General features: G+C 41.6%; 1 long non-coding RNA gene across 1 annotated transcript; it reads left to right on the top strand.

Moving 5' to 3' along the window:
• The first annotated feature begins 22,341 nt into the window (after nucleotides 1–22,341).
• LOC131918845 (uncharacterized) lies at nucleotides 22,342–44,135 on the top strand. The gene is made up of 4 exons (XR_009381108.1): nucleotides 22,342–22,498; nucleotides 37,015–37,173; nucleotides 39,892–39,980; nucleotides 44,047–44,135. It is a non-coding gene; the product is annotated as an uncharacterized LOC131918845 (long non-coding RNA).
• Nucleotides 44,136–72,089: the final 27,954 nt, after the last annotated feature.

Consider the following 72,089-nt stretch of genomic DNA (forward strand, 5'->3'; position numbering starts at 1 on the left):
TTTCCTGAGCTCTTTTTAATTTAATGGCTTGTCTTTTGACACAAGAGTTTTCAGCAACTTCCCAGGCTATGCTCAAACTCCTGGGCTCAAATGACTCTATTGCTCCAACCTCTAGAGCAGCTGGGACGACAGACATATATCACTACATCCAGTCTTCTGCCCCTTCTTTAGCTCATATTTTTGTAATCCTTATATTTATTAGGAAAATTATATTGGCTGTCTTAAGTGCCTTTTGGTTATTTACGTGCCAGTTAGCTCAAATATGCCTTTTGGGAGAGAAAGGGATTAAAGGGAGCATGGAAGGTGCTGTGCAGAGAGGTCAGGATAACCAGCCTAAAACCCTACCATGACGGAGGCGTACAGCCAACACGTTCAGGCCATAGGCTGCCAACTGTCTCTCAGACATCAGTTCTCTTTAAAAGCGAGGCACTCCAGAGCCACACTTCCCTAGGACTTGAATAGCCAAGAACTGGAGACCTACCTTCAAAGACTCTGCCTCCTCAGCAATCATTCCAACTCATGTGATTTCCAGGATGAACCACACTTGGCACCTCATGGTCTATCAGCTGAAGGTGCTGAAGGCTATGCATTGCCAAGCATAATGTAACCTATAGCAGTGACACCTGCTGACAAGCACAAAGGACATCTACAATTCTTCCTCATCACAGTTCTTCTTGTTGTCCAGATATCTCCCTAACACTGAAATGTATCTGCTCTTCTCTAACGGAGAGAGTCGTGGTTGCTCGACACAGTTAGTCTTGGGAAATAACGTGTTTTTAAAAATGCTCAACCCACCAGAGAGTGAAGGAGACTCTGTATGTATGTATCAGGGATCCATCCAACAAGAGAAGGGCATGTGGCAGGGACGGGGATAGGAGAGCAGGGTGAGCCAGAGGAGCAAGAAAAGAAGAGGAGGGTCAAAACTGTATGAGAAGAAACAGAAGAATTTCACCCTGATGACATTTACAGAAACACCTCAAAAGAGGCACAGGACAGCATGAAATGGTGAATATTAGGAGAAAACACGATTTATGTCAATTAAAACTCAATTGCATTTGTCTTTTCAGTCCTGGGGGATTGTTTTTCTATTTTGTTTTGCCTTCTAGGCTTCCTGGAAGAATTCTGGTTCCCTTTGCTTTGTTTTTCTCTTCCTCCCCTCCCCTCTTCTCTCCTCATAGATAAGACTGTGTCATTTACCATTTAAAGTTCCCCATTGGTTTCTCATTTTCATTACAATGGACAACAACACTAGTTAGCCAGGCACTAGATTCTTCCTTTTGTGTCTCACCAATAAGAGGCACTTTCCCTCTTATTGGCTCAGCTAGTCTGGCCTTCTAGTTGATCCCAACCATGCCCAGATCATCTCTGCAACAAGGTCTATCCATGCTGCACCATGCCACCACAGGTCCAACAGACAAGGACCGAAACCTCAGAAAGTGTGAGTAAACATATTCCTCCTCTTGAGGCAGTTTGTTACCACAATGGAAAGCTAACACATACTGTCTTTAGTAGCTGACTATGACAGGAATACAATGGTTTACTACAAGTCAAGAGTAGATGTTGGACGGCCTTCACAGTTCTGAGAAGACCAGCCCCACTTATTGGCCATTCCTGAACTATCCTGCTGCAGATGTTCATTGGTCTCTGCCTTATTCCACACACAGTCTGGCCCTTGTATTACCTCCCCAAGGTCATTCATTGTCATTCATTGTCTAGCCCATTACTCAACTGTACCTTTCGTCACAGCATTTATTACTTGCATATATATATGCAATATATATATATGTTTACCTCTGAGATCTGAGCTGTGAAAGGCAGAGGTGACTGGCCTGGGACCTAGCAGCAGAAACACATGAAATGTTGTACAGGGGAACAAAGAACTATTGTGACAAGGCTATTGTTTCTGATCTTCCCACAGATGGTAACAGAGGCCTCAGTCATAGTCTTGGTTTTCTTCTTTTATCCACAAAGGGTACAAGTTATATTCTCAATGCTTTGCCCTTTTCTGGATTTAGTTGTTACCCTTTTCTGTGAAGATGTTAACTCATCTGTTGCAGCTAGTGGAAAGGAAGATGAGAACAATTCAGAATTCACTGACTTAGGATAATTTGTTCCCATTCCATATGCTTTCAAACCCAAGTGATTCATCTTGGTGCTGCTTAGCTTTCCATCTTTCAAATGATTGGCAGTTGCTTTGGATCAAAAGTTCCTGTGTTATAGAAAGGAGACTTTCCTCTTTGTACCTACAATTGTATTGGAGGCCTAGATCAACCCTTCAGATGCACTTGCTGCATTTTCTTGGACATTTTCTGTTTCAGCTTTAAATAATCATGTGATTTAAAAAAATTATATGATAAGCTATATCTTTAGTTAAGAAAATCTTCCTTCAATCATACAATAAGATTCCTGATGCTGGAGTTCATCTGACACCCATTTTTTGCTTGCATAAGCCCATGGCAAATTGTTTTATTTCCATTAAAATCCTTTCTCCAAAGATAGCATGTATTAATTTACATTACTCTGACAACATACCTGAAAGAACTCACCTAAACAGAGATGTTTATTTTGATTTGATTTCAGAAGTTTCAGCCATGCTCCACTGATCTCAGCGCTTTTGGACCATGTACAGCGTGGCAGGACTGTGATTCACAGTTCTGTTCACCTCATGGTGATCAGGAACGGAAAGAAAGAGACAGAAAAGGGCCAGGATCCCAATATCCTCTTCAAGGGAATATTCTCAAAGATTTAACTTCCTTCTGGGAAACTTGGCCTTCTGAGGTCTCACCAAGCCTTTAGCCATAGCCTTTAGGACACACGTATCCAAACCAGAGTGGAACATTTTTATATAAAATAGCATGGAGTGAGATCAGAGAACTGTGTTTTTGTGCTAGTCTGCATGTGTATTGTGTATTAGATTCAAGGCAAGTTCCAATATTTTTTAAAAAACAAACATATATGCCCTTTTCCATGCTAAAAAGGTCATTTCAAAAAATATTTATTTATCTATGTGTGTGAGTGTGTATATGCACATCCACCCTCTCTTGTGTGCATATACATATGTGTGTGCATATACATATGTGAGCATAAGCATGTGAAGGCCAGGAGAGGGCATTGGTTGTCTTCCTCTACAACTGCCTATTCATTTGGGACAAGGACTCTCACTGAACTGGAGGCTCATGCTTTTGTGTTTTGTTGGCTAGACCAGAATGGAGCAAAGCCCAGTGATGCAGGAGCTGGGGTTACAGGCCTGTTCAGAACACCTAGCTTATTATGTGAGCGCTAAAATCTGATCTCTGGTCCTCAGGACTGCACAGCAGACACTCTTAACCATCGAGCTGTCTCTCCAGCCCCTCCAGTGATAATTCCAGAGCTTATCCTGGGAATCCATCCCTCTATAAGGGAGGAGATAGGAAGACATTTGAGAACTAGAGGTTATCTTGTCAATAGAGAGTGGCATGTTAACTTATTTGTAATATTCCTTAACCAGGGTTAATTTTTTCTAATATCAATAACTTGTCCTTTTACATCTGTTCACTTAAAAATTGTAGGTTGCTAATCACATTTGCTTTTCTCTTGCCACAGAAGAATGATAGTCTAAGTACATAACATTATTCTAGCAAAATATTTAAAAAAAATTAAACAACCATCACTTTGCCTTTTCATACATCTTGACCTCAATTATGCTTTCTTGTCACCAAAAGAAAGAAACACCTTCCCTGGGAGCCCTCAGGGCATGGCCAGGGAAGCAGGTACGCTAACTGCAGAAGTTCACCTCTCCTGCTTCTCCTCCAAATGCAATCCCCCAGTCTCACCCTCAGCTCTGTAGCAGACTACCTCCTGCAGCCCCTGTCCCTTCTCCCATCTACAATGGGTGGCACAGATCTTCCCCTTCAACCTTCCTCCCCCCATTCTTCTCTATATGCTAACCCCCTTACTCCAGCAAGCATTCCCTGGGAGCCCACAGGCCACTTCAGTCAGGGTAGCAGCAGTCTAACTGTGGATCTTTTTCTCTCCCCTCTGTTCCCTCAAGTCCAGTTCCTCGGTTTCTACCCCAGCTCTGTATTAGATTTTCTGCTGCAGCCTCCCCCTCCTCCCTGACCCCCTCTCCAGCAGATCATACAGATCTTCTCCTCCAACCTTCCTCCCTACTCACCCTGGTACTCCAGCCCCCAACTCCAGCAGGCATTCTCTGGGAACCCCTCAAGCCAACTGTACCAGAGAACAAGCAGGCCAGCAAAGCAGTTAGGGGAGCTTCAGATCTCCACTCTCCCTCCTCTTCTCCAACCCTATCCCCCAGTCTCACCCCAGCTCTGTAACAGATGACCTGTTGCAGCCTCTCCTCACTCTCTGCCCCCATTCCTGGGAACTAAAAAGTTCAGCGTGGAACATCCTATCTTCCACCCTCCTGTGAACAACTTTCACCCCCTACCAGTCTATCCCAGTTCCTAAGTGTCAGGCTCCAAATACCTAAAGATATATTGTACCTAAAATCCCCAGTGGCCACACCTACCAGAATCCTAGAAGAATCCACTACCAGGCAACACACAACTACCATGCCCTCCTAAAGAACCAGAGAGGACAACAGAAACCACGGAATAAAGCATCCACCTAACAAAGGCAAGACCAGATCTCAGCACCTAGAATTACAATCATCTCAAACTCAGAAGCCATGGCACCAGCATTCAAAACACAATCAATAACAACCACAATGCTATGTCTTCACTAGAGTCCAGCAACCTTACCATAGTGGGCCCTGAGAGCTGTAACATTGCTGGAGCACAAGACAAAGAGCTTAACACAACCTTTATGAATGTGATGGATGTCCCACATAAGGAAATGAGTAAATCCCATCAGAAATCTATGCAAGAACAAACAGTGGAAGGAAAGGCATAAAACAATTCAAGAGCTGAAAGTGGAAATGGAATCAATAAAGAAATCCAAACTGAAGGAATTCTGGAAGTGAAAAATTTAGGAACTAGAACAGGACCCTCAGAGATTTGCCAACAGACACTGAAGATGCTATAGAGGAAATGGATACCTTTGTTGAAGAAAATGTTGAATCTGAAAAAATGAAACAAAACAAAATTAAAAACAAACAAACAAACAAACAAAATACTCCTGACACAAAACATCCAGGAAATCTAGGATACTTTGAAAAGATCAAACCTAAGAATAACAGGAATAGAGGAAGGAGAGGCATCCAAGATCAAGGGCACAGAAACTGTTTTTACAAAGTTGTAGAAGAAAACTTCCCTAACCTAAAGAAGGAGATGCCTATCAAGGTACAAGAAGCAAACAGAACACCAAATGGAGTTCACCAGAAAAAATTTCACTCAACACAGAATAACCAAACCCCTAAATGGACAGAACAAAGAAAGAGTATTAAAAGCTGCAAGGGAAAAAGACCAAGTAACATATAAAGGCAGACCTATTAGAATTACACCCAACTTCTCAATGGAGACTCCAAAAGCCAGAGGGCCTAGCCTGATGTTCTCCAAGACTCTAAGAGACCACAGATGCTGATGCCATTCCAAACTCCTAAACTCAGCACAACTTTCAATCACAGTAGATGAAGAAAACAAGGCATTCCATGATAAAACCAAATTTTAGCAGTGTCTATCTACAAACCCAACCCTAAAGAAGGCCATAGAAGGAAAACTAATCTAATGAGGTTAACCACACCCAAGAAAACACAAGGAATAAATAACCCCAGACCAGCCAATCAAAAGAGGAGAAACACACACACCACCACCACCACACAACAGCAACAAAACAGGAATTCACAAACACTGCTTATTGATATTCCTCAACATCAGTGGTCCCAATTTCCTAATAAAAACACAAAGACTAACAGAATGGATGTGAAAACAGGATCTATGCTGCATCCAAGAAGCATACATTAACATCAAAGACAGACATCACTACAGGGTAAAAAGATAGAAAAACATATTCCAAGCAAATGGACCTAAGAAGCAAGCCAGTGTAGCCATTTTAACATCTGACAAAAGAGATTTTAAAACAAATGGATCAGAGGAGACAGGAAAGAACACTATCAAAGGAAAAACCTACCAGAAGAACATTGCAATTCTTAACATTTATGCACCAAGCATAAGGACACCCAAGTTTGTAAAGAAACACTACTACAGCTTTAATCACATATGGACCCTCACACACTATAATGGGAGATTTCAATAACCCACACCCATCAATAGACAGGTCATCTAGACAAAGACTAAGCAGAAATGCTTGCACTAACCATCATTATAAAGCAAATGGACCTAGCAGATGTTAACAGAACGTTTCACTCAAACATAAAATAATATATCTTATTCTCAACAAGTCATGGAACTTTCTCCAAAATTGAACACATACTCAGACACAAAGCAAGTCTCAACAGATATAAGATATTTGAAATAAAACCCTACACTCTATCTGACCACCACAGATTAAAGCTAGATATCAACAACAGAAACAACAGAAAGATTACAGACTCAGGGAAACTGAACAACTCTCTTCTGAATGAAAACTGAGTCAAGATAGAAATTAAAGACTTTCAAGAATTGAATGAAAATGAATACATAGCATACCCAAACTATGGAACACAATAAAAGCAGTTCTAAGAGGCAAGTTCATAGAACTAAGACTACATAAAATAATTTTGGGAGATCTCATATTAGTATTTAACAGCACACCTGAAAGTTTTATAACAAAAGAAATCACACAAAAAAGGAGTAAACATCAAGAAATTATCAAACTCAATCTGAAATCAATAAAATAGAAAAAAATCAATAAAAACAAAATGATATAAAGAATCAATGAAACAAAGAGTTGGTTCTTTGAGAAAAATCAATAAGATTGACAAATCCTTATCTAAATTAAATTAAAGGAGGAGAGAGAAGATTCAAATTAACAAAATTAGAGATGAAAGGGGGACATAACAACAACCACAGAAATCCAGAGAACCATAAGGATATAATTCAAAAATCACCCCACCAAATTGGAAATTTTAGAGAAATGGATAATTTTCTTGATACATACCACTTACCAAAATTAAATCAAGATTAGATATGAAATTTAAACAGAACTTGAACTCCCAGTGAAATAGAAGCAGTAATTAGAAGTCTACTAATCAAAAACAAAACAAAACAAAAACAACAAAAATACAAACCAAATGAATAACAAAAAAAAACCCCTCAGGGACAGATGGTTTTAGCATAAATTTTACCAGACTTTCAAAGGAGAGTTAATGCCAATATTCCTCAAATTACTCCACAAAATAGAAACAGAAGGAACATTGCCCAATTCATTTGAAGATATACCAGTTACCCTGATATCCAAACTACATAAAGACTGAACAAATAACGAGAATTACAGACCAATTTTTCATATGAACACAGATGCAAAAATTCTTACAAAATACTTGCAAAGCAAATACAGGAACAACACATCAAAAAGCTCATCCACCCTGATCAAGTAGACTTCATCCTAGAGATTCAGGAATGTTTCAACATACATACATCAATAAATGTAACTCATCATATAATCAAAATGAAAGATGAAAACTACATAATTATCTCACTAGGTACAGAAAAGGCCTTTGACAAAACCCAGCACTCCTTCAGATAAAAGTACTAGAGAGATTAGGGATATAAGGGACACACCTTAATGTATTAAGGGGTGTTTACAGAAAGCCCATAGCCGACATCAACTTAAATGGAGAGAAACTCAAAGCAAAACTAAAATCAGGAACAAGACAAGTTTGTCCACTCTCTCCATACCTATTCAATATAGTACTTGAAGTCTTAGCTAGAGCAATAAGGCAACTGAAGGAGATTAAGGGGATACAGATTTAAAAGGAAGAAGTCAAAGTATCTTTATTTGCAGATAATATGACTGTGTACATAAATGACCCTAAAAATTGCATAAGGGAACTCCTACAACTGATAAACACCTTCAGGGAAGTGGCTGGATACAAAATAAACTTAAAAAAATCAGTAGCTCTCCTATAAACAAAGGACAAAGGGACTGAGAAAGAAATTACAGAAACAACACCTTTTATAATAGCCTCAAATAATATAAAACATCTTTTGGTAACTCTAAATGGGCAAGTGAACGACTTGTATGATAAAAACTTTAAAACATTGAAGAAAGAAATTGAAGAAGATTTCAGAAGATGGAAAGATCTTTCATGCTCACTGATTGGCAGTATTAATATAAGAAAAATGGCCATCCTACTAAAAGCAATCTACAGATTCAATGCAATTCCCATCAAAATTCCAACACAATTGTTCACAGATCTTGAAAGGACAGTTTTAAGCTTTATAGGGAAAAAAAACCCAGGATAGCTAAAACACTCCTGAATAATAAAAGAACTGCTGGAGATATCATCATCCCCAATTTCAAGTTGTACTACACAGCTATAGTAATAACATCAGCATGGTATTAGAACAAAAACCAATACATTTATCAATAAAATTGAACTGAAGACCCAGACATAAATCCACACATATGGTGGTATTTTATTTGTACTGAAATGTGATTTTAATTGTATGTTAATAAATAAAGTTGCCTGGGGGTCAGAGCTATTAGAGCCATAGCAAGAGCATGGCGGTGGTGGTGTATGCCTTTAATCCCAGCACTTGGTAGACAGAGCTAGGTAGATCTCTGTGTGTAAAAGGATACAGCCAGCATTGGAGACACACGCCTTTAATCTCAATCCCAACCATAGAAGACTTGGAAGTCTCTACAGACAGGCAGTGACGAGGCAGCCATGTGGTTGGGTTTACAACCAATGAGAAGGCAGAACAGAAAGACTATATAAAGACAAACACACAGGAAGTAGGTCCCTTTCGGAGAGCTTTCTTGGCTGAAGAGGATAGCTGAAGCAGGAAGGGTAAGGCTCTTAGCTCTGATCTCTTGGCTCTCTTCTCTGAATCGGCTCTGTGTTTCTTATTTAATAAGACAGTTGGTTACATCTACACACACACCTATGGATGCCTGAACTTTTTTATTTTTTATTTATTTTTTTCTGAACTTTTTTATAAGCCAGAAATATATACTGGAAAAAAGACAGCATCATCAAAAGTGGGTTTGATTAACCTGGATGTCTACATGTAGAAGAATTCAAATAGATCCATACTTACGATTCTGTATAAAATGCAACTCCAAATGGATCAAAGACCACAAAATAAAAACAAATACACTGAACCTGATTGGCCAGAAAGTGAGTAATAATCTTTAACTCACTGGCACAGGAAAAGACTTTCTGGAGAGACTACTATTAGCACAAGTATTAAGATCAACAATTCATAAATGGGACCTCATGAAACTCAGAAGGTTCTGTATGGCAAAGGATACTATCATTTGAACAAAGTGGCAGCCTATAAAATAAGAAATGATTTTTTTTTACCAACAACACAGCTGATAGAGGGCTAATATATAAAATATATAAAGAACTCACAAAACTATATATCAAGGGAAAAACCCAATTTAAAAAATAGGGTACAGATCTAAAGAGAGAATTCTCATAGAGGAAAGTCTAATGACTGAGAAACCCTTAAAGAAATGTTCAACATCCTTAGCAATTAGGGAAATGCAAATTGAAACTACTTTGAGACTTCATCTTACACCTGTCAGAATGACTAAGATCAATAAAACAAATAACAGCTCATGCTGGTAAGAATGTAGAGTAAGGAGAACACTCATCCGTTGCTAGTGGAAGTGCAAACTTGTACAGCCACTATGGAAATCAGTGGGGCAGTTCCTAGGGAAGCTGGGAATCAATATACTTCAAGATCCAGCTAGACCAGTCTTGGGAATATACCCAAAGGACACTTCATCCTACCATAGAAACACTTGCTCAACCATGTCCATTGCTTCTTTATTCAAAATAGCCTCAAACTGGAAACAACCTATATATCCCTCAACAGATAAATGGATAAAGAAATATGGTACATTTACACAATGGAATATTGCTCAGCTATTGAAAAATGAAATTCACAGGTTAATGGATGGAACTAGAAAAAACATCTCCTTGAGTGAAGTAACTCAGATCCAAATGACAAATGTGAGATATATTCACTTAGATGTGGATATTAGCTGTTAAGCCAATGATAACCAAGCTACAATCCACAGAACCACAGAGGTTAGGAATAGTGTAAAGGACAGGGGTCAGGTAGATCTCCTTAAGAAAGGGAAATAGAATAGATAGCTATGGACAGATGGGAGGGACTGAAATGGGAGAATAGAGTGGGAAGGGGAAATGAGAGTGACATGTGGGAAAAATATGAGAAGAGACAGCTAAAATTAAGGGTCAGTAGAGTGGTAATAGGGAAACCTAAAATAGTAGAAACTTCCTGAAATATATACACATATGAAGGTTATCTAAATGAAATTACCAACTAATGGGGAGACCGAGTCCCAGTTAGACATTTCTTGTCACCAAATGAAGCTTCCAGTACCAGGACTGGATTACATCTAATTGAGTTGTGGGCCAAAGTGGTCACATGGGAACCTTCAAACAACCTAGACTGTTGCCAAGACTACCAGTTGCACTCCACAAACTGATGGCAAGATCCCATTGCTAAAGACAACATCTATACTACTGTCCTACTAAAGAACATAGAAATAAGATGGCTCCTAAAGACATCATGCTACACTCATGGATCAGTGCCTTGCTCAGCCATCATCAAAGAAGCTTCCTCCTGCATCATATCTGAATAAATGCAGAGACCCACAGCCAGACATTATGCAGAGTGAGTGGCATTGGAACACTCTGTCCTACATGGGATGTCTCCATTAAATCCCTCCTCTCAGGGAAGCCTGTGGGAGTGGAGGCAGAAAGATTATGAGAGCCAGAGGAGATGGAGGACACCAAGAAATCAAGGCCTTCTAAATCAACATGATCAGTACACATATGAACTCACACAAACAGAGGCAGCATATAACCATATGCATGGGTTCTTCCGTTGTCTATTTTGGCTTCCAGTTTAGTGTTTTTATGGGATTCACGAGAGTTTCATGGGTTTCTGTGTCTGTATCTATTTCTTGTGTCTTTTCTTGGACTCTTTTCCTTCTGTTTGGTTTGTCCTATTCCAATGTGTTATTTTTAATCATATCATGTTAGAAGCCTATTTGTTTTCTAATGAGAGGCAGAAAGGGGGTGGGAGCAGATGAGAGAGGAGGTAAGGAGAAACTGAGGAGTAGAGGGAGGGGAAACCATAGTTAAGATGTACTGTGTGAGAAAAAAAATCTATTTTCAACCAAGGGGGAAAAAACGAAGGAAACACAATGAAACTGTGGGTTGATTGCGTTTTCCAGAAAATTCTTTAAAACATTTTCACATGTATAGAAATTAGAGAAATTTCAGGAAGGCTTCAATTCAGCCTACAGAACTCAGCATGAATCCAATTTTGCCTTTTAGTTGATAAACCATCGAAAATTTGCACTTGTATATTCATGCCAGACTTGTAAAGTGTTCTGACAATGGGGAAGTTAGCTTATGGTTTTCTTTCTGTTTGTGTTTGAGGGTCTAATTCTGTAGGCCATTCTGGTCTGGACTTCTCTGTGAAGCCTGATGAGGAGGATTTGATTGAGTTAAAGTTTTTGCTGAATCTATAGCCAAGAATCATATGTGCTGTGCTGTAGTTCTGTAAGTCAACTCACTTCTTGTATCTGCTAAAATCTCCTTCTCTTTATTTTTATTTTATTTTGCAAAACCTTATCTGCTCCACTTCTGTAAACATGCTTGCTACAGAAATGTCCTTCTCGTGGTCCTCAGTTGTGCAAGCTAAAATTCAAACCCACCAAACAACAGAGAAAGTGAAAGGTTCAGCCCATAAATGCTATAAGAAACCATGGAGCTGAGCTCAGCTTCTCAGAGCATCCAAATGGCTAGGTCCATGGGCATAAGGAACCTGCATTCTCCAACTCTCTTGAGTGGTGCTTAATTTCTCAAAGGCCCGATTTCTGCAACAAGCCCAGACGGGCATTGAACTCATGGTAATCTTCCTGCCTCAGCTGCTCAAGAGCTGGAATGACAAGCATGAGCTACTATGTGTAGCTTGGAGGTAAACTTGTGAAACTCATCATGTATCTCTAAGATGCCTCCCATTTGCTGCACTATTGACAGGAGGAAAAAGACTCTCCTTGGGTGTTTCTTTTAAATGTTAATTATAAAAGTGGGAATACCACTATAAAACTGGTAAGAAAAACATGTAAAATAAAAGTCATGGACTGAGGTCATAACTCAGTCAGCAAAATGCTTTTAGACAAGCATGAAGGGCTGAGTGTGATCCTGAGAGTCCACATCAAAGTGTATGAGGGCACACATGTGATCCCGTGCTGGGAAACCAGAGATAGGCAGGTCCCTGGGGGCTCACTGGCCATCCAGCCAGCCTAGCCTAATGGGTGAGGCTAGGAATATGGGGAGAGATTGTGTCTCAAAACACACACATTGAAAGAATGACACCAGAAGCTGTCCTCTGCCCTGCACTGCACAAATACGCACACCCACACATATCACACACACAATCACACACATAGAAGGATCTCCTCACCCTCCAATTCCATTTCCTGATCACAGCCTCTTTTGATAGTTTTGTATGTCCTTTGACACATCTTACACACACACACACACACACACACACACACACACACACACACACACTTTTTTAAAAGATGGGATTACATCATATAAGATGCTCTATAACTTTTTTTTCCTACCTAAGTTTCCTCCTTTGATACCTGCCCATTGGAAGTTTACTATGGTGTTTTTGTGAATACAGCCAATACTGAAATCTATTGTTTTATATGTATGCATCTAAACTTTTTGCTCCTAAATAGATGAGTATTTATGAAGACACAAAGTGAAACTCTGGGTGAAAGTAGTCTAAAAAACACTTTCTCTCTTTTCTGCTCTCTATCCCATTTTCCTTCTCCTTCCTTGCCCCTCCCTCCCTTTATCCTTTCTTCTTCCTTCCTCTTTCTCTTTCAGTGCTAGATATCAAACCCAGGAGTTCCATCCTATTAGGCAGCTATATCCCAGCTCATTCTTCGGGTCTATTTAGCAGATGTGGAATGATCGAAAAGGCAATTCATTTCTCTGTTCACTGAATACCAGTGCTGGAGACTCTCAACAAAAATACAGCCCTCTGAAACGCAGTGTGTCATCCAATGACAAGCTGCAGCCACACCAGCAGCCCCATGGGATCATAACAGAGCCAAAAATGCCCACCCACCAAGTGATCCCGTAGATGAAGGACAGACCAAAGGAAAGGGGATGAAATGGAAGAGTCCCCAAGAAAACTCACAGTGAAAGGCTTAGCTGAAACTTGTATGGGATTCAACAAGTTCTTTAAAATGTCTGACAATGTCTGGGGTGACAGAATGGCTCATAAGGTAAAAGTGCTCACTGTGAAGGCTGATGATCCACTAGAATTCACAGTGGAAGGAGATAACCAGATCCTTCAGGTTGTCCTCTGACCTCTATACTCATGTTGTGGTGCACACACACACACACACACACACACACACACACACCACACACACAGAGACAGACAGAGACAGAGACACACACACATACATAGAGGCACGCTAATAACATTAAAAGGAGCAACTGTGAACCTCGATAATGGAAGAGTTTTATTAATAAATAATTAGTAAAATACCTGCTTACAGGAAAATCTGTAACGAAGAAAACCAAGCACACCATCTTGGACTTGTTTCTGAAAAGAGTACAGTTCTTCAAGAGCCTTGGGCAGCTCCTGCAAGGAGGGATTCCAGGTGTTAACTCCGTGTGCCTCTGCCCTGGAAGACCTTTCAGTGAGACAGGCTGTGGAGATGGAAGACAGCAAAAGGATCCTCCAGACACATGGAAACCTAGGTAACGTGTGTTTTGTGTCTTGGTTTTTAACCAAAAAGTTCGAAAATAAAAATAAAACCTTAAAAAAATAACATGAATAAAGACTTAAGGAAGACATTTTCACGTACCTCAGCAGCACACCTGTATTTCAAGCTGTTACAGAAGAGCCCAAAAGTTAGAAATGTCGGTTTTATGGAGAAGCTACCATAAGCCACCATTCACGGACTAGTAAGAGGAGAACTTATGTTAGTGAGTCAATGTAGTCTGAATGTGTGGTGATGCCAGCCCTATGCCTTCACATTTGCTCTGTTCACTGGCTGGCTGACTTACTCAGAGTCACTCTGCTCCTGCAAAATCCACTCATGTTAAGTGCCCTAGGGGAAAAAAAAGGAGTCATAAAAATACCTTTTGTACTGTACCTTTATTGTACCTTCCCCATGTTTAGGTAGATTTAGATGCACAAATGTTTATCACTGTTTTATCACCGCTTCGAGTCCCTGGGATGGTAGCATTTCTGTAGAACCAGGCAGCCTAGGAAAGACAGGTGTGTGGTGACATAGTGTGTCCCTCAATATATTGTGTACCCTAATAAAGCTTATCTGAGAGATCAGAGGAATAGGACAAGCCACAGCCAACCTCACCTTACCAACCTTCAGCCTCCAAAAAGACTTTCTTCCTGTGTACCCACACCTATATGCCTTTCTGCCCCAGCAATCTCACTTCCTCTCTCCACCTCAGCTACATCATTTCCTCTTCCTGCCCAGCTCTGTCCACTTCCTGTCTGTCTGTACAGACTTCCAGACCTTTATGTCTAACTAGTGTTGGAATTTAAGGCGTGTGCCACCATGCCTGACTCTGTTCCCCAGTGTGGCCTTGAACTCACAGAGATCTAGATGGATCTCTACCTCCCGAATGCTAGGATTAAAGGCGTGTGCTACCATTGCCTGACTTCTGTGTTTAACATAGTGGCTGGCTTTTTCCTCTGATCCTCAGATAAGCTTTATTAGGGTACACAATATTTTGAGGGACACAATATATCACTACATGAGTGAGCCCACATAGACGAGGTGTATGCTGTAAGCTAGACCATCTAGGTTTGTTCAAGGACACTTAGTAATGATTACCCAACAAAATTGCCTAAACAATGCCTTTTTAAAAAGCATGTGCCCCTTGTTAAACATCACATGACTCTATGTTTTCTAAATGTCCATGCTTTAGTATACAACACTATATTACCCCTTGTCATTGATTCATATTCCTGTAATTAAAACTTTTAAAATTAAAATGTTATTGCATCACTTCCCCCCTTCCCTATTATCCCTTCAACCCTTTCCATATCCCCTCCTTCCAACCCCTCCTGTGTTCCTCCACACTGTCTTCCAAATTTATGGCATCTTTTTAAAAAAATTATTCTTACATATATGTAAGTGCATAAATATATAAATACAATCTGCTGAGTCTATTTAAGGTGATTTTTGTATGTATGATTTCATGGTAGACCACTTTGCATTGGATAACTAATTGGGGGACTCATCTCTGGAAGAGACTAATTCCCTCTTTATCAGCAGTCATTGGTTGCTTGTAGTTCTTTGTCCAAGAGTGAAAACCCATAACATTTCCCCTTTCCACATTAGTATATCTAATTGGGATTGTCATCTTTCAGGTCTTATTTAGGCAGCCATTTTGTTGAGGTATCATGGGTGAAGTGTCTCTTTTGTTTCTAGGAGACACAATATCATAGCAGACTTCCTGGTCCTGTGAATCTTACCATCTTTCTGCCCCTCTTAAAATGTTCCCTGAGCCTTAGGTGAATTGTGTTGTAGATGTAGCCAGGGAAGTTGTTTCAAAGTCAGTCTTCTATGCCTTTGAAATGAGATCTTATGCCTTTGAAATCTTCTTTAACCTATAATTCCTCAATGTTAGCTATTTCTTTTGCCATTGTGATCAAATATCTGATGAGAAGCAACTTAAGGGAGAAAGAGTCTATTTTGGATGATGATTTAAGGGTATCTGGTCCATCATCATGGTTTAAGGGCATCTGGTCCATCATCACAGTTTAAGGGCATCTGGTCCATCATCATGGTTTAAGGGCATCTGGCTCATCATGCTGGGGAAGTCACAGAGGCAGGAGGATGAGGCAGCTTGTTACCTGTAGTGTTACATCCATAGTCAGGAAGCAGAGGGATGAGAATTCTCTCACTTAGCTGACCTTTTCCCTATTCATTTTGTATTCAGTTTAAGTCACTCATCCATGGAATGGTGCTGTCCACATTCAGCACATGTTTTTATTCCTCCATTAATCCTCTCTGGAAACTCTCTCATTCAACACACACAAAGGTGTTCTTTACTCTTTTCTTAATCCAATCGAATGGACAATGAAGATTGATCATTGTGCACTCAAAGAACACAGTAACCCTTACCTTATATCAGTATTGTGTGTGCTTATTAATGCACACTTCATAATGTATAAGGGAAAAGCCAGATATTTGATGCAAACATTCTCAAAATTAATGAATGAATAATATAAAACTGAAGCTCTGTTCATATTTTGCTACAAAGTGGTTTCCTTTGGAATGGGTGGTTAGATTGGAGGAATGCTTATATGTGGATGCTAGCATTTTTTTAACTATCTGAGCTTTAAAGCAATCCATATTTTATGAGTGTCAAGTAATCATTGAGCACTGAATAAGTAGACTTGGGTTCAAGCCATGGCCTAGCGTTGTTATGTGATGCTGAACTGGCGATTAGCTTCATTCATAAAGTAAGTATTGAGAGGACAAGAAAGGCCTTACATAGACACATTCTACATGTATTTGCCAGTAGCCTTAAAAGCAAAATATAGTACCCAATATAGGATCTGGCCTGCTCAAGTCCACATTAGCTCTAGTTCTCATATATGTATTTGTTTCCAGACCAGCAGTCACACAGTGAGCAGTGAGCTCTAGTCTCAAAGGGCATGAAAAGGTTATTGTAAGAGAACATATCATTGGGTTTAAAGTTTGTATTGAAAAATGAGTGTGTCAATATTTTCTCATGTTCCCAAGAGATGTGTAAAAGAGTATTCCTAGAGATCTTTAATGGTGTAATTTAAACTGTACTCTGTTTTACCAACATTGTGGCTTAATTAGGATCTATACATCAGTATAAATGATTGCTTGTCTACAAAATCAACTGTATGTGTGTACCAGTTTCTGTTAGTAGCAGAATTAAGACAGCCAGATATTTATGAGCATTTGGGAATTCAAACCACAAGATCATCTTATTTTTATTTAATAAAAACAGACCTAATGTAATTATCAACCAATGACCTCATCTTTCTTACTCTAAAACATAATTACAAGCAGAAAAAAAAAACCCAGCTGAAAGAAAACTGGGTGGGGCTTAAATTTTTGTTGTATAAACTTATTGAAAATAAAAAGACTACATTCTTTTTACAGTAAGTTGAAGGATATAGCTTGCCTGTGTTTCCTGTTGTGAGCTTGTCCTGCTTTAATCCAGGCAGTGCTGCTAACATGTGACCAAGAGGTTTGCCGAAAATAGGGTACATGCAAGACTAAGAAAGCTACAACTGCTACTTTATTATTATGAAATACTCAAATCCAGGTTACAAAAACATATGACAACTATTAGAAATTTATGAATGGGGCTCAAAATACTCAGGCTAGTCAGTAGAAATCGGGATTTTGACCTACTCAGTTGACTCAAGATGGATGCTCTCAGTGAAATAGCACACAGCCAGAACCAACTAAAAGTGGCAGCACTTGGTCCGTTTTTCTGGAAGCAACTGAAATGAAGGATGACATAGGCAAGTAAGCTGCAAGGCAAGTGGACTGTGTCCTAATCCAGCACTTCCCAAATTCCGATGTGCAAGCCAAGACAATCACTATTGAGCATTGCTGGCTTGAAGAGTGCGGTTCAGCAGGGTTATGCCATGCATCCTGAGGTCTCAGCTAGTCTATGTCCAATGATGTCAAGAACAAATCACACACAGAGTGGCCAGACACCAACCAACAAGGCCTGGTTCAGGACCACGGACAGCGGAACACTTGGTTCCAAACTACTATGTTATCTGCTGTTTGCGTCAGTTCTCTATTTTGTGTGAACAGAATTTAACCACAAAAACACACAATCAGGATTTCTTTTAATTATTTGGGTTGTTGCTGTCCATGTGGCGGTTGTCTAGTTCACACAAGCACATATCTGTGGAGAGGAAAGAACTAGAAATGTGTCCCTTCAGCTTTTTTGCGCCCACAGACAAAAAGAACCTGAGCAGTTTATTACTTAGCACAGAACTAATGCCAAACTTATATGCTGTCTAACTACCAACATGATGCTGACATCATAAAACATCTACCTAAGGGGAAGTAGCACTCTTGATTGCATGTTTGTTGAACAGTAGTATCATCTGCTGCTGCTAACCCTTCTGAATGAGAGTCGAGACATAGCGAAAACCAAAAATATGAGGAAGTACTATTCGGAGTCAATGGGAAATGGGGTGAATGCAGTCTATTAAGATACGTAGTCCCACTGTCTTTTTCTTTCGCCTGAGTTCCTTCTACTTACGTCTTTATTTGAAGGATAGAATCAGAAAGGTCATTTTCTCATTTGACTTTATTTTTCTGTGCTCCTGCTTTGAAATGTAACCATGGCTGCTAGTGGTGGAGCTCAGGGGATTTCAGACTATCGACCTACTCCACAGTTTTATCCAAGTAGTTCAGTCAAAAGTCTAACAATTTCCTTTTCATTGGTCCTTTCATTTTCATGCTGAGGACCCTCTTCTTAGGTCTGAGTGGCAAAAATGACTTAATTTCATCCAGTCTGTCTAATGATTTTTCTCTTAGCCTTGTACCTGATCTACTTAAACATACCCATAAACAGCTGGAGAGATTGTTCAGTGGTTAAGACCACTGGTGCCTTTCTAGAGGACTCATGTTGGGCATCTCATAATTGTATTTTGTAATTCTAGCTCCTGTGACCTGGCTTCCTCTTCTGGTTTCCACAGACACCTGTACACAAATGGCATGTACACATACAGTCTCACACACATACATAAATATTTTTTAATCTTAAAACTCTAATGGTCATACTTTTCCATTCTGATATATGTTTCTATACTTCTTTAAAAGTTTCTTCTCACCCATCAGGTTTATAATGTACTGAGTAAAACTGCTCACCTTCATAGACATTTTTTCTCATTACTTCTTGATACTGGGGAAAGTTCTCCTTTCTTTTGTTACCATAGTATTAAACACATTTGGTGAGTGGGTGTGTATTAAATGTACTGAGCATATAATAAGTCAGAAGAACCTAATATATATTATTTTAACCTATCTTATAACAACATCAGGTATTTTTTTTTCTACTAAAGGAACAAGAGAAATGACATTCAAATGCCCTTCAGGTAATTAAACTTCAATTAGCGAGAGCAGTGCTTTTTCTCTACTCTGTACCCATGTGATCTTTTAGGATGGACTAGATGTAATGGAAAGTTACACATCTCAGAATGACACACTCACAAAATAATTATGTGTGAAGCACCAGCAGCTTTTACCCTGAGAAGCAGGGAATAGTTGATTCCCATCCATTATATTATAGTAGATATGCAGCTGCTAAGTCCAAAATCCATTACTGACATGGTATGCTCACTGGGCCCTTTTCAGATGTAAAATATTGGCCATTAGCAAAGATTAAATAATTTACCTGAGCTTGCCTTGAGCACTAAGTGCCAGAGAGGAACTGATGATTGTATCTTGGCGGTTGCTTAGACTACTGAACTGCAGATAATCCTCAATTTACAGGGCAATTTACTATTGAATTTTTCTAATACTAATTATTTTCAAAATACATGAAGATCATTTAATGTTGGGGATCTCACTTAGTCCTTCTTTTATTATGATGATTTGGCTGAATAATTAGACTATAAGTTCGGATTGGTTATTATGATCAGTGGTCATAAGAATGAGCTTTGATTTTCCTCCATGGTCTCCACCCGCCTCGGAGGACTGCCTGGTCATTTAGTGCCCACAATGTCTGGATTGCCATTTTCAAGGTCTCATTGTACGTTTTAGATCATGCTCCCGGGGTGGGTATGAACCTGTTTCTCATTCACTGGAAAGTCAGGAAGGATTCCTGGGTAGTGCCCACTCTCGGGAGCTTTAAGGAAAAGGAAAGAGTCAGGACATTCTTTAAGAACAGGTAGAAGCTTAGCAGGCTCGACTCTTAATAGGGGTCCTTGAGAAATGCATTAGGAAACCTAAAGGAACTGAGCAAACGGCTTTGGGTGAAAGACTCCTGATGAAGGTGGGAGAAACAGAAACCACAGATGGCTTGCAAGGTGACTCATTTCTCCAACCCCATCCCATCTTCTTTCATTTTTCAAAAGCATTTTGGTCATGCAATTTTACAAAAAGTGTTTAACCTCCGGACTGTCTAGTTGATGCAAGAAAATGTTTACTTTCATTGCCCATTTTCCCAGTATCTCCTCACGGCTATAGGATGCAACCTTACTGGTCTGTCGGGCTCTAGGAGTTGCATTACATTCATTCATTTTGGAATGTAGAATTCTTCTCCTTCCTTTTTTTCTTTTCTTTTCCCCCTTTTTTTGGCATGGAATCCCGAGGAAGGAGATCAGTAGATGACTCATTGCAATAGCTACATACCACAGCAGAATATTTGCCTATTGCCTATGAGTTAAATAAACATCCTTAGAACTTGCAGGTTTACGAAACCATAGTCCAGCTAAGGTTGGTGTGCTTCAATGTGGTTGTTGGAATATGAAATTTTATTTACTTATTTATGACCCTTCAGCAAGCGTCATTGCTTTAGTCTCTTGCAGAAATGCAGGTAACTATCATTTCACTTTATGGATAAGACACGATTTCCACTCACTGATACTTTTGGGTACCTTGAAGCCTTTATTGGATTTGATATCTGGAGCAGACTCATTTATTCTAATTCTTAGGACGCAATTCGGCCCTCTCCCCCAAAAACCCCATGCCCAGAGCACCCCACCCACCCACCCAACTAGTCCACTCTACTGGATCTAACTTCCCAGGATGCTAAAGTAGTTTAATCCCCTGGGGGCTCAGAGCATGCAATATCCCTGGGGTGGAGGGAAGGTGGGCGTTTAAGTCTGATTGTGTTAGCACAGCACCCGTGCAGCCGCCAGGGGGACCCCGACCAGCCCAGGCTGCATCTGTTAAGAAAGCATCGGAGGGGCGTGGAGCCGAGGGTCCTATGGCTTCTGCTTCCAGAAAACACCGAGTGGGCCGGGGATCTCCAGTTCTTATTGGGACAGGAGAGGCGGGGATCTCCCGCTCTGGACCTCGGGTCCGGCAGTGGTGAGAGGCGAGTGGGTGTGTCCGCTTCCGCCCGCTGGCCTTCAGCCGATGCAGAGCGCCTGGAAGCGATACTTTGTTCCCGAGATGGGTTTTGTGTGCGCGCCCTCCTGGCTCTAGAAGTACAACTTTGCAGCCAGGGCGCGGGGCGGCTGGCTTGGGGTCCGGGAGGAGAGGGGCAGATCCTTCAGGCGGCTCCAGGCACAGCGGGGTGGCAGGGCCGGCGGAGTTCCCACGGGTCGTGGGCGGCGGTGCGATTGGCACCGTCTGGGTCCCCGGCTGGCGGCGACGCTCCGGGAAGCCCGTCTCCGCCCTCGCCCCCGATCCTCCTCTTGGGAAGTGGGGAGAGAGTTCGGGGGCTGGAATCCATCGGGAACCGAGCCCAAAACTTTCCCCGGAGCCTCCAGCTTTCCTTTTGTCTTTCTTGGCAGCGGGGCGGAGACGCCTTAGCTGCGATCCGCTTGTCCTGCCTGGCCTCGCTCGCCTTGCCCCACCGGTGCCCTGGGAGGGCAGGGGTGCTGGGACTCCGCGCGTCCGATGGTGGCGGCCGCGTCCCCCAGATGCGCGAGTCAGGGCGCCCGCACCCCGGCCTGACTCATCCTCCCGCGGTGACCGCGCGCGGCGTCCTCAGCCTGAGCCCCGCGGGGATGGGGAGTGAGACCGCGGCTGCCCGCCGTTGCCCAGATTCCGCCTGACGCCCCCGACCCTGCCGCCTCCCACGCTGGTCCCCGGAGGCGCACGCCGTCGCGACTCCTGCGAGAGCGAAGAGCCCCAAGAGGCCACCCAAGCCCGGAGACACGGCGCTCAGGACAGGTGAGGGGACCACCGGGGCGCTGAGGGACTTGCAGAGATGGGTGGGCGAACCCTGCAGCGGTACTCGGGGCTTCTGCAGCCCCCCTCTCCTCCCCTCCGCTTTAGCCTGCAGAGTTAGGGGGAAACACTGACTCCCAAAGTTTGGGGAATGAACCAAGTCCGCCATCAGTTCCAGACTTCTTGGTCCCCAGAGCACAGGAGAGGTGGTGCGGGGCAGCGTGTGAGCAGCCGGCTTCTGCGAGCGCCTGGCTCCGTGTCGTCTTCGAGCTACACCCTCCTTTGTCTAGGTTCCAGAGTCAGCATTCTTTGTGAGGATGTCTATGGCGTTAATCTGTGGTAGAACAAAGTGTGGGCAGAGGTTCTTAGAACAGCATTTCAGTGTGGTCTTGCCTACATAAGAGAAGCGAAGAGGAGAGGCAATTATCCGTAAGATTCAGCAACGGCTCTCCTCCCCACAGAGTCTGCCTTAAGTGAAAGAACTCGAAAGGTTTGCTCCATTGATTGTTTTGCAATAATCGATTGTTCATGCCAACGTTATGCGTTATGAAGGCACAGGAATTTCGTGTTTGGTGTTTTTTTTAAAAAAAAAACCTGAAATGTGTGTGTGTGTGTGTGTGTGTGTGTGTGTGATAAAAAATGATTCATTGTTCACTACCAGGCATTGATAATGTCAGAGAGAAAGGCAGATATGTAGATACAATTAAGTAACTTGAATCAGAATCTGTACTCGTTAGTCTGATAGGTAGATAATTGAGTAACAGGGTTTTCAGTCCCTGTACACCCTAGTCTGGTGTATTTCAAAACTAAATATGCCTGGTTTACCCCCGCGCTGTCTTTCTGAAGACCTTCAGTGGTTGACAGCAGGAACCGGTTCAGGAATCGGCAAATGTAATTTGTATCGAGCTATTTCCTTTTTGCAATCAAACCAAGTTTCGCAGCGTTTTGTGCGTAGATGTTACCAGCGGGCGCGAAAGCTGTTTCTCGTAATAATAGTGTGCCATTTGCTGCAGGATGAAAACGCGTCCAATGACCTTTTGTTTCTGACTTGACTGTTGGTACTAGGACATCTTATCATTTTGCTGAAAAGTAGAATGTATCTTGAAACTTTTTAAGGCCCACTTTATTTCCACACTGTTGGTTCCCCACATTGAAAGCATCTGCTGGCCGTTCCCTGCCTTTCAAACAGCTCAAGTGAGGAATTGGGCATTCTTCTAAAAGAAAAAAACAGTGTTTCCATTAAGTGGAAATGGTCCCTCAACACTTTAGCGATTTAATGTTGCATTTTGAATCTTAAAAATGTATACTGGGGTGTTAATAACTTTTCTTTAACAATCCTACCAGATATCTTATAATTATGAGATAATTTGTAACCAGGGCTATAATTACCTTCGTATCTAGGCTGGGAAAGCCTTCAGTAGGAGAGAGCCGGTATGTAGGAAGGCTCTGAATGTTAGATCCAGAGGGCTGGCACAGAGTAACTTAACCTGTTGCTTCTGAGGCTGGCCTAGGTAAACACAAAGTATTCATATGACGCCTGGAACCAGGAAGGGCTGGAAGCTCAGGAGCCCCTGGTGAGGGGAGACTGCTGTTCTTGTCGTTTTAAGGTAGCACAATTTTTAGATACGCTTTTGAATGTGCCAAGAGTTGGACTGCTGCATTTGGACTTTCATAGTTTCCAGATTTTGACAATGGCTCATTGGACACAGAAAGAGAACTTCTGACATCAGGCGGAGTGAATCTGAAATGATTGGCTAAGCTAGATCTCACCAGAACTCAATAAAAAGAAAAAGAAACTCATACTCGGTCTGTGGAAACAAGAGCAAAAACAAGCAAATGTCACCTTTTGCATTTCTTAAGAAAATGGGATTTAAAAAAGTGTTCACAGGAAGTCAAAAGTTATTACATTGTTTATCAACCAGAATGTAAGGGGAAGAAAAATCTGAGATCAGGCGAATCTTTGATGTTCTCCAGGAATATGAGGCTTGCAGTTTTTTTTTTATCAAGTTTATTTGCTTGTCCCTGGACTGAAGATGGGTTTTGTCTGCTAGTGTCTGACACGTACCCAGACACTCAGAGCACCGATGAGCACTCACTGAGAGGTCGTACAACAGAGGATACCCCACAGGAGTTAGGCTGGTGAGGAGGAGTCTGGTAAACATAGTCCAGACTTTGAGGCATGTGGAGTGTTGGAGTGTCTGTGGACACCAGGAGACTGGTGCAGACTCCAGAGCAGTTCAGGCAGATCCCAACTGGCACTGCTTGGGAAGCTGTCATCTTGCCGTAGTTACTGATTACGTAGCCTTGGATAAGTTGTTTGGCCTTTCTGGTTCCTGATGTCCTCATCTGCACAGTGACCTTGGATTGGAGACCTTTGTGTTCTCTTAAATAATGCTACAGGATTAGTTCTGGTGGAATTAAGGATACAGAAAAAAATCTGAATGTGAGGGGTGTATGGCTTGTAGTGTGAGGGATGGAGGAAGGCAGGATAGAAGATTGCTGGATGTGGGGAAAGGACAATGCCTGACAGCTGGAAATGAAAGCAATCTAGCCCGGGGCATGTGGTCCATCATGGTGATCCCAGTTGACAGTAAAATCAAATAGCAAACACCAACTCTCACTTGGTGCTTGTTGATTTTTCCATGAGTTTTCACAAATAATAGCAATTGATTTTCCTAACAACCTCCAGAGGTAATTAGAGCAGAAAGGTTATGGAGGCCAAGCTGGTGCTACAACACATGTTAGCAAAGTGCACTCTATTGCTTCTCTGCATGGAGATAGAAGAGAAGCTAAGCATGCCTTGGAAACCCTGAGTAAAGAAGAGAGGTAAGCTTGATGTCTGACTTTAATGGAGGGTTGAATTTTTCAGTGAAAACTATATTCTAGAAGACAAAAATGCCTGGTTTTGAGTTTGAGAACATCTGGAATGCCTTGGGTTCTGACCATTGGTGTTTAGTCTGGTTGCTCCTGTTTCTACCCACTTAACCCCTTTCCCCTTTCCTGAATGGGAATTGACTTATCACTGGGTCCTTGATAAGACTGTTCCAAGAACTCCAAGTGCACTGTAAAAAAGGAAATACCTACAAATTATATAAAGGCGAGGATCTGTGGACCAAGTTGGTAGGATATGTAGGAACAAGTCATTCTTTGGAAACTTTATCACTAGAGGGGAACTTACACAGAAAAACAAAACAAAAAAATAGGAGTATTGCAGAGTAGGAAAATGGGGAAGAACTGTAGGTCCCTTCCTGCTGTATCTGCTCCCCCTGTTCTGAACATCACATTGCAAAAGATGGCTCAGTACGTCTGCCATCGCTCCGCTTAGGATTTCTGTGAGTTGGTCAAGGATTCATTTGATTATATGCACATGTAACTAGATTAGGCCAGAAAGGATTTGCTGGCTGATGTGAATGGAAAGTCTAAAAGTGGATCTTGCTTCAGTTCCTGGTGGAATCCGAGATGCATGTGACTTTGTCTGGATTCTTTCTCTCCTTATTTCTTAGCTCCATTTCTCTCTGGATCAGTTTTATCTTTCTTTGTGAAAAGAAAGTCACTGTCAGTAGCTCCAAACCTATGCTTTCGAGTTGAGATCCATAAGAAAGAGAGAGATCCTGTCTCTTCTACGTCTCATTTATACCTCTTTGGAAGGATTCTTAGATTCTGGCTTCAATGGCCAGAGCATTAGTCCCTGCGTACAGTAGAGAGTGTCCTGTGATAGCCTGGATTAGGATATGTGCCAGACTCTTTCTGTGTGTGGTTTTTGGTAGCACACAGGTGCTGATGGGAAGGCGGCGGCTGCTTCTTGATTGACAGTTCTGTAAAGATCACAGAGAAGTGGTACACAAAGCAAATGGTGCTCCAGATAAAAACAATGCACTTGTTACTATGTATAATTGTTCTCAGCTGCACAGTGATGCGTGCTTTGCACATAGGCAAGTCTGGCGTCAAAGTGTGCAAGTGTGTGGAGGCCAGAGGTGGACATTGGGCTTTCTTCCTCAGTTATCTTCTCCAGCTTAGTATTTCAGACAGAGCCTCTCACTGAATCTGCATTTCACCAATTGACTAGACTGGCTGGCCAGGGAACTTCAAGAATCTGCCTCTCTCTGCTCCCTCTCCTCACCCCCGCACGGACCCTAGATCCATGCTGCTACACCCAACTTTTTACAGGGGTACTGGAGAGCCAAACTCTAGTCCCCATAAATGCACAGCAGCAATTTACTAACATCCATCTCCCTAGGCCCTAAACTACTGGCATAGCAGGTCCCATGGGCATGCTTTAATCATTATATTGTTTAAGCTTCTCAAGAGTCTAAAGTGAGAAAACCGAAAGCTGGAGGAGCCAAATTCCCAAGTCAAGATTTTGTAAGCAATAAGTGGTAAGTCCCGGATTCCAGCTCTCAGCCTGATAGCCACAGCCTGTGCTATACTGAGGTGCAATATCATTTCTCAAGGCCAATGTGGGGATACATTGTAATAGACCAAACTGAATGGTAGGCTCAGTAGACTTTCTTGTACGCAATCTGAGTGCCAGACATGAGTGTCCATAGGACAGGATTATTTATGCAAAGTTGCCAAGCATGCATGCCCACAGACACATCAGACAGGGTGCCAAGGTGAGGCTCCAGCAAAGTGTTCCCATGTACAGATTCTTGGTATGGAACTTGGCTTAGCAGCAAGAGGCAGGGATGGGGGCGGGGCCGGAAGAATGAACAGGTGGGCAGATCAATAGAGCAGCTACAGTTTGATTGTTGGCCTGAGAACAGGAACTCGGCCATATGTCTCCACTTTACTCATCTTCCTTAGGTAAATCAATAGAATATGAAAGAGGCATCTCCTCAGAGGGAGGGGGATTCTATTCGCTGTCAGGCATTGTGTGCCAAGAGAAGCTGACATTTGCAGTGTATTTGCCATGCACCTTAGATGTACAGGATCTCACTAAATCTTCACTACAGCCTTGGAAAGATAAGTATAATCTACATCCCCTTTTGGAGCCAAGGTATGAGACTCAGAGAGGTTAATATTATTTGCCTGAACTCCTGGAGCCAGACAAGAATCTGAAGGAGCTGGCACAGAATCCCAGATCTGTCAGAATCTGGAATTCATCCTGGATTTTCAGGGAGTCTCTCTGGTCCTAGCAGGGCAAGGTCAACTTCAAGTCCGAGTGACAAGTAGGGAGTCCTGCAGATATCTGGTTATGAAAGAAGACAGTGAGGTGGGTGACCTTTAAAACTCGTGAGTATGAGAGCAGGACCATGTAAAGAGTTGGCCTGCAGAGGTGTGTTTGACTTTGTCAAAACACAATTCTCTAGTAGGACCTTTCCTCTAATACAGAGTTCCTATCACCATGCAGGGTGAATACACCAGCAGGGTAAATGCTGGAGAGGTTAATTTTAGTCATTGCTTTCAGTTACAGACAAGGACATCTCTGCCAATGGCCATGGCCTGAAGTTACCTTCAAACATGAAGATGCTTTGCTTAGAAAGATGGAAAGTAATAGACACAGAGGACAGAGGTTGAGAGAGAGAAAGTGACCAATGACATGCTGAGTACAGTAGATACATGAAACATCCTAGTTATATTAGTATCACCCTAAGTTCCTGCTTGAAAGGCTATACTGTGAAATATGAATGACATAATGTCATTCTGCAACAAATGCAAAAGAAAACTTTTATTGATTTAGATGTATGGATAGATGTATGTGCAATTAGATGTATGGATAGATGTATGTTCACTCTGTGTGTGTGCTCATGTACACGCATGTATGAGAAGAGTAATAAGATATATGAAAATTAATTTATTTGTGAGAATCTCGTAGCCTATTTCAGAAAGTGAGGCTCAAGGAATTTTTCAGAGTAACAGAGATTGCAGAGCTATGTGTTATGAAATACACAGCCACAACAGCTGAGCATAAATGTTATGAAGACGGAAAGGAATAGGACATCTGAAATGCAGGTCAGACACCAGAGGCTTCCAGCAGAGAAGAAGAAGGGCACCTGGTGCTCTGCAGCCAGAAATCACCAGGACTTCCCTGGAGTTGAACAAATTATTGATTGCTCATTAAAAAGAGGGCCAATGTACACAGGGGAATGAGAGGTGTCTCAGTGTGAGAGAGTTGGGCATTACTGATACGATTTTGGCCAGGGTTGTGGGGTTTGGGAATGGGGATTGCAGTGGCGTAAATCCTGTGACTCTGTATCTTCATAAAGCTTATCTAGAAGGAGGCAGAGCTAGAGAAGCAGTAATTGGGGCCGGGGAGGCGGCTCAGTCAGTGAACTGTGAGTCACAAGCATGGGGACCTTAGTGAGGCAATTCCACGGAGTCTGTCTGATAATCAAGGAGATTTATTTTGGATTAACTCACAACACGCATAAGGGAGTTGGTCGTGGGATTAAGGAGGGGTGGGGCACGGTCCAGCGTGGTTCGCTGGAGAACTCTGCCTTGATCCGCAGCACCAGCATCCAGCATCTAAGACTACGAGGTAGCCAAGAGAGGGAGCACCTATACATCCCAGGTCTTAAGGGGTCCCCTCCCTCGGCCTCGCCCCAGGGGAGAGGGGCAGGTACCTAGCAGTTGCCTGCTGCCTACTAAGGGTGGTGCTTCAGGGGTAAATCACAGACAATCACCCCTGAACCTTAGTTTGCATCCCCATAGTGCCTACAATCTCAGCACAGGGACAGAAGGACCTCAGAGGCTTGCTACGGTCAGGTCAGCCAGGTGGACTGAATTGGTGAGCTCTGGGTTCAGTGAGAGGTCTGGTTTCAGAAAACAATATGGAAGGAAATGGAGGAAAGTTGACACTTGACATCAACCTCTGGCACCCCGAATCAGGGGATATTTTGTCATTATTCGGGTCAGACAATGTTCATGTTTTTCTCCCGTTGGACTAAGCAGTCCTTGAGGTAAGGGATTGAGTCCCATAACATAGTAAGATAGCCACATATAAATAATGATTGAGACACACTGAATTAAAGCTGTGAACGAGAAGAATATTGGAGTTTTATGAAACCAAAATAATACAAGGTTTTGTTTTTGTTTTTATGAAGAGTGAACTAATTCCAGAAATGTTGAGAAAAAAAACATTTTCTTTTTAAAAATCATCATCTTTAGTCTGAGATGTGGCATGAATTAAAAAATCCTCAATACTCCATCCAGGCAGATATTAGTGTCAAAGGGACACATTTTCCCTTTCTTAGTAATGGGAGTCAGATGGGCCCAGAGAACATATACATGTGCACATATTTATAACACAACAGTTACTCAGTACTTCTGAAGAGTTATTTTTGTTTCTAATTGCAAAGCAAAGCCCACTCTCAATTAAAATTTTGGAAAATACATTAAGGATTAAAAAATCTAGGGAGAAATCTTAACTATAATCCGATAACCCAAAGGTACCCATAACATTTGGCATTTTCTTCTCCTCATTTTTAATGAGTTTTTTTCCATACTTAATATTACAACCTGCTCTGTTTGCTTAACCTTATGTGTTAAATACTTTCCAAATTCTAGGCAACTTTAATAATGTCTGTGTAATACTGAGTTGCATGGTGTATGTCATGGTTTATTAATCATACCCTTAAACTTGGACCTCAAGGCTATTTCCAAACATTTGGCATTATAAATAGTACTTTGATGAAACCTTTCTTCAAACAGGAGATTTTTTTTTCTCTGTGAGACAGGGTCTAAATTATGTAACCCTGGCTGGCCTGGAACTCACTATGCAGACAAGATGTTCACCTGCCTTTGCCTCCCAAGTTTAGGGATTAAGGGCATGTGCCATCAGACTGGGCTATTTCTTTAGTTTTAAGGAAATGTTCTACATTAGTTTGCATTCCATTAGAGATAGGCGTGTGTGTGTGTGTGTGTGTGTGTGTGTGTGTGTGTGTGTGTGTGTTTGAAGATGAATGGCATGGTTTTCATGTGGAGGTCAGGGGATAATTTCAGAGTCAATTCTCTCCCGCCACCTTATAACAGCCATGCTGGAGATGTCTTTCTGTATGCTGTGAAATGCAGCAGCCGGGCGAACACAGGAATACTCCAGCTACATAGCCAGGGATCAAACTCAGGCCCTCAGGCTTAAGCACACAAACACTTTTACTCACTGAGCCATCTTGTTGGTCCGCACATGCATGCACACACACACACATGCTCACATGCACATACCTATGTACATGAATAAACCTAAAAATATTTTAGCAAATTATTTCTTTAATAAAGTATGTGGAGGGATAGACAATTCTGAGAAAGGCTATAAATTTATAAGATGCTTGATATTTAATACGTTAACTGATTATCATAGGAAGTGAAGTTGTGATTGATGTAGCAGGGAAATGCCTTTCACCATGCCCTCCCAACATTGAGTTTTGTTTGTGTTTTAATGATATATATGTGTGTGAGTTTATGTGTATATATTATATATGTATATATGATATATAGGAATATATATAAATACATGGATGTTTTGCCTGCTTGTGTGTCTGTGTACCACACGTGTGAAGTACTTGAGGAGGATAGAAGGAGGCATAGGATCGGATCCCCCGGAAATGGAGTTGCAGATGGTTGTGAGCCACCATGTGGGTGCTGGAAACTGAACTTGAGTCCTCTGCAAGAGCAACAAGAGCACCACTGAGCCACCTCTCCAGCCCCTTGTTCATTGTTTTTAAACCAAAGAACCCTTGGTTTAAAGGTGGCTGCTAGCTTATGTCAGTTGCAGATTTCTTTCTTTTATTACCACACGTACTCTTCTTGAATATAGATTTACAAAATACTTTGGTGAGGCACTCAAGTGTACTAAAAACGTTACAAGTGTTCCTGACCAAGAAGATAGGGGACCCATTACTGAGAAAAAAAAATGAGTGGGAAAATGAAATTTTGAAAGTGAGTAATATCTTCTTTGTGATAAAGGGGATGGAAGCACTCTGTAGATCGGGCAGTGTGTTCCAGGTATTGACCATGCCCTGTGTGCTAGTTTCCTTTCTGTTACTGTGATAAAGACACCCTGACTAAAGGTAATTCAGAGAAGGAAAGGGTTTATTTCAGCTTTATATTCAGGCTATGGCCCATCACTGAGGGACGTCAGGGTCGGAATGCAAGCAGGAACTTGAGGCCAACCCAGCTTCCTCTTCCACACAGCATGACATCTAACCAAGGCCCTCCCAGCCCGGGAAGCACAGCAGAAGCCATGCTGGATGCTGCTGGCTAACTGGTTCACTCGGGCTCACGCTCAGCTAGCTTTCTTATATAGTCCACGACCATCTGCCTAGGGAATGGTGATGACCACCGTGGGCTGGGCCCAAAGGCAATGACCAGTGAGCTTGATCCTTCTACCTCATTAACAATCAAAATAAACCCCCACAGACATGCAGTTCCTCAACTGAAGCTCTCTTCTCAGACGACTCTAGGCTGTGTCAAGTTGCCACTGCCAAAGCTAACCAGGAGAGCCTGCATTGTGCTCATGACTTCATAATTTCATCAAGCTGGGACCAAGAGAGGGCAGGCCTGTGTTCTTTATTCCTGAGTGCCCTGCTTAATGACTGGGGCAAGATTATCCTGGGAAGCAGGGTGCAAAAACACCCAGGATTTCCCTGAAGACTGTTTCTACCCACTGATTCCCCCCAAGAAAAAGCAAATGATAAATCTGAGTTTTGAAGATTCTGATTCTGTACATTTCCAAAGAAAAAAACCAACTATGATATAGTATTGTATTTTCAGACATGAATTTTGGGTTTTATCATAAGAGGGGGGGATTTGTAATATACATAAACCTCTGTAGATATTTTTGTTCTCTTGATACACTGCATAAGACTATACATGGGAACTATTAAGCTTTCTGTGCCCATCACTTTGAGGTGGGTTTTAAATGCCAATTTTATCTTATCAACAGTTACCATTTCTCCATAAGAATAATCTGTTTTTCTTACAAAGGAAAATATCACAACTGTTTTGCAGGCTTCAATCAACTTTAGACAAAGTCATTTATGTTTATTTGAGAAATAATTACCTAGAGAATGTTATTCAGTGGATGCCATTTTGTCAAATGTGAGTCATCTTACTGTGTTTATGTGTGTTCATGTGTTCACATGTTCCACAAGTGTACCCATAAAGCCAGAAATCAACCCTGGGTGTCTTACTCAATCATTGTCCATCTTGTATATTGGGACAAAGTTTCTCACTAAACCTTGAGTTTACTGATATAGCTAGGCCACATGGCCAATCAGCATGAGGAATCTACCTGCCTCCACCTCTCCAGGATTGGGATTACTAGCATGGACCACTGTGCCCATATTTTTAATGTGGGTTCTGGGAATCAAGCTCAGCCCCTCACTCATGGATAGCAAGTTCTTTACCAAGTAATCCATATCCCAGCTTGAGGTATCTTCTTATACAGTGTTGATGCAGGAGACTGTGTACAAAGGCATGTCCTATATATTTATTATTCTCTTAGTGATAAGATGTGAAGGTTCTGATAGCATACATAAAACAGTAAATATGAACTCAACAGGAAGGTCATTAATTAGTAAGTGAGTCGATAAATAGTGTATGCTGGCAACTGCAGATGGGGAAGGGAGAAAAGTAAAAGCAGTGACTGAACTTGGACATGGAGGAAGCAGCGATCACAAACAGACAAAGTTTCAGGTAGTAGGAAGGGCTTGAGGAAGGAGCTAACGTACAGAGTCATGGTCAGCAGACAGCTGGAGCACCTGAGCTGAGACCTGTGAGACAATGAGGGACCTGCCTCCAGCATCTGAGAGGAATGGGATAGATTTTATAGAAGACCATTGGGAAGCCACTATAAGGCTGTGTTTTGAGATGTGATGGTGGAGCAATGAAACTCAGGACTTTAGGGAAAGAATGCAAAACGGTACCTCACTGTGATCGTGGATATCGGGATAGGAACAAAAGCAACATTTATTTTTGCTTTTTCTATAATTGCTAGTTATGCTTAAGGTGAGCTGTGCTCTATGACTGAAGACATTACATATGCAATGTTCATCTTCCAAGATAAGTATAGACAGAATGTATAAATTAGCATAAGTGAATAGGTATGCATATTTAATGTATATGTAGAATGTACATAGACAGAGCTTTTTTTTTTTATTTTATCTATTTATTTTGTATCCTGGCTACAGCCTCCTCCCCCCATCATCCCCTCTCAATCTCTCTCCCCCATTTACCCCACCCCACCTCCCAATCCTTTCCTCTTCCATCTCCATCCAGGAAAGGGCAGGTCTCCTATGAGTATCAATAAAGCATGGCATAGCCAATTGCAGTAAGACTAAGCACCACCAATGTATTAAGGCTGGACAAGGCAGCCCAATATGAGGAGCAGGGTCCCAAAAGCCAGTAAAAGAGTTGGAGACAGTCCCTGTTCCTGTTATTATGAGTCCCACAAGAGGACCAAGCTACACAACTGTAACATATATGCAGAGTGCCTAGGTCAGTCTCATACAGGCTCCCTGATTGTCCATTCAGTCTCTGTGAGCTCCTATGAGACCAGGTTAGTTGACTGTGTGAGCCTTCCTGTGGTGTCCTTGACCTCTCTGGCTCCTACACTCCTTTCTCCTCCTCCTTAGCAGAATTTCCGAACTCTGCCAAATGTTTTGCTGTGGGTCTCTGCATCTGCCTGCATCAGTTGCTAGATGATGCCTCTCTGATGACAATTGGGCCAGGCATAAGTCTGGTCACAGGAGATGGCCAGTTCGGGCTACTTATCCACTATTGCTAGGAATCTAAGCTGGAGTCCTCCACATAGACTCCTTGGAGATTCCTCTGTGCCAGTTTTCTGCCTGACTCCCAAAATGCCCCCCATTACTTCAGCACTCCCCTTCAGACGTCTTACCCCTATCCCTCCCCCCAACCTGATTGTTCATGTCCCCAACCTCACCCACCTCAATCCACTCATGAAATCTTTTCTATTTCCCATTCCCAGGAAGATCTGGGTGTACCCCATGAACATTCCTTGTTACCTAGTCTTTCTGGATCTGTGGACTGTAGCATAGTTATCCTTTATTTTACAGCTAATATCCACTTATGAGTGAGTACATACCATGTTTGTCTGCACTGGTCTGGGTTACCTCATCAGGATGTTTTTTTTTTTTTTCTGGTTCCATCCATTTGCCTGCAAATGTGTCCTTGTTTTTTACAGCTGAGTAATACTTCATTGCAAAAATGTATGACATTTTGTTTATTCATTCCTCGGTTGAGGGACATCTAGGTTGTTTCCAGGTTCTGGCTATTACAGATAAAGCTGCTATGAACACAGTTGAGCAAGTGCCCTTGTGGTATGATTGAACGTACTTTGGGTATGCCCAAGAATGGTATAGCTGGGTCTTGTGGTAGATTGATTCCCAGTTTTCTCAGGAACCACCACACTGCAAGTTTGCACTCCCACAAGCAACGGGGGAGGGTTCCCCTTGCCTGCACTTCACAAACTTGGAAAGTCTAAAGGAAATGGACAAATTTCTTGATAGATACCACTTACCTAAGTTAAATCAAGATCAGATAAACAATTTAAATAGACCAATAACCCTTAAGGAAATAGAAGCAGTCATTAAAAAGTCTCCCAACCAAAAAAAAGCCTAAGACCAGACAGTTTTAACACAAAATTCTACCAGACTTTCAAAGAAGAGCTAATACCAATACTCTTCAATTATTCCACAAAATAGAAGGAACATTGCCAAATTCTTTCTATGAGGCCACAGTCACTCTGATACCCAAATCACACAAAGACCCAACAATGAAAGAGAATTACAGACCAATTTCACTCATGAACATTGATGCAAAAATACTCAATAAAATACTGGCAAACCAAATCCAAGAATGCATAAAAAAAAAATCATCCACCATGACCAATAGGCTTCATCCCAGAGATTCAGGGATAGCCCAACCTACCATAGAGCTTTTAATAATGTAAAACATATATTTGTTTAACTCTGCCTAACATAATGCCTGTTTATTATACCCATTTAGTAAATGTTTGCCAAATTAACTACATGGAATAATTCTTACTACTGTAAGAAAATGTCATAGTGGAATATGAAATCACTCTTAAGATGCTGCATTTCAGTTGTTTGAAAATTTATATCCATTAACTATACTTTGAATTCCATAGTAATATAACTGTAATCAAAATGTTACAAGTTAAAATATTGAAACTAAAAATATAACACACAGAAACAATCACCATTCCACGTACCTTTCTTCCCCGCCTCTAGATGGGTAGAAATCTTTGGAAATCCTACATTTATAAAAAGGTTTTAGGGAATGAATGTGGTGGTGTATTCTTTAATCCCAGTACTTGGGAGGCAGAGGCAAGAGAATCTCTGTGGTTTTGAGATCAGCCTGTTCTACATAATGAGTTCCAGGATAGCCATGGATACATAGAGAAACCATATCTCAAAAAAAAACATACAACAACAAAAATACCAAAGATAAATAAATAAAAATAAAACATAGAAAAGGTTTCATTAGCATCATGTGGTCCTGTCATACCTTCCTCAACATGTGGAAATTACTTATCTTCTGAGTTTCCCAGTCCTAGACTTGACCTTTAGTCAAAATGTCTCTGCTAACACCTGCATAGCAGAATGTTAAAGGATGGCACAGCACAATCAGTGATGTTTGTTAATGAATATTTAGTCCATTGTCTTTGAGGAGATGTTTTCAAATAGACTTATGCGATACCTGCTATTTGTTGAGAGAATACTAAGGGTCTCCCATGGTGCTTGTACTAGAAGATTAAGAGGTTTCTATCAAAGGAACTCAGAGTCGCAAGAACCATCAGGTGAGACTGTGTCCTCAGCAAGACTTACAACAAGATGTTACACAGAACACCTTGAGTCTTAGTCTAAAAAGGAGGGGTGGGGGACAGAAGACGGAGCTTAATTCACAGCTGCTGCAATTCCGAATTTGCTATGTGATATTCAAAGGCGTCTTACAGAAGACAGGTGAAAAAGGTCATGCATGGCAACCTCCTCCAGGTAACAATGCCACCACCTGTGTCCAGATCCTCTGTTCTGCAGATATTACCCTGGGGATCCCCTGCTACAGCTGCCCGAGGCTGGCATGCTTGGCAGGCCCAGAGACTCATGCTATCCACAAGCCTTCCAGCCTAGCCCCCACTTTGTCCTCATTCTTCAGGCTATACCTTAGATCCCTGTAGGGGAACAGCAATCCAGCCGTTCCTTGAAACCCCTTCCCCGCCCCCCTGCAAAGACTCCCTACCGCCCTGCTCTTCACATACTCTTTCACTTTGGAATTGAAGTTTCAACCCTGCTTGGTGGTCGGTTCTATCAGAGGGTCACTCATTCATTCTTTTACCTGTTTGTTCTGAGTGTTCACCATCTACACTCCTATGCCTTGGAAACGTGACAGGAAACAAAGTTCTATTCCAGCTGGAGGAGACAGCACAGATGTAATTTATTGTAACAGGAGAGGAATGAAGTAGGTCTGGGGACAGAATGCCCTCAATGAGATGGGGGTAGTGGAGCCCATGAAGGGAGACCACTGTGAAGTCTGACAAGTAACAGAGACCTGAGTGAATTGAGGAAGAAGTTGTTAGAATATATTGGGGAGGAATATTCCAGACAGCGGGACAGGGAGTGCAGAGGCCCTGAGGATGCAGGGTCGGAGGGCAGGTGGCTTAGAATGCTGAAGTCCTTGGAAGTCAGTGCAACATAACGCTGTAGGAGTTCACAGAGGCCACTGTAGCCAGAAGGAAACCACAGGCTTTCTCCTGAGGAGCAAACCTAAAATCTTCACCCAGAGCAGAAGCTCTTCTGGTCTTCATCCTCACAGTTGGTACTAGTCTCAGAAGGAACCGGGGACCGAGAGGAATCCTGTGTCTGCCTGCAGCTTTCCTGTCCTGCCAGATAGACCTGATCTTTTACCCAAGGTTCTCAGATAAAATGTCATTGAACGACATACTGATAAAGACCAGGAAGCAACAGTAGCCCAGAGAAACTGAATTGATGACATTTTCATTTGTTCATGAGCAAAATTTCATTGTAGGCTGTGGAGTGTGCCATCACGGCCTGAGAACCTGAGGGCTGTGCAGAGTCTAAAAGCTGAAGTCTGGGGCTACCATTGACTTTTCAAAGGCCATTATCCCAACTTAAGTGTGGATGACATGCAGTATAGTCCTTTCTCCTCCTATGGTCCTTCAGTAAGGTAGGTGACAGGCATAAATTAAGAAAGGAAAAAAAACAAACAAACCACTGATGCTTTGACTGAAGTTAATGACCCTTCAGAATCAAGGGACAGAAACCTTGGGGAATGCCCAGGATAGCTGCCTTAGATCAGTATTCATTTGACCAACAGAGACCCAGGCGGAGCTCCTGGGTTCCAGTCATGACTGTTTGTGATGCTTGATAAATCTGGTGGGCAGAGAGCTTATGTAGTTCACGAGTAGTATAGAAGGAAGTTTCTCTGTGTCCCATGCCTGGCCCCGCGGTCTAGATGAATCCCTCCCACCAGCGGTTCCACAGCCTCTTATAAAATAATTACTCAGAGGCTTATATTAATTACAAACTGATGGTCTATGGCTTCAGCGTCTTGCTTGATAGCTCTTTTAATCTTAAATTAACCCATTCCTATTAATTGATATGTTGCCATGTGGCCACGGCATTACCAATCTGCTGGCATCTTGTTGCTCCTTGGGCGGCAGCTGGCATCTCTCCCGACTCTGCCCTTCTTCCTCTCTCTGTGTCTCTGCTTGCATTCCCCACCTGGCTGTAAGCTTTCTTGCCATAGGCCAAAGCAGCTTTATTTATTATCCAATGGGAGCCACACATATTCACAGCATACAGAAGGACATCCCACAGCAGAGTAGAGGCAAGAAAAGCAAGCACCAATAATGATGTGATAAGCATGATTATTGCAATGAAGATTGTTAGAGACTGACTCCCTAGAAACACTTCTGAGATGGGGACAGAAATCTTGTCTAGAGAAGGTAAGAGCCAGGGTGGGTGGAGCAGGGATCTTCACAGGAAGACAGAGGATAGAAGGAGGTTGGTGGGTTTTTTTTTTTTTTTTTTTTTTTTTTTTTTTTTTTTTTAGAGAGAAAGCCCTGCATCAGAATGAGCAGAGAGAACAGTGTAAAGAAGACAAGGACTCATCCAGAGTCTTGTGAGGGCAGTGGTGACATCTAATACTTCATCCTAAGACCAGCATAAAAGACTTTTAAAAAGGAGAAATGATGTGCATTGATATGAGGTACATGTAAAATCTAGTCTTTATCGACAGCTTGATAGTATCAAAACAAAATTACTTTGCAAACCAACCTCTGGGCTTATCTGTGGGAGAGTTGCTGAGGTAGGAAGTTCTCACCCTAAATGTGGGGGGCAACATTCTGTGAGCTGCGTTCCTGGACTTTATTCAAGGAGAAATTCATTGTTTTCTGCTTCTTGATTGCAAAGGCAGTGTTAGCAGCTTCCAGGTGATCCTGCCGCTGTGGCTTTCTGACCTTCATCTACTGCCCTCCTACTGTGAGCTAAAGCAAATCCAGAAGTTTGCTTTGGTCAGAGATTGTCACAGCAATGAGTAAAGTCATTAATACCCACACTCTGGGAGTTTTGTGGTGAAAGAGTAAAGGAAACAAGAATGCACAAGCGAGCTGGGTGGTGGTAGCACACACCTTTAATCCTAGCATTGAGGAGGCAGAGGTAAGAGGATCTCTGTGAGTTTGAGGCAAGCCTCGTCTACAAAGTGAGATTCAGGACAGGCAGGGCTACACAGAGAAACCCCGTCTCAAAAAAGAAAAAGAAGAAAAGAATACATGAAGGGATAGCAGAGCCTCACACTGATCGTGGCAGTGATGCTGGAGAGAAGTGGATAGAATGGATGGGCTGTGGTGGTAGCACTGGCAGACACCAGTAATGGACAGCGCAGTGGTCCAGGAGACTCCAGGGTCTTGATACAAGTAGATGGATATGGGTACACGCCAGAGATGAGGAAGACAGGGTTTCCTAATTCTGTCTGTGAGTTCATATTTTGGAATACACTATATTTAAGATGCCTACAAAGCAGCATGGAGGAAAGAGAGGATAGGTGTTTGGACAGATGAGCCTGGAGCACAAAGGAGGAATTCATCACGAAGATGTAAAACTACATCAGTAGGGTGTAGTTAGCAATAAAGCCGCAGAGTAAGACTATGCTTTGAAGCATATTTCAGGGCGGGTAGGTAGGAGAAGAGCTGGGTGTGATGTCATCAGTAAAAGACACATGACAGCATTGTTTGCACGTGGTTTTCTGTGATGATTGGGTACCGTTTCCCTCTCCAACTAAATCTACCCCTATAACCCGTGTGTGGTGTAGTCTTCAATGGTTTGAATGAAATGTGAATAGAAATTACTGAAAAATCTTTTGGGTTGTTTGTTTGTTTGTGTGTTTTGTTTTAGTCAGTGTGATAGTTATGACGCTGTTGGAATGGAACAGGCACGCAGATCATACCTTCACAATAAAATGGCAGAGTAGCACATCTGAAGGTCAATTTCATACTCACGCTGATTACTAATTCATCCCCACTGTCAACCCCATCACTTCTTTCCAGTGCAGTAGCACTGTCGCTTCTAAAGCATTTGAATATTTATTATTAGCTCTTGTATTGTTTTTGTAATACATGGGTTTTAAACCAATAGCATCTTAAGCGTTTCTAAGTAGAATATTTTTTTTTCTAGGACAGTGTAAGGAAAATATATGATTTCAAAGAGAAAGGCTTGTGTAGCCAGCAGAAGACTTATTATGAATGCATTTGAGCTCATTAAAATGGAGGAGGAACCTGTTGTTGAAGCTTGGGTCTAGCATCTCCATTTGAGAGCCCTGCTCGTCTACTCCATGTGGTGGTGAACCCTAAGAGAACATCACATCCTTGTTCTCATGTTCCTGCAGGAAAATACACAGTGAAGAGCCACCAGAAGTGCATGAAACTAATGTACATAAATTGAAAGTCAGCCGTGTGTGAACACTGTCAATCAGAGGTGATTAGCTACATTTATTTTACATTTGCTCTCATAATCTAATATAGTCTATTCATTTTTCAGGAAGTTATAATATTAAAATATTGAAATTCATAAATTAGCCTAATTTGTACAATGAAGTTTCAAAGCACTTAGTAGAGCTTATTATGTTCCTAGTCCTCTCTGAAGTTATGATTTAAAAGCATAAAGTGAGGCTGGGGGGATGGCTCAGTTGGTAAAGTCTGCTGTCACAAACCTGATGACTGAGTTTAGATTCCTATAAGCACTGAGCATGGCTATATGTGTTTGTAACCTAGGTTCTGGGGTCAGCTAAGTGAAGACAAACAGATCCCTGGAGCTTTTTGGTCAGCCAGCCTAGCTGATTCCATGAGCTCCAGGTTCAGTGAGAGACTGCCTTAAAAATGTGGAAAGCTATTGTGGAAGTGACCCAATGTCAACCTGTAACCTCCACACAAACATTCATGCATAAGTGTGTGTGTACACACACACACACACACACACACACACACACACACACACACACGAGTTGAAAGCTTTCTTGGATCTTGAGTCTGTGGAAGTTAACTGCCCTAGGTCTCCTGTTGATCAGTCTTCAGTGGAACCATTAGCACTTTTCCTTATCTTATGTGGGTACTTGGGAGGGAAATTGACCAGTGGTCTTGCCTGTCTTGGCACAAGTGTCCACAGTTATGAAAGACCCAAAGCAGAAAAGCGTGTTAGGCAGCAGTAGACACCACATGCTGGGTTGACAATCTCCTGCTGACAAATTACTGCTTTCCCCCTTGAAGCCTGTCCCTTTCTGTTAACCATCCCTGAAGATGAACCTTAAGGCAGTGAACAGAGCTCTTTTCCAGACAAGTGAGAACTTGTGTGTCTGTGGAAGTTGGTTTCCTCTTAGAAACCTATACCCATTATTATTGCTAAAGTTAGAAATGTATACCCATTGCCAGTCAGTCAGCCTTGAGTTATTGTGTGAGAGGGACTAACTTTCTCCAAAAACAGTGGTCTCAAGAATGTGAGAGCTATCTTCTGTGGCAACATCCAGGGACAGTCCTTGAGTAGCCTTGCCCTATGCCAGACAATTACAAGGACTTGATAGTTATACCTGGAAAATAGGAAACAATCTTTTTCCCCTCTGTAGTAAGAGTTATTTATGTTTTCAAGCCTGAGGACGACATAGGCTTCCTTGGGTTTCATCACTGAGCTCTGCTGGTACCATAGTAGAATATAAGGAATGTCTAGTTGTAGCTTAATATGGGAAGGCTGCTTAGCCACTCTTCCTGACTGTCTCTGAATGGGACCCCCTCTGCAGTCTCCCCTCTTCCAAAATTTACCACCACCTGACTGCCTTATCAAGGTGACACTCCTTCTAAGATAGTTTTAAAAATACACAGTCCACTCTGGGCTTGCCTAGTTGCTCATTTCTCAAGATCTTTGTTAGCAATGGGAGTTCATTGCCAGGGATAATCTGGAAATCACCAGGGAACTTTGAGCATGATCACCTAAAGAGGCAAATGACTTGACTTCACTGAGCTCCTGTTTAGCTCGTGACCTCTGGTGACTTCTTTGGAAGGACTGATGGGGAGGGATTCTGAAAGGTCAATGAAGTAAATGGTCGCAGTGGGTGGGTTGGAGGGGATGGTTCCCTACCTCTGGTTCTAACTGCATCTCTCCATTCACTCTGGTCTGCACACAGACACTACACTTGGCAGCTGTTCCCTCTCCCTGGGTGGGAGATCCTTACTGAATACTTCCCACTCTTCTGGAGCCAGCTCCAATTGCAGCATTTCTCCTATGACGTCTTTGCCTACCTCTTTTGGGAGAGTTGGTACTGTCTTGCACTCTCCGGGAGGTTTGCTCACATCAATAGGACTATCTATATGCAGTGACAGGAACTTATCTGCCTTCTGTGTCTATCACAGACTTAGAAGTGTAATGAACAAAAATAGACCTAATTCCTCCTTTAGGACAATAGGAAGAGTTGAAAGGAGAGTGCAAAAGGAATGATTTTCCTTTAACGATATCTTTGGCAGTGTTACTAAGTAACTAAGTGCCCACTTACATTCTATTAGCATTGAAATGAATGACTCATTTTTTGGGACAAGTGGTGGTCCCCATCCCATACCTCCAGGAACTTCTTTTTTTGTCTTCTTGGCATCATTAAGTCATACCTTTATGACTACGTTTTCCAGAACCCTATCCTGTCCCCCTAGTGACTAGACCAGGAGGCCAGTCACTAGACGAATTGCTGTGCTCTTCAAAGCTGGGTGTGACACGCCATTGTGTGCATGACTCCAGCCCCTTAGGAGGGCCAGCAACAGTGGACAGCCAGCCCCTTAGGAGAGTTAGAAACAGTGGACAGCTAGCCCCTTAGGAGAGTTAGAAACAGTGGACAGCCAGCACCTTAGGAGAGTTAGAAACAGTGGACAGTCAGCCCCTTAGGAGAGTTAGAAACAGTGGACAGCCAGCACCTTAGGAGAGTTAGAAACAGTGGACAGCCAGCACCTTAGAGCCAGCAACAGTGGATAGCCAGCCCCTTAGGAGAGTTAGAAACAGTGGACAGCCAGCCCCTTTCCTGGCCTCATTGTGGGAATTTTAAACATTCTTACCCACCATAGTAAAACTGTAAGTGGAACACCCTGATGCCTTGTGACAGCTGAGGAGCTGGCTCCCTGAGCTAACTCAGCTTTAGACCCAGACACTGCTTCCTAAGTCCCTTTGAAAATACTGCTCAATAAACTATGAGCTCTCCTACTTGCAGTTCCATGCTTCTTTTTTTCCAATTTTCTTTTAATTTCTAGTATTTTTTCTTTTTCTTTCTTTTCTTTTTTTTAGTGTTGGTTAGCACAGACATGAATGAAATGAATAACAGAAAGTGATGGGTACTGTCTACACTGCAAATGCACAAGATTATTTTTCTCCTTGTAATTTTTTGATAGCTTTGAAAACTATTAAAAAGAAATCCATGGGAATAATTTACTCCAATAATATGAGAAAAGAAGAAACCCTTAAGTACTTTTTCTACATACAAATTGGATTGAATCAGCTTTTATAAGAAATAAATTTATCCTTCATGAGTACTTTTTTTTTTTAGTGAATTATAAGCACTTGTCACATTAGGGAGTTTTTTTTCATTGTGGGAGTTTTTAAAGCAGGCCTTTCTAAAGATGGTATGATATTCTCCCACCTGCTGTATTAATTAATAAAAAGGAACATTAATACTTGTGACAACTAAAAGTTTTTATCATAAATGTCTTTGATTCAGAAAGGAACAACACAATTCCTGGACGAATTATTAAATGTATATATTCTCTCTAAAGTCAAGTATAACCTTTGAGGTGATGATCAGGTTATATCCAGTGAGTTTGGCCATGGACATGTAACTATCCTGTAAATTTTTCTGATGGAATATTTTGTTCTTTCCTTTCTCTATTTTTTTTAAATTTATTTACTTATTTTGGTATGTGTGTTTGTTTCTTTTCAAAAGCTTGAAAGTATTAGTTTCTTGTTGGTTTTGTTTCTCTTCTGACAGTACAGCTTGCATGTGGAGTACCTTTGTGAATTATTGTTTGCTGAGAAGCTTTTTGTCTGCCACCACATCTTGTCCACCTGTAAAAACTTGTGAAGACCGTTCAGGGATGTTGGCTATACATATGGAAGAAAGCGGTGGTGTGAGAACAAAGCCTTGCTCCTCTAGAGAGGGACTTGCTTTTTAACAGGGTGCTTCCCACCTGTGCATTTGGGAGACTCATTTACAAGACCATGTAATAAACACTCTCAATGGGTTAGCACAGAAGACACTGTAACCTGTGTTGGAGCCAAAAGTGTCAGGGCTACTCACTGTGACACTGGGTTCCACAGCTGAGTGACAGCCAAGCCTCAGGTCAAGGCCCCAGAGACTCAAAAACCAAGCAGATGGTGGCTTTTTTTTTTTTTAAAAAAAATCTTAATCTTTATCTCTTTTCCTTTATATATAATGTTATATATATTTATAACTGTATATATACAATATGCAAATATAACCCGCTCAGTACATTTAGTGTTGCTCATATGTATGTGTTTTTAGGACTGACCATTTGATTGGATAACCAGTTGAGGAGATCACCCCCTTGAGAAGACTGATTTTCCCTCTTTTGACAATTATTAATCGCCTGTGGTTCTTCAATTAAGGGTAGATTTTTGTGATATTCCCCCCATGCACATTGGAATGTCAACTGGTGTCGTTCATTGTTTAGGTCTTGGCTAGGCAGCCACATCATTTTAACTTTGTGGATGCAGCTTCCCTGATCTCTATAGAAGACACAGTCACACAGCAAGTGTCCCTGGTCCTCTGGCTCTTAGCCATCTTACTCTCTCCTCTGTTGCTAATCTGTCAGAGTTCACTTGAATTCTAAATGGAGTTTATTGTTGGGAATTTATGAGACCATCTCTTTTATACATTGGGTAAGTGACACAGATGTTCTTCCATTCAGGGTTCCTTGCAAGGAACACTTTTAAATGTGAAGTAGTGCCAGGTCACCTGTGCTGCAGGATGGCACTGTAAAGTCACCTTGGCAGGTCAGTGTGCAGAGAGAACTGTCAGCACGATTGAGCACTGCGCCTTCTGTTCTTCCTCCTCCACCCACCACCCCAAAGACAAGGAAGGCCCTTACTGAAAAGTTCACTGTCTAAAGGAAGAAAAGAAGCATCCTCGCTGTTCTGCAAATTTAAAATCACACTGTGTTCTGCTTAAAATAAAAAGAGGTTTCTGACCTAGTAATCTGGGGTCCCTCATTTCATTTTCTCTTTTACAAATCTGTTCTAAGAGTCCAAGCATTGACCAACACAGAATACTATACAGTCTTTCACATCATTATAAGTAAATGGGAAAAATTTTCAGGTGAGCTTTTAAGGTCAGCCATCGGGCTTTTGGCTGTGCTTTGAAATTCAAAGTGGGCAGTTGAGAAATTATCCCCCTGTTGAGAAAGGCAATTCCATTTTTCTGAAACCATGTTGCTATTCTGAAGGCAATTATTTTTGCATTTATAAAGGCATGCTTAAACTTGAAGTGTCTAGAATTTTCTATTCTTTATTTCTCCCAGTATCTATGTATCTGGATGTGAATTAAGTTAGAAAACAACCAACATTTCTTTCAAGAGAGAGAAAAAAAGTTATCTGTTGTATTGAAAAAGATTTGTGGACTTTGCATTCAGAGGGAACCGTAGCCCTTTCCATGAAAGATTAATGATTTCTAAAGCAGCCTAGCTCAGGGACTAGGGAGGGTCAGTACTGATGACAGAGGAGAGGATGGGGCCACTAGGAGAGCCACCAGGTGACACCTGCATGCCTTGAAGTCTTCTCTGACAAAGTGAGTTGCTGTAGAGTTGACTTGGAGCAGAAATAAACGCTGCTGTGGTCCAAGCTGCTGCAGTCACAGTGAGAGATGATTGCCCTAAAGGTGTACCTTCTATAAGCTGATAGTAGAGTCGCTAAGGGTATTTATGTTATTGTCAGCCATAAAGATTGGCACAGGGAAACTAGGAACTTTTCAGACCAGTGGTGAACATCAAGATGTCTTCCAATCATGTCACCTTTATTTTCTGTTTTGCTTTAGAAGAGTGGAAAATTGCCTCAGTGCTTATATATGCCTTCTAAATATCAATACCCAGTGCAGTTAAGAGCCATAAATCTTTAAAAATAATTGTATGCATATGTTGAGAGTGGGGTGTATTAGCATTAAGTTATTTTTGTCATTCTAAACAAAAATCCTTATAAACCCAATGCAATTATATCACTAAATATGAATTTGAAACCTTTTCAAGAAAACAAATTTTCTTTTAATTAATAAATGTATTTTTTTCCCTTTAATCTGCTAAGAGGCAGTATTCCCTGTTATTCACCAGTAGTTTCTAAAAGCCAGGCCCTAGAAGGGCCCCAAAGGCACTCCACGCCATCCATTCCTAGAGAACCTGGCTAACTCTGAAGCATTTTGGCAGTGGTGGAATTTACTCACTCATCAATGATCCTTCAGTGCTTTTGGGGAAGGGGATGGAAGACATCCACTTCCTCAGCTAACAGTTCCAAGGGGAGTTGACCTTTGAGATCCCCTCTAACACTTACCAGTATAAGACAGCCTGCCTTTCTTACACCAAGATGGTGGGACAGCACACCAAGACACTTCAGAGAAAGAGAGACAAGTTACCTGCTTGTGTCTGTCTCCCAACCATCTGAGTTTGCAAGAAAATAATATGAAAATGTTAGAGGCATTTATAAAAATTCCCATAATTCTTTTGGAGCAGAATGGAGGTTTGTGTCCAGGTAGAGTCCTGAAATACTCGTCTTCTATTTTTTGAGTTTGAGATTGATCATTTGACTTGGCCACACGGTTTTCCAAGCATTTGCAGATGTTAGATGAGTCCACTGGACTCCAATCTGCAGGGGATTTCTAGACCAAAAATGTGAGAGACAGTTTCCACTCAGATTGTGTTTTCTGCAAGTCTAGTCAATCGTGAAACTCTCTGGTAGCTGTTCTTGGGAATATTTAAGTTTCAGCTCTCTGACTATAGCAGTTTAGAGCTCTGTCAGGTTCTGGGAGTGAGGGATTCCCCTCTGGAAGATTTTGGAATTTGGCTTCCCTTTTTAGAGGTCAGAAAGAACACAAGAATGGAAGTATAAGTGTTTTAGGGATTTGAAAATTTATAGGTTAAGTTTCTAATTCTCAGTTTTCCTTTCCAAGATGAAAGTGTTCAGATTATATACATATGAGTTGAGTGGAGAATGTCACTTACTACTTACAAAGGAAAGACACAACACGTTAGAATTTATTTCTTTTTGTTAAATTGAGTACTAGTGGGCATTACAATCCTTTGGGCCTAGCTCCATAATCTGAAACAACAACAAAACCCCAAATGAAATAGTTGAGGGTTTAGGCATATACTAGGTCTAATACATGTTACTGATTGAATATGAAATGCAAAATGCATGCTACAAGCCTATTTGAAATGATCGTTCCCCAGCTGGTGACACTATTTTGGAAGGCTGTAGAAACAAGGAGGTGAAGCCTAGCTAGAAGAATTGGGTCACTTGGAAATGCCTTCCTGAAAGTCCCTGGCCACTTCTTGTCTTGTTCTTTGCTTCCTGGTTTGCCATGAAGTAGACAATTGTCTCCTGTCATGTGCCCCTGCTGATGTCATAATGTCCTGTCCAAGTTCCTAGGGCCAAGTGACAATGTCATGACTCCTCTGAAACTGTGAGCTAAAAATAAATACCCCTTCCCCAATTTTTTTTTCCATTTATTTTGGTCACTGAAGTACAGTAAATACTTAACACAATAAAGAAACTGGAAAATGTGAAAGGAACCTGTATTATTTCTGGAGAAGAGGAGGTTCGTATTATTTGTATTCAAATATAGGACCTGAAATCTCCCTCCTTAGGGGAAAATCTTTTGAAAAGGCAATATACTTTAACAAAAGTTTAGCATATTAACTACATAAATATTTTCTAAATTGATGGGCCCAGAATGAATTGCACAGTATGATGTTTTTGGTGTTTTTAGTTAAAGACCATGAGCCCTGTCCTCAGGGTATGATGGTTCATTGCTTATTAATGTTCTTATTTTTAATGAAGCAATGTGTATATTATTGCTCATGTCTATTTTCATTCATACATAGTATTTCATAACCTACATTCATATGTCCTTTTTTTCTTTTTCTGATGAAATGATTGATTCTTTTGATGAGAGACACAGCTTGCTAATCATGCTTTCTTTATCTTGTAACTAGAAATAATGACTATTCACTTCTACATGAGTAACACATATTTATAATCCTTTGGTTTAAACAATTTTTTTTTGGTTTAAACAATTCTTGAGTCATTCAGCTGTAAACAGCAAAATTACTAAGCTTTAGGTATGAAAATGGAAAGCTTTAGAATATTCTTATAGAAATATGTGATGCCTCCAATTTATGGGAATTACATAAACCACTGAAAAGTATGCACTCATAATACCACATAATTTATGATATCTACCACACCACTGTGCAGCAATAATTTAAGCAAAGCTATAATTAAAGAAGATGGCAAACAGACTCAGAGAAAACATTTTTATTACTTGGCAAGTAAGGATTTGGCAAATAAAAGATAAAATGTGTCTTGTGTAAACTACAGAGTGTGAAGGTACATTCTTCCTGGGATAGTTCTAGTGCTGCCATCTTTAGCTACTCTGGTTTGAGTGGATTCACAGAGACCTCAAGCTCTTGTAATGCAGTCCTCTGATTTTTCAAAAAGAAAAAAAAAAGACTTAGAATTGGGACTCAAGTCACACAGAAAGATGTAAGCGAGGCAGATGCAGATGAGGTGTCTCCCAAATTTCAGCCCAGCGCGTGTTCCCCTGTCACACCTGAGCAGCACCGTGGTTGTAGATTTTGTCCATGTCACAGCAGATGCAGTGAAGACATGTGTTGGGATCAATGATGAGATACTTCGCACTGCTCCTTCTGTTAGATGAGGAGGAGAAGCTGGTCATAACACTGTAGAGAAATACAGAGCAGAGAACGCACAATGCAGTTCAGCAAGCTAGTTACACTGTGCACTAATGGCCTCTCTGAGAGAGAGCATTTCCAGTATGATAGGTAGGTTGTGTATAGTAAGTACTACTTTAGAACTCAAATTGCATCCCTCAGTAAGGGAAGAGGGCTCACATTTGTTAATGTGTGGTTCTCATACGTCGATAAGTACTTTGTCTCCATATGATCCCCAGTGTACTACATGAAGTAACAGTTCCTGTAAGTGTTCTGGAAAAGGGAGACTGCTTCCCAGGTGAAGTGTGTACCCCGAGAGCTTTGGCTCACTGGGCACTGCGCAGTCCCTTCCCTCAACCCACGATTGTATCATCACCATATTATACACAGTTTGAGAGCGAAGGGTGTTATCAACCTGAAAGCGATTCATACAGTTAACATGAATCCCAGAATACAGGGCCCCTCTCCAAAAAAAAAAAAAATGGCTAAGAGAAAGAATGATAGAACACTTTATAATCTTGAGAATCTATTTATTGCTTTTACATGCAGAAATTCACAGGCTAGCTTTTAAAATACACCAGCACTTGAGTCTGAGAGATTCTTTCAGTCAAAAACTTTCTCAGAGTTCTGAGCAACTCTTGGAACTTCAGATTTTCTCAGAAATTTCAGAATGCCTCAGTTTTATTTCCAGGTAAGTTATGTGGAAGGGCTTGCGATTCAAAATTCCATGAGCTCATTTCATGAAATGGATGTCCAGTGTTACACCTAGTCCTGGAATGTTTGTATAGTTCTTTGTTAATGTAGTTAAGAAGATGCTAGGAACTTAGGGTCACAGATTTCAAAAGGTGTTACCTCCATACATGAGGATCTCAGTTCATCTCCAGAACCCACCTTTTTAAAAAGCTGGGCTTTCTCCATGCTTGTAACCCCAGTGCTGGGGAAGCAGAGACAGGAGGATCCCAAGGGCTCACTGGCCAGCCAGTCTAACCCACTTGGTGAGTTACCACCTAATGAAGAACACTGTCTCAAAATAGATAGAAGATAGATAGATAGATAGATAGATAGATAGATAGATAGATAGATAGATAGATATGGATGATAGATGATAGATAGATAGACAGATAGATGATAGATAGATAGATGATAGATAGATGATAGATAGATAGATAGATAGATAGATAGATAGATAGATAGATAGATGATAGATAGATAGACAGATAGATGATAGATAGATAGATAGATAGATAGATAGATAGATAGATAGATAGATAGATGATAGTTAGATAGACAGATAGATGATAGATAGATAGATAGATAGATAGATAGATAGATAGATAGATAGATATGGATGATACCTGAAGACTGACATCCAAGGCTATCTTGTGTCATCTACATGCATGCGTACATATGTGCACACAAATGCATACATTCACAAATACAGTTAAGAAGATTGAGCCATATAAAACTGCTTTCTTGACACCCAAGAATTATGAATAAAAGTTATTTATTGCTTACATGTTAATTAAGTACAAAGATGTGTGTCTCTCTTTCTGGGTTATTTTGGTTAAGTGAGGATTACCATCAATGCTTTATTGGCTTTCAAAAAAAGGCATAAAATGTGAAATGGGCCACCCTCCTAGAAACTGACTGCAATGGGAGCTTTTCTTGATTTTATGAAACCTAAGACCTTACAGGACGGTTAGTTATATGTTTTTGTTTATCTCTGTGGTTTGGGTCCTGGAGACAATCTCATCACTCTTCCCCTGCCCCACAAGCTGTTGGGTTTTAGTCAAGCCTTCTGCAAGTTCTAACTTGACTTACAGACAATTTGAATGTGTCAAACTTCGGTCTAACGGCCACTGCCTTTTCCTGTATCGCAGTGCTGTGACATGCATTATGGAGGATGCCGTTATGCAGAGAGCAGAAGTGTGAGAGGGACGTGGGTTCAGAGTCACTCCGTGGGGTCTGAAAAAAGTGCCACTTAGTCTCAAGGAGACATTTCTGAATTTACAAAGCACAGCCCACACTGCCTGCTTCCCAGGACTGTTGGAGTCTAAATAATGAAGTAGGGGGAAAGGCTTGGCGATCGTTGCTGTTCTTGATACCCTTTAAGGGGCAAACCCTGTCCTTTTCATGACGACGTTGTCTCTTCTGTAGCAAAGAGGGGAGGGCATTGCTTACAGTAGTATTTATGTCTCACAAACACCCGTGATAGGTTCAGACTACAAAGAAGATTGCCCAGTAAGGAGCAGACATCCACTAAAGCCGGGTATCCACTCATTAGCCTGGCAAATTGCTTCTAGTCCAGTCTGCTCCATTGTTTGTGAGCCTGCTCTGATCTCTCAAGGTAGCCTTGACTTTCTTTTCCCTGCTGTGATCTCTGTCGGCTTACCTTCATTAAGGGTTTCTCAGCCACCACACTATTGACAGTTGGCTCCCTGTAAGTCTTTGTTGTAGGGTCCTGTCCTCTGCATCAAAAGGTGCTTAGCTGAGCTTCTGAGCTTTCCCTCCTAGGTACCAGCAGTGCCCCACCCCAAGCTGTATAATCACCCAGATCACCGCATGCTACGGGCAGTCACGGCTTGGTGATGGAAATCTGGGTTTTCCAAAGTCCCCTTCCTACCCAGCTGCCAGCCTGCTGTGTAGCACTGGGCCTTTCTACAGTTGCAGCCGCTGCTACTGCAGAGAAGAAATGTAAAGGTTATGGAAAGAAGCCGGGCATAGCGGGCCAAAACTTGTCCCAGCCTCGCAGAGACAGAGACAGGAGGATTGGGAGTTCAAGGCCAGCTGGGCTAGATGGTGAGACTCAAAGATCACACATGCTGGCCTAGGGAGGTAACTGGGCAGGTAAAGTGGTTTCTCTGCAAGCTGAGACCTGGGTTTGATATCCAGAGCCCACATTAAAAAAGAAAAGAATAAGAAAATGTCAGATGTGGTGGTCTGCTCTTGTAATCCCAGAGGTGTCGAGACAGCGACAGGCAGACACTTGGAGCTCCTTGGCCAGCCACCCTAGCTTAATATGGGAGCTCTAGACCAATGAGAGACTGTCTCACAGAAGCAAGATCATCATCTCCTGAAAGGAGCGTTCCCAGCGTTGACTTTTGGCCTCCACATGTGTACACCCACGCATGCATATTCACCTGTGTTAAAATGCATACACATATGTGTGGAGATAAGGAAAGGATGAAACAGTCCAGAAGTAATTGATTATAGAAAGCGTATAGGTCCATTCCATGCAGGGGATTTTTGTTTTCTCCTGAACTGGATATTAATTATAACCCCTGCTGTCCTTCCTGAAGCCATGAATGCCACATCTTCTCAGATCAGACTGTCTCTCTCCGCCCTCTCCATGTCCCATTATAAAACAGAGTTATGACCTGTGTTTTCTCAAAGTGGAAGGTAATCTGGACCAAATGCCTAAGACCTTAGTCTTCCAGGCTGAAGTTATTTGCCCAGAGTACCTTCTACTCAGGGGCTGCAGCAGCCACCTGGAGCTGTAAGAGTCTCTGATATGTCTCTCTGGCTTAGATGCTGCTGTTACTGCCAGAGTTCTGTTTCCAGACCATGAGAGAGCTCTTGGGTCTTTCACAAGCTCAGTGCACATAAATAAACACCACCCTTACCTTCCCCGGGGTTCTACCTTCCTGGGGATGGTGCAGGATCTTAATGTCAGGATGTTTCTTTGCCACTCATGATAACTCCATGACTCATTCTCTTTGCCTCATTTTCTTCATCCGGCAAATGGATACTGCGTTGTTGTGAAGATAAATTAGGCAACATGAATTACATACATGAGGTAATTTATATGACTCACTTAGTAAACAGTGTCTAGCCTGCATCATAAGCAGTGGCACAATTATTATCTAAACATTTGCTTTAATAAGATACCCAAGAGCCATCTCTTCACTCTATTCTCACCATTTCTCTCTTCTGTATATAGCATCCCTATGCTTTAAAACATCCTGCCTGTGACTTTAATCCAAAGCGGCCAGTCCTTATTCATCTCAGGTGCCCTGGCTTCAAGTAGGGCCGAGGTTATCACAGTAGCCATTTAGCCTGTCTTTTGTCTGTTGGTACTCATTCCGCCTATATTTTGTCTTTGCTGGTTAGAGGTATTCTTTAGTATCTCCTATTGATTCCTAGAAAACTTGAATATAGCCTCCCTTCCCCACCTGTATCCTGCTCACTTCTTGGTCCCACTGTCAAGTATATCCCAGCATGCCTTAGCAACTCAAATCCCACCATGCCTGGTCCAGTCATGGTTCCCTCCTCGGTATCAGTCATTCCTTCTTACCTTTTCTTCTCTCTTATATGGGCTCACATCTACTCATCTTCAAGACAGAGCTCCATCATCACCTCATTCTAGGAGCAACACCTACCCACCCATCTCTGATCTCATCATTCCACATTGCATCGGTCCTCTCACAATGCCGACACTTACCGCAAAGTGTATTTTCTAACACTTGCCGCACATAGCTCACGTTCCTTGATTGGGCTGGCCTCACCAGGCTGTGTGTTTTTGACATCTCATTCACTTTGGCTTCTACAGTTGGTGTCCAATGACTTATCATCGTTGAATAAAGCTTGGATTCTCTGAGACGGAACTAGGTAATGTAACCTGACAAAACATACGAACAAAAGAGGATTAGCATGCACAGATGGAATTGGACAGCAGAATTGCACATGGCAATGACAATACAAACATTTGTATTGGAAAGAACAGGGAGATCAGTAAATGTATAAATAGAAGTGTGTGGCTGGGATTCAGTGAGATCAGCTATAGTAGTAAGTGAACGTCAATAGAGGTAGTAGACGGAGGAATACCAAGGGGATTGGATATCAAGCCATGCTGCTTTCTTTTATTCTCCCTCCGTTTAAAAAAAAAATAATCTCTGAGAGAGAAACATCCAAAGGGGAGAGAAATCAATCCCAGCAATAGAGTGCCATTTTAAAAGGTGTGTACCTAGTGTCAATGGAATTGAGACGAAGTAATTTTTCAACAATGGAACGATGCCATTGTGTGTAAGCCAGAAGTGACCTGGTAAGCACAGACGCAGTGTGCTGGGGGCAGCTGCTGTTTTGTATCAGGCTTTAGCCCTCCGGTGCCAATGCACCTGCATGTAAGGATGCAGGGATCATGTTCAGCAGATGGCGTTACCTTGGATCACATTGCCCCGGAAGTCCATGCTTCGTCGTTTTCTACACACACACAGTGTTTAGACAGGGTTGCTATTCAGAACAATGGTCTCAAGAGCTCTTCTCTCATGTAGGCTATTTTACAGACTTGTCATGTAAAGCAGGGAAACAGTTTGCAGTTTTGTTTTGTTTTGTTTTGATTTTGAAACACTGAGTTTTAACTAAAACATCATCTAGTTGCACCCCTAACTTCTTTTTTTTTTTTATTATGACTTCTTCAAAGAGCTTTTGTGAGTTTTGGTCCCAGGAACATGTTCCAGTTTGCCCAAATATGTGAATATATTTTAAAAATTATACTTGATAGACTGGGGGTGTCCTTGATGGGTAGAGCTTGCCTAGGAAGCTTGTCTAGCATGCATGAAGCCCAGTATTCCATCCCCAGCACCGCACACCTGTAATCCCAGCCCTCTGGAGGTGGTCGTTCAAGGTCACCTTTGCCTGACTTATCAAAGCCATTCTGGGCTACTTGAGATCCTGTCTCAAAAAATAAGTAAAATCATGGTTAGACTAACATCTTCATGCATGATTTTTCTATGAAATTCTCATCTGGCCTTCCGAATGAGGACTCTTCTCCCTGTCTTGGTCTCACAAGCTACTACGGCAGGTGGCTCTTCATTAGATCAGAGTTACAGGTGAGTTGCCATTCCCACTGTTCGTATACTGCTTTGCTATTGATGTGAAATAGCAGCCACGCAGAACCCTGCTCATAATTAGTGATTCAATGAACTCTTATTGAATCCGTGTTCCCATAACCATCGTTAGGGTTTGAAATGGGTGTTTGTCCATTTCTCAGAAGTCTTTCACCAGCGTGAAAGAGTCAGATCTCCCCACCAGCCCCCAACCCTGGATGCTGGCCTTGACACTGAAAGCTGGGGATGGCCGTGGGAACAAATATGCAGGAAGGAGCCTGGTTCAAAGACTGATGGGAGTTGCAGTTTCATAACTGTCACATTGAAATTCCCTTCCGCTCCTTCAGAAGGGAATACTGACTTCTGCCAGAAGGATCCTGCCTGCCGGGAACTGGAAGGCAGCCCTGAAAATACTGAGCACATCGAGGATGAGGAAGCGTTCTCCTCTCCTCTCCTCATTCCACTGCTGCTCTCGCAGAGGCTTGGGTAATGGCAGGGGTACCCGCCTCCACACAGGCTGCTCCGGGAGGTGGGGGGGGAATTCCTCTAACTTCCAATTATCAGCTTTCTTCTATGTGGGAGGACGGTTTTTGGCAAAGGATTCTCCCCTTCTCTCCATGCCTGGCTGACAGTACCCTTGCTAATTTACATTTTTGGCATCCTATTTGCATTTGTGAAGATGTCAAAAGGTACATGCAAAGCATTGAAGATCGAAGTCACATCTCCAGCTTCCAGGAGGCCCAAGATGTTGGAAACTCTCTTTGAGGAATAGAGGCTACTATAGAAGGTGAAGGAGGGTGGCAGCCACGCTCTCCTAGCCTTCTCACAAAAGCCTCAAGGTCTCGTGTTGGTACATAGAATCCTAAACTGGTGTGAAGATAAAGTTTCAGAGGTCATGTGATGAGTTTCTTTCCCAGCTGTGGAAACTGAGCAGAAACGGTTGATTGATTTGCTCAAGAACACACAGTTGGCCAGAGTCAACATCTGGGTCCATTCTCCTGTGTAACTTTCACATATCTAAGTCCTTTGAAAGTGGTAGGTACTCTGCAAATATATATGAGGTATACTGAGTATGGTGATATTGTATTCCCCAATATATCGTGCACCCTAATAAATTTATCTGGTGTCAGAGAACAGAACAGCCACTAGACAGACATAGAGGCCAGAAAATAGTGGCACACACACACCTTTAATCATAGCCTTCTGGAGGCAGAGATCCATCCAGATCTCTGTGAGTTCAAAGCCACACTGAAAACAGCCAGGCATGGTGACTCACGCCTTTAATCCCAGGAAGTAATGGCAGAAAGCAGAAAGGTAATAAGGCGTGAAGACCAGGAGCTAGAGCTGGTTAAGCTTTTAGGCTTTTAGCAGCAGTTCAGCTGAGATGCATTCGGATGTGGACTCAGAGGCTTCCAGTCTGAGGAAACAGGATCAGCTGAGGAATTGGTGAGGTAAGGTGGCTGTGGCTTGTTCTATTTCTCTGATCATTCAGCGTTCACCCCAATATCTGGCTCCGGGTTTGATTTTACTAATAAGAACTTTTAAGATTCGTGCAACAACTGAGCATCTTCCTTTCTGCATATGGGATTCAGAAACCCTCTCCTTTCGAGTGCAAAAAGAAATTCAGATAAGCTGCAGAGCCGTGCTGGTCAGACTCATTCTAATTATTGCAGCTAGATTGAGTTGCCCAGAAAAGGGGTCACTTGAATAGCTTTCTCCTTTCCCAAGTGGATAGAACCCTTAGTTGAAATGTCAGCCAGCTGAAACGTGTCAAAATCAATCTGTGATTTCTAAGGCTGTGGAAAAGCAGTTCTAATCGCCTGCCGTGGACAGTCTGTTCCATTATACAATCTGAAACATTAATAGCAGATTTGCAAAGGCAAGCTCAGGAAGAACGGATCTCACCATGGTTTCTTCAGAGGGAATGATTATGCAAACAATCGATTTGAGTGCAAGAGGCACTAAAAATATTCCACGTCCTGCTTGAGAACCTTAAGTACTCAAGTAACTTTTAAAAAGTTCTTATCAAACTTGCTATGATGAAGTGATTTTTTTTAAAAGTAAATAAATAAAATGTAAAAACACAGCAACGAAATTTCTGCTGATAGCAATGACTTGTATATTGGCTGACCAGACTTGGGGAGGCTTGGCTGGTAATCAGGACAGACTAGGCTCTGTCCGTCTCCCCGACTTGATCTCATTATGAACCCAGGAAGGGAACACGAGGAGGGTGGAAGCCTCATCAAATCAAAGGCAGGCATTACATTTAATGGCAGTTTGAAACACCGAGACGGTAGCATTTGAACCTCTTAAGCCAATCATGTCCTGACAGTAGTTCAGAAGAGGGGGTATATAGACAACCACCTTGTCAGGGAGATGATAATGGCCAAGGCGCAGCACTCACATTTCCGGTTTGCTGGCCGGAGCAAATATGAAATAATGAGAAAGGCTATTTGGTGTTGAAATCATTTTAAAGAAAGGTTAGTTGTGAATCTCTCTCTCTCTCTCCCTCTCTCTCTCTCTCTCTCTCTCTCTCTCTCTCTCTCTCTCTCTCTCTCTCCCTTTGCTTAAAAGTATCAACTAAAACGTAAATGTTTTCTCACTGACTTTTCATTTATTAAATTAGTGCTTCCTACTTTTATGGATATGAGTTAAGTTGTACCCTGCAGGTAGTGGAGTTACTGAAATGCTGGTAATGATTTAAGAGATAAGACAATTTCGAAAATCTCTCTTACAACAGTTTATATATTTTTGTTTACTGATATTTTTACTGGAGCTTGGAAAATCTTATACTTATTTTGGATTCCAATTAGGTTTGTAAACTAAACATATTCCAAATTGATGAGATAGTCAAGAAGAAACAAATCAATTTGGGGTTTTTGTTTTATGAAAATAATACCTTTTAAAAATTGAGTCAACTAATCTAGAAACATAGAAATAAACAAAAGTCAGTAGTATTCCATGGGTGCCCATAACTTATGTAGTGAACACAGCTTTTTTTCTTTTAATTAATTAATTAATTTAACCACTAATGGGGATTAAACACAGGACCTCATGCATGCTGGGCAAGTGCTTTGCCACTGAGCTACATGCTCCAGTGGTGAGCATACCATTTCTTAATATTAAAAACACAAATCTAGACATATAAAATCATGTATACACATTGACTTACAAATTCAGGATTATTACAGTCTAATGAGACATGATTCCTTTTGTAGCATTTAACAAAAGTTGGACTGCTATATGTTTCTCAATCTATTAACATCTGTGTTTAACAGTGGAAATTTTCAAATTTACAAAAATAAGCAGGTGAGGAAGCATTCAGACTTAATTTAATATTTTCCTGTACAAAAACATTTTCTTAAGAAAAAAAAACAGACCAGTACTGAACATACTATGCTAGAACCTCTCTCATCCCATGAATCACTTCCCTCCTCAGGCATAAAAGATACTTGTACTTGAGATGTCTGTAGATATGATTATTAAGAGAATTGTCTTGCATAATTTAAATTTTACATGTGTTTCTATTCCATATGCTCCTGTCTATTTTATCACAAAATATTATTTCGTGTAAATTTATCAGACAGAATACTGTATCTCTGGGTGACTAGGATGTTGGCAGGTATTAGGCAATTATATTGCCCAACCTTGTTGTCTTAGTGAGCATCAACGGTCAACAAACAACTAACTATTATTTGCAAAGGGAACCTCGGTTGAAGGATTGGTCTATGGGCATGTTCATTGGGGGTTGTCTTGATGTTAATTGATGTAGGAGGGCCTAGTCCATTATAGGAAGCAATATCCATAGGCAAGTGGTCCTGGGTTGTATAAGAAAGCCAAGAGTGAGCCTGAACAAGCCAGCAAGCAGCATTCCCTGGCATGTCTACTTCAGTCCTTGCCTAAGTTTCTATCCTGACTTCCCTCGGTGACAGGTTGTGGCCTGGAAGTGTAAGCCAAGTAAACCCTTTGCTTCTTTAAGATAATTTTGGTCTGGGTGTTTCATCACAGCAGAAGGGCAACTGGAACACTAGGGATACAAAATTAATTGGTTTCAAATTTCCTGCATTGAAATTGTAGGGCAGTGGACTTCATGTCTCCTTGCACACGCATATAGAAATTTCCTCTGGCATTTACACCTCCAAGTAGAATGGTAATTATTTACTAATTATTGCACACTTACTAATTATTGCATATACAGAATTTATACTCCCAGTAGAAGAGATCACACTGTTGTAGAATATTAATTAAAGATGTGGTAGAGTTGTTTATGCTGTGGAACATTTGTTTAATGATGCAAAGATGTGTTGCATTCTTTTATGTTGCATTTGTTTAACTCTGTGAAGCTGTCTAAAACACCCGATTGGTCTAATAAAAAAACTGAACAGCCAATAACAATGCAGGAGAAAGGATAGGAGGGGCTGGAAGGCAGAGAGAATAAATAGAAAGAGAAATCTGGGAAGAGAAGATTGAGGAATGAGAAAAGAAGAAGGACACCAGAGGCCAGCCACCCAACTACACAGCAAGCCAAAGAGTTAGAAGTAAAGAAAGGTATGTAGGATAAAAATAAAAGCCCAGAGGCAAAAGGTAGATGGGATAATTTTAAGTTAAGAAAAGTTGGCTAGAAACAAGTCAAGCTAAGGCCAGGCATTTATAAGTAATAATAAGCTTCCATGTGTGTATTGATTTGGGAGCTGGGTGGCAGACCCCCAAAAGAGGTAAAAAAAAGTAAAGAGTAAAAAAGTAAAAAGAAAAACCAACAACATCAAATTTTGTAATATAGTTCTTTTTTTTTTTTTTTGCTTTTTGTATTTTGAGCCTTTTTTATTGGCTGAATACAGATTTATTTCACTGTGTTATATTATAATGGGAAATTGTTTCTCCTATATAATTGCCCTTTTAAGCTTAATAATGTCTTCTTTTCTCAAGTTTATTTGTATAAAGTTAAAACTAAACCTTTTATTCTTTCTCCATCTCTTCCTTCTGTGTTATTCATGTTTTAAGTTTGTGCTTTTGGAAAAATCTGACTCTAAATAAAATCTCTCTGGTTTAATTAGTTTTAACTGATACATTGGTTTATTTCTATCTTTATTTTGTTTTCTTTTTAGTGGGCCCTTTGTATACTGACATCACCTTGGCTGCCTCTTCATAGATATTCATTTTTTTCCTTCTGGTGCTTTGAAATTTATATATTTTTACTGGTATTGGAGTAAAAATATTATTGTACTTCTCTTTGAGTGGGTGTCTTTAAACATACATTTTAAATTAAGCATCCTAAGGGTAAAATCACTTGATGGAGCCATTAAGTAATAATATATTTAAATTATATATAAGGATGTTATAGCAATTTAATTCTGCCTAGGTCCTCCACCCTTTCCTTATTGTTACCTGTCCCTTTCTCTTCTTTTCACTTTTTTAGTGACTCACCATCCAATCACATTACCTGCTTTCACAGACAATTCCTGTTGCTATTTAGTGAGTTGTTACCATATCTGTTTCTTCTTGCTTCAAATGGCTCTCCTTTTTTTTCCTTTCTTGACTCAGTTCCCTTCCCAGTGAAGCATATCTTTTAATAGTTATCTTATTGAGGATGTGGGAGGGAAACTCAGTGTATTTGGAAATGTCACTTTCTCCCCAACCCCCAAATGGAAGTTTAGCTGGGTAGACTAAACTTAATTGATGTTTTGCTTCATGTTATGGAGACCTCATCCCCTTTGCTTCTGTCTCTGTTGTTTATCTTAAGAAGTCTGTCCTCAAACTTGTTCCCTGGTATTTAGCTTTTCATTCTTTTCCTGGTAGTTTCACTCTGTGGTATGTAGGAATGGTTCTTTCTCTTTCCCTCTGATTTCTTCCTCCTTTTCTTCCTTATCTGTGCTTGGGACTTAGTTTATTTTATCAGCTTGATAATGTATTTTTTTTTTCCGTCAGTTATGGAAGTTTCCAGACATAATCCCTCTGAATTCTTTCTCTCTAATTCTGCCTATAAGTTCTCCTTCTAGAACTCTGAAGAGGCCAGTTGGGTCCTTTAACTCCATACAATACACCCTTTCTTATTCCCAGTTCTTTATTCATATTTGACTGAGAAACATCTTCCAATTACCCTTCCATCTCTAGCAGTGAAGACTCAGAAGCTCCGCCATGCCATGGACGTTACAATCTAGTATTTTCCTTTCCTTCTGCTGGGTCTCTTCTTGCAAGCATCCCATCACAGGCTCTCTAGTGTTTCTTTTACTTCTTTATTAATTCAAAATTTATTTTTAAAGTTACCTTCCTGCTGTTCTATTATCCTCAGTCCTTGGGTTATGAGTCCTGCTGTCTGGAGACTTTCCTGACTGTGGTGACCATTTAGTGTTGAGGTTTGTTTTTCTTAGTAATCATGTGCTCAGCTTTGACAGATCACGTCTTCTGTGAGCCCTGAGTTATAGCAGTTTCGACAGGTGTTCGTGTGTATCCTGCTGTGTTTTCACAGGTCTCACTAGACCTGGAGAAGTATTTTCTTATAAGTTCCTAGGACTTTTAGACCCATCGGAGACTTAATGTGGTTTTTCTCTACAGTGAATCTTGGAATGCCACACAAAGATAAGCTTCTTTGTCATGTCACTGAGACAACGATTGAAGTTGTTTTTCTGCCTCTCAGCAAGGTTAATCTTTTCTTTTCTTTTTTGTGATATTTCGGATGGAACCCAAGGTCTCACACATACTAAGCAAGCACTCTTCCCCTGAGCTAGTCCTCTAGCTGTGTGCATGGATGATCTCTTGGAGCCTACTCTCTATGTAAAGATTCCAAGCCCGATCTCTGCCCCGTGTGCTTGTGTGGCTTTCCCATCGTATCACCCAACCTCATACAGATACCATGGAAAACAGAACAAAACAGATAGTAAATGGTTGGATGCGGCATTTGACACCTGTAATCTCAGCACTCTGGAGACTGAGATAGGAGGTTCACTCTCGCTTTCAGGCCTTAGTCAACTACAGAATGACTTTCAGGCCAGCCTGGACTACAAAGGAAAACCCGGTCTCCACAAACAAAACCCAGTCATTAAACAAGGTGACCTGCATACAGCTCTGAAATTGCCCTGCCACCAGCTAAAATTCTCTCTCTTGCTCTGATGCCTCTCCATTTCTAGAGTCAGGGAGAGAGTGGGGGGTCTCTTTCTTTCATGAGCGCTGGGCTCTACATTATCCCCTTCTTGTTATTGCTTGTGTATTTCTAGCAAGGAGTACAGAGGTCCATCTTAACTCGGTACCACCTCTAGATCACCTTCTCCAGTGACTTACCTAATGGGTATCTCTCTGTCTCTGTCTCTGTCTCTCTCTCTGTGTGTGTGTGTGTGTGTGTGTGTGTGTGTGTGTGTGTGTGTGCTAGAGATCAATAATGTCTTCCTTGATTACTTTCCACTTCTTTTGACACAGGTCCTCAATGACCTTGGAGCTCATTAATTGAACTAGGCTGCCTGGCCAATGAACTGCAGGGATCCTGTGTCTCTGCAGGTCAGCAGATGTTTAGATGTTTGCTACTGAGCCCAGCTTTTACATGGGTGCTGGGGATTTGAACTAACGTCCTCACGCTTGCATGATCGGTGCTTTACTGACTGAACAATCCTCCAGGCCCTTGCGCCCCTGTTTGTTTTAATAATTATTGTTTTTATTAGACTCATGGAATTCCATTATTCAGCTGAGCCATAAGGTGCTTAATCCCAATTATAGTTCATTTATATTAGTCCAGTTTTTCAATATATCAATCAATGCTGAAAATATGTATCCTGGCACAATTTTTTTTATACCCTTCAAACAAATTTGCATGCTAAGTGATTATAAAATTGGATCCAGTGGGTCTTGGGGTTTAAACATTTCAGCAGATCTGATAAATATGGTAATTGTTGCAAGGTTTTCCCATTGTGTCTCCAGCCCATGGTTCCCACACAGTCTTGTCAATGTCTTTCAATGTATAAGTTTGGGAGGTTAAAAAATGATCTCTTATAGCTTTTCTTTATTTATAAGGTATTTTGTATGTTTATAAGCTTTAAATTTTTTTCTCTTTTGTAAAATGCTTGTTTATGACTTATTTTCTATTTTCAAAAACCATTGATTTTTAAAAGAAACCTCTAGATGGTAGAGGTGATGTCCCTTGGCTTCCCACATGGACTGTGATTTGTCCCTGTTGGCTGTTTGTGCTCTAACTCTGACAGTGGTTGGCTGACTTTGGGAGTTTTACATTTTACATGTTGATGGCTGCATTGAAAAACATGCTTAAAGTTTTTTTTCTTTTTGTTACTATGACAAAACAAACAAACAAATAAAACCCCAAGGGACAAAATTTATGATGTGCTGTGATAGAGGAAAACACAATTTGCCATTAGAATAATTCATATCTGCAAATGGAGTATTTTGCAAAATACTCTCAGGAAAAGGCAATTAAAAAGCGTATGTACCTAGATTAATTAAAATTATGAAAACATTGAAGAAACAACAACTTTCAAGGTGCAAAAGTTGAACTCTTGTGTATCCAGTGGAGAGACTACAGTACTGTGCTTGGAAATGGAGGATTAGTTGAGTATGAAATGGGAAAGATTTGAGATTAAAGAGGTCTAAAATGAAGAAAGCATACAAACCCACAATCAAATAGTCTCTCTCAATATTTCTCACAATTTTTTTCTTAACTAGATAAATCTACACAGGAACTTTTTAAAGATATAACTTTTTATAGTTATAAGAGATGCCTGGATGATTTTTTTCAACCCTATGGAACTCTTAACTGTTGAGTTCACTGTTCAGTAAGCTTGCACTATTTATTTACTGTGTTTCAATAACTTGTGGGTGATAATTTTGACCGATTAGACTGATCTATGTAAAATATCTGATGTTTGACCACTTTCAACATGATGTATCAGCAATTTGATCTAATGCAATCTATGAGGATCGTAGCTTATTCCTTCTCTCCCCTTGCCTCTGTCCACACCGTCCAAGCTACCAGGAGGGGTCGAGGCTCATTTACCCACCTCAACATTCCATAATTAGAAATTATCACGTATATCATCAGAGTATCACCAAAGAAAACAAATGATCTGTTTAAAGCTGCAGAATTCAGACGAAATGATGTCAACTTTGACAGCATGTATTTTTAAGTGGAAAAGAACAGAGCCATGTGTGGGCTTTTAGTAGATCCTTATTTCAGAAGCATGTAGGCATTGCTCTTCTTCCGTCTCCTGCAGCAGTTCTGTTTTGCCCTCTGCTTGAGTTCATCTTTCATTTGTGTGAAAGTACAACAACTATTCTAACAAGGAGTGGGAAAATAGATGTATTCACACCTGCAATCATTGTCATTTAACTTTGCCAAGGAACCTGGGTTGCTTGGGCTACTGAAGAAGACAGTGTGATGTCATAAACTGGTGCCATAACAAGTAGTTTGGAGCCAGGGTGTGCTTTCAGTTGCATCCCCCTCCTTGTCTTGAGTCCTGTGTTGTCCCCAGGTGTCCTAACCCCCTACTTCCATTCCCAACTCAGATGATGGCCTTACATGAGGTTAACTCCTTATTGGGCAGTGGCTTCCCCGCATATACTCACCCGTGACATTGTTCTTGGTTGGCTTTGCCTAGAAACATCGTCTAAATTAAACCAACGTTAACTCATCTTTGTCTTTGCTCATTCAGTAACTTCTGGGAAAAGATGGCCTTTTTCTTCAAAATTAGTTCATCAGGGGAGGATCCCATCAAGCGTTGCTCTTCCAGGACAGGCTCCATTAGAACCTTGTGTCTAACATGTCTCTTGGTACCTTTCCATTGACATGACATAGCCAAGCCTTTCTGTCTCATTTAGATTTGATTTTTAACAGATACATAGAATGTACCACAAATACACAGAAGTCATATAAAATACCGGTGCAGTCTATACTGATCACTATTCAGCGAAAACTAGACCCTTGCCAAGGTTATGATACCCTATGTGCACCTTCTCTCCACCTCCAGATAATGCCTTGACTTTTTGCTTCTTCTTGCTTCTCTCTGTAATTCAACACATGTGTCCCGAAGCATTTGTTTGTCTCACATTTTAAGTGAAAAAGCATGTTAGACACATTTCAGTGTAAGTGTGCTCTAAATGCACAGTCTTGGAAAGTAGGCTTTCACTCATCATTATATATTTTTGTTGTTGCTGTTGTTGTTCTGTTTTTATTTTCTGAACTGGAGATTAAACCCAGGACCATGAACATGCTAGGCAAGCAGTCTACAACTGAGCTACATCCCCAGCCATATGCTTTCCTTTTGAGACTGGACCTGGCCTTAAACTTAAGATCATCCTGCCAATGGCCCCAATCTCAGCTTATCTTCTATCTTGCTCCCTTTCCAGGTACACAGATGTAGTCTCTATAATTATGTATAATGTCTTGAGTACAAACAAAACAAACAAAAAAACAAGTTCATCTGGTTTTACATTTCTGGCCTCATTTCCCAAATTCTTGTCTTAAACAAACAAACAAACCCCTTTTCAAAATTGAACATCAATCTCTTAAGATTAAAATCTTAGAAATAGTTCACTGTGACTGTCCCTGTGTCTTAGCCACCATATAGGCCTTTGTTGATATCTCAATGACCATCATCTATGCTTTTTAAATTTTAACAAAGTTCATGGTAGGCTATTTTCCTTATCTGGTCCTCTATTAAATGTTAAAATAAGCCATAAAGAGTTTAGAGTCTGGCACTCGTAATTTTGAGCACAGTATCTCTTATTTTACTGTAGTATATCCCTACCCTGCTTTTTTTTTTTTCCTTATGGAAAGAGTGAAAAATTCCATTGCATACCATGGATGGTTCTTGGAATTATTGTTCTCTGCAAGTCTCAAAATTCTGTATGAATCTCTGTGGATGATGAGACCGGGAAAGGAGGAAAACTTGACTTTGCATCTGAACACATCTAAATGTGTTTTTAGCAACTTTGGCAACATAGCAATAGAAGCATCATCAGTGGGGAAAAGCCCAACCCAGTGTTTCGTTTCATCCAGACGTCTGGTTCAGCAATGTAGTCAAGGATCTAGCTTGTGAAACATCACACTTGCTGGCCAGCAGAACTAGTCAACAGCTTCTCCTTGGGGCAAGGATCTTGCTACAGCAAGCGGGTTGATGGTCAGGAACTGTATTTCATCTGCATTTGCACAACTTTAAAATGATAACCCAAGTGACTCAAAGACCAAACCTTTGTTGCCTCAATTAACTCTCTTCGGAGTAATTACCTTAGTAATTTAGCATCATTTACTCATGTCCCTTCACTTTTGTGCTCTTACGAAGACACTTGATTGTCAGTTCCATAAAGCCTCCGTGCTTAAAGCACTGACAGCTGCCCCAATATATTCACACGGGGACAGTAAGACGTGGCCTTCAAGTTGTCCTCAATCTAAAGGGAGAGCGACCAAGCAGAAAACTAATTGAGTTTGCAAACGAGATGACAAGTAACATTTAAGAAACAGAAAGGGCATAGAAAGAGTCACATGTGGGGAGCTTGACTCAGCAGCTTGGCAATCTATCCTCCTCTGAAGCAGGTGTGAGAGGAGGCTGCATCTAACCTCTGGATTTCCCACACTCCGCCCTGTTTGCTTTTCTTTTTTTTTTTTTTTTTTTTTTTTTTTTTGGTTTTTTGAGACAGGGTTTCTCTGTGTAGCTTTTGTGCCTTTCCTGGATCTCACTCTGTAGACCAGGCTGGCCTCGAACTCACAGAGATCCACCTGGCTCTGCCTCCCGAGTGCTGGGATTAAAGGCGTGCGCCACCACCGCCCGGCCTCTGTTTGCTTTTCTATAACAACTACATTGTTAGCTCGCTTCTGTGTTGGGTGCTTTGCTGGGAACACAGTTCAGAACATTGTAGATGTAACAGTCTTATTAAATAAGAAACACAGAGCTAAATGCAGAGTTAAAAGCCCAGGAGGTCAGAGCAGTAGCTGAGAGCTGAGACTTAAAACCGCCTTCTTACCCTTCCTGCCACTGCTGTCCTTCCCCTCAGCAAGAGACCTACTTCCTGTGTATCTGTCTTTTTATTGACTTTCTGTTCTGCCTTTTCATTGGTTGTAAACCCAACCACACGACCTCCTCCTCACTGCCTGTCTATAAAGGCGTGTGTCTCCATGCTGGCTGTATTCTTGAACACACAGAGATCTGTCTGTCATGTGATCTGGATTAAAGGTGTGCACCACCACCACCCAGCTTCTGCTATGGCTTGCTATTAGCTCTGACCCCCAGGCAATTTTATTTATTAACATACAAATAAAATCACATTTCAGTACAAATAAAATATCACCATAGAACATGCTATGGGAGTTTCTGGTCATCAGCCTGCAGGTGCCACATCTCCTGATCCACCAGCACGTCCTCATGGGCCACACTATCCCTGGCATGCTCTGGTGACAGAGCATGGTGGGGTCTGACAGTTGTTCCTCAGGCAGACTTTTCTAGTCAGCCAGTTGATCACCGGTGTGTCCCTCAGTAGTAATCCTCTATTTCTAATTCTGTCTTGACATCTGCTTCCCATAAGCCGTAAACTGACACACTCAGAGTTTATTTTTGCATTTTAGTTCTTAGCTTTAAGTGGTTATTTGTGTTTCCCTCCCTAGCAGGCTTCCTTTCCACATGATAAACATTGTTTTGTTTTGTGTTTATGAAGCCAGACATATTTTCAATGTGTGACTTCAAGATATATTGGACCCCTTGGCCTGCCCAGACTTTACAAAGGTTTCCCCCTACAGCCACCTGGGATTTGACAGGCCTCTGGGGTCAGTGTGGGAGGTACCAGCTTCACTCACTTTTCCTTAGTAATGCCTTTCTCTCTTCTCCATGGCAAAGTTGGCTGAAGTTCAAAGAGTTGATGAACAAGTTCTTCAGACAGACTGGATTTTTTTTCCCTGTCATTCTTTTAATACAAAGTATTTTTATATCTCTTGACTAACAGGTGGTTAAGCCAGTGATCTAGCATTTCAGAGGCTAGCATTAATTACAGTGGATCTGTGTGATCTATTAGACAGTTTTCTCTATGGAAATGATGCCTCCTCTCTCCTCCTTCCCCTCTCTCTTTCCTGTCCATATAACAACTCTGAGAATAATTCACTCTTCAAGTAAAAACAATGTATCATGTTCTAGAAGTAGATTGTAACCTCCAAACACCAGGAGTATATAGAAGTTAATTTTCAGTTGTTAGAGGTTCTGCCCCATTGGTTTCAGGGCATATAATAACTGTAACAGCAAAATTTGCGCATCACGTTTTCTTAAAAATGGAAAGCTTGTATTTTGAAATGAGAGTAATTATGCTCGGGCGAAGTTGAGAAGTTGAACTTCATCTTATCTCCTGGGAAGACTCTTGGTCATGTGTTTCTGTCTTCAGAGTCTCAGGAATCTGTGTGGTCCAGCTGGTAGAAAGAGGGATGAGTCGAGAGGGATGGGGAGAGAGGGGTGAGGAGGCAGGGACAGGAGACCAAGCTGGTTTTGGCTTCCCAGCTTTCCTCTCATCTTATTCATGTGAAACTCTGCAGGAAGACCGAGCTAAAAGTCCAAGAAAAGCTCAAACGGAGTTTACAAAACTGAGAATGACATGCCATTAACTTTTCCATTTTATGTGTGTGTATGTGTATGTCTCTGTGTGTGTATGCTTCCATGTGGTATATGCATATATGTGTATTCATGTGTATACATGCATATGGGCACAAATATGCAGAGGTTCATATGTGTATATGATGTACACATATGTGGAGAGTCCAGGTCGATATAAGGTGGCTTCGATCATATTTTATTTGTGTGTGTGTGTGTGTGTGTGTGTGTGTGTGTGTGTGTGTGTGTTGGCACTCACAGAAACCAGAAGACGGAATTCTGGAGCTGGAGTTATGATGGTTATCAGCTACCCAACGTGGGTACTGAGAACGGAACTTGGGTCCTCTCGAAGAGCTTCTAGCATTCCTAACTGCTGAGCCATTTCTCCAGCCCTAGAAATACTTTACTCTTTTATAAGATGAGTTTGATTTATGTGGTGCTATTGATTGGACACCGGGCCTCAGGCAGAATAAGCAAGGACCCTACCCCTGAGATATCCAGCCCAGCCCTCCACTTTATTCTTTGAGATGGGACATCTTACTGATGATGGAGCTTGCTGACTCAGCTTGACTGGCTGGCCGAGGAGCTCCTGGGATATCCTGCCTCTACATCTCCAATGCCAGGGTTACAGACACTCTGCCCTGCCTGAGTCTCTATGGCTCCTGGGGACTCTCAGCTCAGTGCTCAGGCTCGTCTGCTTAACTGAGTCCTTCTTCCAGCCTCAACTTTTTAAATATAGGAAAATGCTGTTTGAAATCCAGATGATTTCATGGCGATCATGGGTGTTTTCTATTAAATTTTTATTCAAAGAGAATATATTGCAGGTGCTTAAATACAGAAGGAAACCTCTATTTCTGTGACACTAATAGTTGTAATAAATCTTTTTGGTGAAAGAATTTCACCAAAATTTCAAAATTTTGTAATATGTAATTTTTTTACTTTCATTTATTTTGAGTGCATATGTATGTGGGCACTTGCATGCCACAGTGCATGTGGGGGCATCAGAGGACAACTTTCAGAGGTCAGTCTCTCCTGCTGTGTGAGGGCCAGGGATCAAACTCAGGTCATTGGGCTTGGCAGCAAGTGATTTTACCAACTGAGCCATTTCACCAGCCCATGATTCTGTGATGTTTAGAGTTCCCCAACAATCAAGGCTTTACCCCTATTGAGTAGGAAGTTCTCCTATTTAAACAGAGCTAACTGGTAACCAGCCAATATGACAAGAATGATTGCTTGGAAAGCCCAAGAGAAATGCTAATGAACTTATGTCTTTAATTGTGATAAGACTGAATTTGGGGGTCATGACCCTCTTATTTAGAGTAAGTTATCAATATTCTTACAGCACCAGAGACATCACAGAGACACCGTGTGCTTCAAGGGGAAGTTTTGGAAAATCAAGCTGGTATCTGACATTAGCACTTGAGGTTCATTCTGAATCAGTAGTGCTGTGCAGGAATGAATGGGTGGGGTGTGCAGTGAAGCCCCCGCCATTTATTTAAAATGGTGTTTTTATGTCATACTTCTAGAAACTTTGCAAATATGATGAAAAGATGTTTTCACAGACAGTGGAAAGTAACTTGAAAGCAAGTGGCCCTTAGCTCTGCGGACTTCATCTTGCGTGTGTGTCTTGCAGAGAAATTTTCTACTGAACTGCAAACATCAGCACCAGATTCAAAGCACTCACAATGGGGCTCTGCTGTCCTGTAATCCTCATATTCCACTTGAGTTTTTCTGGTTGCCCCACTAATCATTTATGATGAAAGCATCCAGCTTAGAGTCATTATATTGTCATTTCTTTTAACTGTCCCTAGCTGTTTTCTTGGTCCTGACTTCTTGAACCCAAATGTTCACTTTATCAAAGGTCTCTTGGAGTGAGTGTATCCGATGCCTCCTTGCTCTCAGATTCAGGCTGTCAAGACCCTCACCAGTGAGGTGCTGTGTCCTCAGGTTGTTCGGTGAATAATTCAGTTCATGCCAGGATAACGATGCTCACTGTTATCACTTGGTTCAGAAGAGCCTGTCTCTGCAAAGGTTCCTATTGCTTTCTGTTTTTTTTTATTGTTTGTTTGTTTGCTTTGTTTTTGTTTGTTTGTTTTTCGAGGCAGTGTTTCTCTGTGTAGCTTTGCATCTTTCCTGGAACTCACTCTGTAGACCAAGCTGGCCTCGAACTCACAGAGATCCGCCTGCCTCTGCCTCCCGCGTGCTGGGATTAAAGGCGTGCGCCACCACTGCCCAGCTTGCTTTCCGTTTTTAACAGCCAAGGGGTACATTGAATTTATGTAAATATCTCCTTCTTCTGCTTCTTCCTTTTCCTCCTTTTAAAGTTATTATTGTATGTGTGGGAGACAGTGCAAGTGCCACAGTGGACACGTCAGAGTTAAAGGACCATCTTGGGGAGTCAGTGCTCTTCTTCCACTTTCATCTTGGGGCAGAGACTCAAACTCAGGTTGCCAGACTTGCACAGCAAGTGCTTTTCCCTCCAAGCCACCCTGACAGCCCTTCATTTCTTTCTCCTCCTCCTCCTCCTCCTCCTCCTTCTCCTCCTCCTCTTCCTCCTTTCCTCTTCTTTTTTCCCTTATTCTTGATAGGGGCCTTTCTATTTTTACATGGACTACATACTTGTGGTCTGGGATTTATATTCTTGTCCAGGTCTTGGCCCTGGAACTGCCCCAAAGTCATACATTGGTTGTCTCTTTGTCTCAATTGTGTTAAGACAGATTGCTGTTGTGAAGCCTGTGACCCATCAAAGCACAGATGCCAAGCGGGCACCCTCCGGGCTTCATGCCTTGCTGCCAGCAGCATCCTCTTGACTTCTCCAGGTTGGAGTCTAAACAGCTTCTCAAACTCAGCAAGCTCACACCTGAATTTCTGTCTCCCTCACACGACTTCTCTTTATTATCCCCAAACACGAATATTCCTCTCCTCTGTCTTCCCCAATACATGTCACAACTACCCCCAGCCAAGGCTCTAGAAATAGCCTTGATTCTCCTCTTTCTACTTTGTGTGTATGTGTGTGTGTGTGTGTGTGTGTGTGTGTGTGTGTGTGTGGTATGCATATGCGTGCGCCTGTTTGCATGTGTGAAGGCACATCTGTGTGTGCATGTATGTGGACATGTATGTGTGTAAGCCCGATGTCGACGTCAGGAATCATCTTCCATCCTTTGTCTCTCAAGTCTCATCTTGCATCCGTCTGGAGTCTATTTCACTGTATCACGTGGTTTGTTCTGTTCATTTCAGCCTCCCCTGTCACGACCCTGTATCAGTCACCATTCCTCACCTGATCTAAATCTGGCTTCCATCTTTGCCACTTTGGGATCCATTATCCTCAAAGATCCCAGAGAAATGCCTGCGTAGCAGATCAAATCATTATTGTGCTTCACCACACTTAGCCAACCTCAGGATTCTTACACCACATGCACAAGCAACCAGCCCTGCCCGTTTCCTCGGCCTCATCTTGTGACTGCCTCTGTACCAGCCACTTTGACTTTGTTGTTGAACCTAGAACAATTCAGACTTTTGCCGCCTAAAGCTTTTCAACATCATCTGCTTAGGCTGCTCTTGTTATCGTCTGTCCCCGGAATAGAAGCCTGAGTTTCCACAGGCAGGCCTAATGCTACCCAGGAAGTCGATTTGGGCACTAAATTCTGTTCTCTTTTTGCTATTTGTCCCTGTGCTTTCTCCAACCTTGGTCTCAACAATTCTTGCTCATATAAACCCTCCTCTTTCTCACTAATTGGACTATGAACCAATGGCTGAGGAGTCCCCAACTGGATTAGGCCCTCTGAATGGGTGAGACAGTTGATTGGCTTAATCTGTTTGGGAGGCATCCAGGCAGTGGGACCGGGTCCTGTGCTCATTGCATGAGTTGGCTGTTTGAAACCTGGGGCCTATGCAGGGTCACTTGGCTCGGCCTGGGAGGAGGGGACTGGACCTGCCTGGACTGAGTCTACCAGGTTGATCTCAGTCCGCGGGGGAGGCTTTGCCCTGGAGGAGGTGGGAATGGAGGGTGGGCTGGGGGGAAAGTGAGGGGGGCCGAAGGGGGGAGAACAAGGGAATCCGTGGCTGATATGTAGAACTGAACTGTATTGCAAAATAAAAAAAAAAAAAAAAAAAAAAAAAAACTTCTGTTCTCTTATAGTGTGGCTTGTTTTCTACCTGTAGGAGAGTATCTGTAGCAATTAGCAGGGAAAAAATGTTTAACTTCATTTACTATGAAGAAAACAAGAT

Source organism: Peromyscus eremicus, chromosome 8b (genome assembly GCF_949786415.1).
Source record: "Peromyscus eremicus chromosome 8b, PerEre_H2_v1, whole genome shotgun sequence".
In the NCBI taxonomy this organism is placed as follows: Eukaryota; Metazoa; Chordata; class Mammalia; order Rodentia; family Cricetidae; genus Peromyscus; species Peromyscus eremicus.